Source organism: Musca vetustissima, unplaced genomic scaffold (assembly GCF_032173495.1).
Source record: "Musca vetustissima isolate MV318-11 ecotype Yass unplaced genomic scaffold, APGP_CSIRO_Mvet_v1 utg358, whole genome shotgun sequence".
Classification (NCBI taxonomy): Eukaryota; Metazoa; Arthropoda; class Insecta; order Diptera; family Muscidae; genus Musca; species Musca vetustissima.
Genome location: NW_026880436.1, coordinates 159,532 through 231,620, shown reverse-complemented (window position 1 = coordinate 231,620; position 72,089 = coordinate 159,532). Strand labels below are relative to the sequence as shown.

The following is a 72,089-nucleotide window of genomic DNA, read 5'->3' as shown; positions in this document are numbered from 1 at the left end:
AATCTGAAATCTATCAGTACAGCCATCTGCCGAAAAAGTAATGGATTTCTTTTTCCCCAACCTAACACTAATACCCACAAGAAGACCCTAAAGCTACTTATTTTTAACATTTCAAAAGGACCTGCGAGCGGGCATTAAGCTAAATTTCACTTTATAGGGACTTTCTTGCATTAGTATAGGTTCGAATGAAATAAAAAAATTATGTTGAAACCGAGAATGGGGTCCCCTCCTTAAGCCAAAATCTGTCTCAAAATACAATTTTTGTACATTTTCTACTGTCATGCTTTTGTGTATCATCCGAATTCCATAAATCATTCTGTACTATTATTGAAAAGTAATAAATTTTACTAGAAGAATCTTCCAACTCACCTTTGTTTATCGGCTTCGGCAGCCTTAAGATATTCACTCTTTATATCACTTGACAATTGTTGCCATTCCTCGGCAATGACTTTCGTTACCTCATTCGAGTTTTTATTGGGATTATCTTTGCGAACAGCTTCGCGACGATCGTTCATGTAACGAACATATCCTAGAAAAAAAACAAATCATGAAAACTATCCTCCCTATAAAACATAAATATTGCATCATACCTGTAAGTGGCATTTTCGGAGCACCCTCAGCATTTATTTTGCGACGCTTTAGGCGAAAATGTTCACGTTCCTCAGTGGTATTTGCGGTCGTGGCTGTGGCTCCCACACTTTTACGTTTTTGTACTTTACCCGGTTTCGAGTTACCCTCAGGGACATTGGGTACCTCTTCAGTATCCGATAAGGTGACAGCTTCATCTTCCCGCGGAGCAGATGGGGGTTTTGGAATTTCAGTGTCTGCACTTACAACCTTTTCTTCAGACTTTTGTTCAACTGGTTTTTCTTCGGGTTTCTCATTTTTATTCTCTGCTCCTTCTTCTTCTACGGGTGCATCCTTTTCCAGTTCCTCAGCTTCATCTTCTTCCTCCTCCTCCTCTTCTTCTTCCTCCAAATCCATTACCAATTTTTGTGAATTATCCTTTTCTTCGTCCTCATCGAAATCATCATCGTCCTCGTCATCATCTTCTTCCTCGACTTCGATGTGTTTTGGCGGTGTTGCAGCTGGTATTGTTGTCGTTGATTGTCCTTGTTCCTGCTGAACGGTGGTGGCAGCTGCAACGGCTGTTTCGGTCGATTCTTGTTGTTGTTCTTCAGCTGCTGCTACTGGTGGCGATGTAGGTTGTTGAACTTCAGTTTTTTCAGCAGCCTCCTCCTCTTTTGATTCTTTTTGCATAGCCTCCACTTCAGCCTGAATTTGTTCAATTGTCTCTTGGCCACTATCCATGCTGATTGGCTTTTGCGGAAATCGTTGGGGATCAGGAAAAAATAGTTTTGGAATGCCCGAGATTTTGTAAACGCCTAGACGAATCACGTTGCTTTTCAAAACAATATTTTAAAAATAATGAAAAACGTTCCACCTTTTAACGAATCGGAGGGGAAGACAAAATGAGCGATGAAAATGAATTCAAAGTGGTATATCCGAAAATTTACGAATGAGGTGGGATGGAGACTAAATGAGAGCCGGCATTGTTTACGAATGAGGTCTCGCAAAACAATGCTCGTTACTGATTACCCGACTGAGTCAATAACATTAACCGGGTTTTGGTTTCGGTTATTCGTTTGATAATTGGTGGTAGAGTTGCCAAGTGTTGTAAAGAAAAGTAACGACAGTATATTTTCAAAAATAACCTGGCGTATCGTGCGAGTCACCGCCATATCTCTATTCAAAACTAAAAAAAATATTTTTAAGAAATATTTGGTCTGTTCTAGTATTAAAAAAATGGCAAATATGTTTCAATTTACAAATGGGAAAATCGGTAATAATTACGATTTATAGATTTTTTGCAGGTTATGGAACAGGGTCATTGTTATTAGCTAGTAGATTTAAAGGAAGGTTGTAACACTTATATGATCTGTTATCTTATTGCAAGAATCTTAAGTGGAGTGTATATTAAATGTTCATTCCGTTTGCAACACCTAGAAATATTCACCGCAGACCCCATATAGTATAGATCACAGGTCTACTCCTAGGATATTTGGAATTGAAAATGGGATAGATCGGTCTACGTTTTGGTATAGCCCCATGTAACGTTAATCCCCATTATTCGCCATTTTCAGGTGGTAGAGTTGCCAAAGTGTATTATTAGCGGGTCGATTTAAGGGACATAATAACATGTATTAATTATTGGTTTGTTCCCGTACCGCAAGAATCTACTACTTTTTATTACGATAACGAAATTTCCCTTATTAATCGAAGAAAATAATAAGTCCCAATTTAGATTAGGCGAGTTTACTTGCGGCAAGTTATTGTAGGAGAGAGGGGCAAGGGGAATAGAAATGAAAAAAATTGCTCGTACCGACAATTTTCTGGCAATTCGTTTTGTGTATTTCGTATTTGTTGACATTTTATATATATTTAAATGTGAAAAAACAACAAATAAAAAATATTTTGGAAACCGAATTGCCTTGTATAGACGCATGAAGCAAGTTCAAAAGAGAACGATAAAAATTGCCGCAAGTAAACTCGTTTAATATAAATCAGGACTAAAATCTAGTAGTTTCTTGCAGTACGGGAACAGACCCTATGTTTCCGTACTGCAAACATCTACTAAGGTGGAGTGTATATTATTCACCAGAGACACCATAAGGTACAGATCATTGATCTTTCTTTCCTCCTATTAAGATCACGATAGAGCTCGTAATATTTAATATAGTGTTTTGAAATTTGAGGTTCCCAAATATTCTGTATAATAAATGTGATATGGTATGATGCCATATACACTTTGAAAATGAGTATATGGTCCGAACGAAATATCCTTCATTTCCAAGGTCGTTAAGATTTTCGATAACTTGAATGTCTGGCAGTGGTATAAAATAGGATTATTAACATCGCACTAAAACTAACAAAATTGCGAACATATAGAATTTAATTTTGGAAAACTCCCAATTTTTGACCACAAACCGAGTTAGAAAATAAGGAAGATCCTGATCGATTTCACTATTCTAACTATATACGTACAGAATAACATGTTAAAATCCATTCGTAAAAATCCTGTTTCGAGAAAAAATGCGATTACACTTTGCTACAATCATACTTCCTACTGATTCCACTACAAAATATTCCCTTTCTATTGAGGACGAATGAGCAGGACATATATGCTCAAATTAAATATAAAAATATATATTTTGAGGTCCTTGTTCCCTTAGAACAGAACCATGTTCAAAAAATCGAAAATAACCTTTCCAGACCAAATCAGTAAAATTTCAGATTAATACTAATGTCCAAGTTCAGACTAAAGTAATTTTATGGAACAAGTGGTGTCGAGGCTGTCTTACAATACTCTTGGAATATTACGAAGTTGACTTTAATAGCTTGAGTATGATCAAATAATAAAGATAAAAAATTAGTAGGACCCATGGTAGAATTATACAAAATAGCGTATATTTTGTCAACAAAGACAAAATACACCTCTACGGCCAGAATAAATACAAATGCAACAAATCGTTCTGCTCATTAGACATAGACCATTAGACCAAAAAATGCGAAAAATGAACGAAAAGTAAATTTTTTTCAAATTGGATTTGGGAATATGTTTTAGATCTTGATTCATTCGCAAATCATAAATTTCTTCTTACCAATCATGTAAAATTCATATTGTTACGTTCTTGGATTTTACTTAATCCCGTGTAGACGTTGTTTTATTTCCCAATACAGTTCGTACTAAATAAAACGCGGGTTCTTTCTGATTACGATTATTACAACGATTTTATTGACACCACTTTACTTTGCACGTTACTTTACAGCTTTACGTTACTTGACTGTTTCAATTCGCGATCTGATTCACAACTAACTAACTGCCTTGCCATTTCCTCTATTTATATGGGCCTTGCCTGTCGTTACAGAAGTTTCTAGACGATCTGGTAACATCTGGATTAAGTGGCCCACACACGTCAAACATGTGCGTTCGATCTGTGTGAATCGAAGCAATGTTTGACGTGTGTGGTACGGTGTTCACACCGATTTGCCGGTGCGCATACCGATCGAAAGAAATTAAAAATTTTTAATTTTTCGTTGTGCGACGCGCACATGTTTGACGTTTGTGGCCTGGTGTGTGGATATTTTCTCATTTGTTGCGAAATTTCGTGGAGTGCGGATCAGCGGACAATGTCAAACATATGCAAAAAAAGCGTTTTGGAAGATTTTTTATGTTTTTTACACATATTCTACATTGTGGCAATAAAAATGTTTTTTCTCGGAATAAAAGAAAAGTATTTAATAAATTTATATTAAATAAAAATATTAGGTCTTTTTTCCGACATCACAATCACTGTCCATCTTAACGCTTCAAAAATAAATAAGAAATGAAGTTTTGTGGATCCGTTTGACGTGTGTGGGCTAGGAGCTTCACACCGATCGAATACACATGTTTGACGTGTGTGGCCCACTTCACGAACAATCTACCAATGCAACACACACATACAAACTTACATTGAGTGAACAATAACAACAACACATATACAGGCGAGGGAGTAAAGTGGGCCACACACCTCAAACATGTGCTTTCGATCGGTGTGAAGCTCCTAGCCCACACACGACAAACTGATCCATTAGACTTCAATTCATATTTATTTTTGAAGCGTGAAGATGGACCGCGATAGTGATGACGGAAAAAAGACGAAATATTTTTATTTAATATAAATGTATTAAATACTTTTATTTTATTCCGGGAAAAAACATTTTTATTTGCCACACAGTAGAATATGTGTAAAAACATCAAAAATCTTCCAAATACATATGTATTCCATTTGTCCGCTGATCCGCACTCCACGAAATTTCTCAACAAATGAGAAAATATCCACACACCAGGCCATAGACGTCAAACATGTGCGCGTCGCACAACGAAAAATTAAAAATTTTTAATTTCTTTCGATCGGTGTGCGCACCGGCAAATCGGTGTGAACACCGTACCACACACGTCAAACATTGCTTCGATTCACACCGATCGAACGCACATGTTTGACGTGTGTGGGCCACTTAACAAAGAAAGAGGAATTAACCGATCATCAATGATGACGTTTAACAAGAATTGTACGTCAATAACAAAATAGAAAATGAAAGAGGAAATGGAAGGATGTAGAAAAATCTATACAGTAGTTGTAGTTGTGAAGTTATTCGAATAAACTGCGTAGTAGAAATTTACGTTACAATTCAAATTCTTAAATTAACGGAATTCATCTAAATTAACTTAAATCTAAAGTTATATTCGTAACAATATTTAAACAAATGGATTTTAGAATATATTTTTTATATTTTTCAAAACATCACATATACAGATACATGTTTTGTATACAACTTTGGCATAACAAGTCTCAATATGAAAAAATGGAATCGGACATGGTAAAGGCAATTTTTATTTATTTTAATTTTTTATACAATTTTCAACGACTATTTTTACAGTCGCAAAATTTTGGGAAGGGAACTTATCAAGACTCTTATTTTAATACTTTGGTTCAAAAAGCCAATTTTTAATGGAAAAAAGCAAATTAATTTTTTAATGATTGAATTGAATTACAAATAATTTTCACTTTCATTATAATCAACAGTTCATCTGATTAATTGGCCGCCATTTCATGTTAAAATTTTAACCTCATGCTATTTGTAAACCATGATCCACAGTGATATAAATTTTTAGTCCTGATTTAGATTAGGCAAGTTTACTTGCTGATATTTACCGTTAGAACATACTTTTTAAAAAATAATTCGACATAGCTACGTTTTTACTGTTTAAAGGCGGCTTGCCGGATGCAGAGTAAATTAATTTTAATCATTTTAATGGATTTTTCTTTATTTATAAGCTTGTAAAAATTACACTAGGATCCAAAATCTGCTACGCAACAGAATCTCCGTTTTGTTGTTATTTTCTTTAAATTCATCAAAATCTCTGTTATTTAACTCACTGTGTCATTTTCCACAGCGTTTCATTGTGTTTCAACGTTGATATACCCCCCAAACAACGCCGTCAACCATACAATAACGAACGCCGTCATGCAAACTCTCACATATGGCTTCCGCTACTTGCCGTTAGTAAGCCGCCTAGGAGACAATTAACTTTTAGTTGCAAGTAGAACGCGTAGAGATAAACGAACGGCAACGGTTAACGAACGGCTGATAAGTTCTTAAAGAATTAAAGCGCGGCGACCGAAACTTATTAGTATGAAAGAAAAGAAATCTCTGGGAAAAGAAAATTAACAAAAGAGAAATGAAATAAAAATAAATTAATAAAAAAGAGAAAAAGATAATAGTGAAGAGGAAAAATATAAATAAATTAATTTAAAGAATACGTTCTTAAGTGCTGTAATAATAATAAAAGTTCTGTTTTATACATTTAGTTGTATGTGTGTGCGTGTTCGTGCTTTTTGAAATAACAAAAGGTATCTATACAAAAACAAAAAAGAATATCATTAACTGCTAAATATTTCAATATTTGTGGTGTTGTTATTTCATTTTAATAAAAATAAATAAAAAATAAGTGTGTCTGTGGTTTTGAGTTTGTGATTTATTGATAGGCCATCATGTTAATAGAAAACCCCCTACTCCCCCCCTCTCCTTTCTTCTTTGTGTTGCTGTTTGTGCTAGCTAAACTAATGAAGTGTGTGATTTTTTAATTTATTTTCAAATTATTATTAACCACAACAGATTGCACAATTCTAAAGAACAGCGAAAATAAATCTATTTTAAAATTTGTTATTCCACACAACAAAAGCAACAACAACAACATCAATCAATTAGAAAACAACAACATAAACTTGTTTATTTAGTGTGGAAAGCAAAAAATATTATGTTTAAGCATGAAAACTAAAATATTTAGTTTCAAGAATAAAAGTGAGTTTGTTGTTTCTTGTGGGAGCAATGAAGGGAAAAAAAGAAACTGGATTGTGTTGTGATGTTTCTTTGTTTGTGTGATTATGTGTGCATGTAACTGCTTTAGGGGAATATTGGGGATACACTCCTATATTTATGTTGCGCGCGCGAGAAAGAGAGAGAAAATACACATAAGAACAACATAACACAACAATGATCCAACAAAGCAAAGCACGACTCCTTAAAATTCGTACAACAACAACTACAAATTACAAATGCAACGGCTCTCTATTGCCTGCAAGTGCTCACGTACTTTGCACTCTCTCTCACGCCTTGTATCTCCCATTGGATTTGTTTGTTATTAAATAGGTAGGGAGAACTTCAACAATGCAAACAGTGAGACAGCCAGCCAGCCAGCAGGCGTGCATGCATGCACAAACATTATCACAACATTTACAAGAAACCAGAAACCAATTCGAAAAATAAAATCAGTTGGGGGAGAATGTAAAGAAAAGAGGGAAGATTTGTTAAATAAAGAAAAAAAAATAGAATAGCAGACATTGTTGTTGTTGGGACTCCACAAACAGAATAAGGAAAATTCACATTTAATATGGAAATAAAATACAAAATACGTAATAATAAAAGAAAAAGTGAAATGTCAACAAAGGTAGGTAGATAGCCAACCAACTATCTATGGACGTATGTACACCACTCAAACCCCCTCACCAAAGTGCTGATATGTTACATTACCAGTCAACCTCTATTGCGTGTGTGCCCATTGCCGTATAAACGTTGTAGTTGGTAACACATTAAAAAGCGAAATTGTTGCTGTTCTTAACAAAAAGAAGTGAATGTGTCCCCCCACCCCTAAACCAACAACAATTTTAAGATAACAAACACAGAAAATGGGGTCAATATTTGGTTTTCAGTTAGATAAATGTTGGGCCTTTTTTCGGGAGGCATAGAAGATTAATTAGTTTAGAGATTAAACAAAAACAAATCAAGCCCCTCGTTGTAGTTTGTTCTATAGTTGTCATTGACTTTTCAACTGAAGTTCATTGACTCTTCTTTTTTTCGTTCTAAGACCTTTGCAACAATTTTGTTGAGAATTTGTGCAAAAGAGCCTTGAACTATTTAAAACAAAAAAAAAAAAAAAAAAATATTTCGCTAACATTTTTCTCGTGTGCGCTGAATGTTCGTGAAAAGGGCGAATCGTAAGGATGCAGTGAGCAGCAAAAGTCATGATATCCCATACAAATCAAAAAAATATTCAGTAATTCCTCAAAAAGTAATTCACAAAATTTCAAATATATATTTTTATTTCATGTATTCAATCCTAAAGGTCGTTTACATTTAACCGGATTTGGTTAACCCAGTGGGTTTAAATTTTCAATTCCTTTGAATATATGCCAAATAAATCCTCATAAAGTAGGTTAACCCGGTAAAAAGTTCTAATGTAAATGCCGTACTATACTACAACAAATTATTTTTTTATTAAAACAAAATCGACATAGTGCCAAGTCCATAAGTCTTGGTACCCCTGGAGAAAAATAATGAATTATTTAATATTACTTAATTTTTACAATTAAATTGATTTACCTAATATTTGGGTGGATATCCCTTGAGTTTTAAAACTTCATTCAATCGTTCGGGAATTGAGTATACCATGGCCTATAAATAAGGTCACCCAAGGAGACCAGCTGATAATCGATATCTCTCAAGTTTGCTGTCAAAATGCATTATTGTGAATTGACTTCCATTATGAAAACGTAAACAAAGTCGAAATTTTTGACATTAGACTTGAGAAAAAAACAGCTGTTTTCCGATTTCGATTGTTGGTGACCTTATTAATAGATCTTGGAGTATACTTTTTAGTGTAATCTGACGATATTTTACCCCATTCTTTCAGAAGTATTTCTTTGAGTTGGGCCTTACTGGAAATTGTAAGATTTCGGATTCCTTTATCTAGATGATCGCAAAGGTGCTCAATTGGATTTAAATAGGGGCTTTGTGGAGGTGTTATCAGCATGTATGGTGTATTGTATACGATCCAATTCTTAAAGTCAATAGCATTGTGTTTTGGATCATTGTCCTGTTGGAAGTAATAATTATCACGAATGTTGAGTTTTTCAGCACTTTGATACAAATTTTATTTCAAAATATTCATGTAAACTGTTTTATTCATTCTTTCCTTAATGAATACCAAATTGCCAACACTAGTTGCTGACATGCATCCCCATACCATTACTCTATCCCCTCCGTGTTTTACTGTTTTTCGAGTATTCTTTGGATTGAGCTCTTCGCCTTTATTCCGCCACACCAAAGAGCGTCCAACCGACCCAAATATGTTAAATTTCGATTCGTCCGAGAAAATAACTTTTTCCCAGAATTCATTTGTTTTGTTTTATAATCATTTGCAAAATCGACACGCTTCTTTCTGTTTGTTTCGTTAACAAGTGTTTTTTGCGGGCAGTGCGAGCATTGAATCCACATTTCTTGATGCACCTACGTACCGTGTCTGCTGAAACTGCTTTCCCAAATAATTCGTTTAAGTCTGCAGCGATTTTAAGAGCGAGCTTCCTGGATGTTGAGCTTCCTGGGACGGCCTGATCGAGGTTTATAACCACTTTTTGGACTGCTGATTTGGTTCCGTTTATCATTTTACCTATTTCGGAATAGGATTTTCCAATTTCATGGTTATTAATTATTATTTTTCCCTCTTCAATAGTTAGTTCTTTTCTTGTTGCACTAAGCAAATGCTTTTGGAAATGTGGAAAGTACCGTTATTGTTTTAAAAGAGAATTTGACAAAACTCTAAATAGTTGCCACCTATTTTAGTAAATGATTTTATCTCATAAATGATGTGTAATATCAGCTCTAACCAGGGGTACCATGACTTATGTTGAGCCAAAATTTGAAGTTGACACGATCTCGATTTTTTTATGGTTTGTTGGAACAAATAAATGAAATATTATTTTCAATTGTTGTAGTATAGGAGTGAATACATGAAATAAAAAATAATTGAATATTTTTTTATTTGTATGGGGTACCATGACTTATGCTGCTCACTTTATGTGGATGAAAATCGTGTTAAAAATTTTGTATTGGCAATGAAAACTGATAAATTTGCTGGAGATGACAATATTCCGACTTTATTTGTTTCTCAAGATTCCATTTTTTTCGATCGTTTCCAACGCCACTCTTACCTCCCCATAACATAGGGAGAGCGTACACCCCATATTCCGGATTATGGAGGGTTAGTAATGTAGGGAAACACCGGCTACAGTAAAACATCAGCCGGTTAATAAATTAAATTACTTATACTAACTACAGGAAGGACTGAGACAAACTAATTACACGAAGTAAAAAAACATCAGGCAACTACTTGTCATCCATAGCTCTATATGTAGAATTACATTTTTAATAATATGTATAGGATCAGACATGGAAATACGATTGTACAGGTTACTATATATATCACATATTGATCTAAGCGGATTACTTTGCTCAAAATTAGATCTCACTAAAGGAAGATTAAGCGGTATATATTTACGAGTAAACCGTGAAGGCACATTAAATTTTATTTAACCAATTAGAAATTTTGAGTCAATTTGGCCAGTCTTATTAAAAATACAGCTCTAAGCATTAAACGTTTTCGTTGTAATGTTGGAAGATCAATAAGTTTTAAGGGATTTTCATAGGGGGGAAGTACTTCAACTGTACTCCAAGGCAAACCTCTAAGAGCAAATAATAGAAATTGAATTTGGACAGATTCAAGTTTTTTTGGAATAACAGTTGTAAAATGGGATCCATAAAATACATCCATATTCTAATGTAGGTCGAACCAGGCTAGGGCAAACTCCTTAGACAACCGTTTTATGAATCCTAGTAAAGACTTCGATTTATTAACACAAGATTCAATATGTAAGTTAAATCGCAATTTCGCATCTAAGATGACACCAAGAATCAAGCACTTAGTTTTGCTATACCCCTATAATTTTCAAGGACATTTCTGCTGCCAGATTTATGTAAGGGAGTAATAAAACTAGATCTCCAGGACATGGGAAAGTATCCTGAAGACAGCAAAAGATTATATAGTTCATAAGCACAGGTTCTCAGTATGTTCGCCGGTACTCGATCAGGTCCTGGGGAGCAACAATATTTAATCGAGCATAGACCCTTTAAAACGTCATCCTCTGTTAGAAGAAAGTTTGGAAAATTGTTTGTCAATATTAAAAACATAACTTGAGTTAAAAGTCAATGCGGAGTAAGTGCTTTGAAAAAAATCTACAAACATGTCTGCTATTTTAAATGTATCACTGGAGTCTTTACTACCATACCTCATGCAACTAGAAAATTCACGAACTTTTCTTTTAGAATTAACAAAATTATAAAAGCTTTTAGGCTTTTATTTTGTCACCCCATTTATATAGTATATTCATGTACGATGAATATACTATATAATACTATATATGCAGACGATTCTTTGCTATATGCGCACGATGAATCGCCAAGTACTGCATTATGTAAAGTAAAAAACATTTGGAGAAAGTAGCACTGTACTATACAAAATGGTTTATCAAAATTAATGCATCTAAAACCGAAGCAATTTGTATTAGAAATGCTTTAGGGAAATGCAAAAAATGGGTAGTTCCTGAAAGTAAATATTTAAAGTTAACATTCAATGGCACTGACATTTCTATAGACAACTCATTTAAATATTTAGGTATCACATTCAATAACCTTTTGAAATTTAATAAAAACTCCAGACAGGTTTTAGGAAAAGCATATCACCTTCTTGGGTCCTGCCACAAAGCACTAAATTAATCTTATATAAAACTTCTACAAGACCCGTATTTCTTTACGTGTTCTCCATACCATATCTAACAAAAATGTTTTCAAAATCGCTCTTTTGAGATACTGCCGAAACATTCAAAAATCTTGTAGACTCCATGCAATTTTTTGGGCACTTAGTAGACACAATAAAAGTCAAAGTCAACAGAAGAAAGTTTAGCTAAAAAAAATTTACGGGAAATAATTGCTTCGTGACTGCTACTGGAACATACGAGACTGCGGGTTGACGGCTGCTTTCGTCAACAAGGGCTTCTTTGCGGTTGGTTTTTGTTCCTCCGTCAATCGCATATCCTTCATTGCTATAGAAATTTAGGAGGATAGGATTTCAGTTGGAACTGCTTCCACCATAGTCAGCGATGCTGCCGCTGACACATCTCCCGTCATTGGTCTCATGTTTGTCCCATTCTTTGATCCTATACAGTGGGTTTCCTTTGTCGCACCCTTGGTTGAGGTCCCGCACTGGTAGCCACCGCAAGCGATATATGAATTCCGTTCCCTAGATGTCTTGGGCGATTGTTCTTTTCATATTCACGACCTTTAGCAGCTGAATTCCACCTCGCAGATCATGTTGGGGTCCTTATCTATGAATAGTGATATGAGTAACAAACGGGTTCAAGCACCCAAAGACTTGATAGAATTGATAATGAAGCATTATAAATGGGTTATCTGTGCGAAATATAGGTGCTGCTGTTCAAAGAAACCATTCTACGGTCCATGACATCGAACGCTTTAAAGATAGCATTTCTGTGGAGAATAAACCCAAACCTGAACAACCAATAAAGTTTCCTCCTTCTGATAAGCAATGGATAATACATTAAATAAAAAATCCGAAAAAAACGTAAAGATAGACGTTAGCCCCGAAAATATTAGAACTGTGCATCGTAAAAACAATTTTCACGGCAGAGATGCTCGCAAAAAAAAAAACATTAGTGAACAACATAAATCGTACAAAGACATCAAATTCAACCGAATGGGATTTGAACCTTGGTTCCTATGGCTTCTCAAATGAGTCCGGATAGGTCTGTAGTTCCTTTTGGAAGTGTAAGAATTTATTGCTGTAATTTGAGGTTAACATGACTTCTCTTCGCAGAAGCGGAATTAAACGCAATTTTCGTTATTGATTTCAAATATTTTACTTCATGAAGTTCGAACATAGTATTCTGAATTTAACTATCTATGCTTTATGAGATTTATTTATTTTTTATATCAAATTATGCACTGGGGGAAACCCAACTCAAGCGAAAGAATCAAAACAAAAAAAATGCAAACAATACCCACATAAGCATCACACTTTGTAAGGTCTCTTCTGGGTCTCTGTTTTCAAAAGATTTGATTTCATTTCACAAAAAAAAGATGGAAGGAAGAAAGCAAAATAAAAACAAAGCCGGACTTTTGTTTTTTTCGTTGTTGTTCAACAGTTCAAAGTCTTTGTGGTTTTTTGTTACGAGACTGTCTGTCATGTTGTGCCTCTTGTCGTAAAACCTGCGTCAAAGTTCTGCGTAAACATTTGTTGGGATTTAGAGGGTTTTGCTATTACTTCTGTGAAAGATGTGGACGATGGTAGTGATGATGATGAAACGACATGCATTCCGTTTTGAGGTCATAACAGCAATTGACTTTATTTCGAATTAACAAACAAAAAAATAAGAATTAATGATAGCATACAGAAGTGGTAGCTTTTGAAGAGAGAGAGGGACGGGCACTGAATGAATGTAGGCCTCAATCATGTCTTTATCACTTTAATAATACAATGCCAGAGGAATTAAAGCAAAACAAAAAACGAAAGTTTATAGCATATGACTGACGAATTGTCTGTCATGGAGAGAATTGAATGCCTGTGTGTAGAGATGGTGCAAGTTGCATCAAACAATGATGCAGCATCTTGCACCAACATCTTTTTGAAGTTTAAAGTACAGTAGAAGTTCGGTTCGTTTTTTAGTTACATATTCAAATAATGGTGCACTCGTTGTAGTGTAGAAAGAAGCTAAACCCTCGCATGACCCTCCATGAAAATATAAAGAATTTCTTTGTTTCTCTTTTTTGGATAATTGTTTCTTATCTCGAAACATTTCCTGTGCTAGCAAATGTTCAAAAAGCTTCTGTATCAAATTTGTTTAAACAATTAAATTTTTGTTCTCAATAAAATAATTTTTTGGATCTGAAACATAGCTGTGAACATTCTATAGAAGAATAAAAATAATAAATTAGAAATTAGGGGATCTGGATAATGGACCACGTTTTCATTTACCTATTGATGGCTGTGCGAATAAGGCTAAGCCATCATTGCTAAGTTTTAGAAAATGCTGGTCCAAAGAATTTAATGGCCCTTATGTGACCAAAGGATTTTTTGTCACTCTAGTTAGATCTATGTTGGAATATGGAGCCCTTTCTCTAAATGCTATTCTGATAAATTAGAATCTGTTCAATTTCAATTTCTTCTATTTGCTCTTATGGGCTTGCCATGGAATATAGAAGTAGTCCTTCCACCCTTTGGAAGTAGATTAGATTAGTAGTCTCCTTCGAAAGCGCAGCTATCCAGGTCAATGGAATCCCCTCCTTGTCGTAGGTACTCCATGATCTTGCTGTTGACAGCAGTTAACACCTCCTTATGGGTCTCTTTATTTAGCTTACCGGACGCGCTATTTCCGTCGATCACTCCATAGCAGAGCTCGTCTCGATAGCGTTTCCTGGTAACCTTGGCAAAAGACGGCGGCTCCTTACCATCTGTTGGTCCTTCGGTGATTCCCGATCTTTGCGGGAGATCCCGACTCAGCACTCGGCTTCCTGATATGAGATCCAGCTTCGTCTCCTTTGACGTTAGTTTGACTCAGCTTTCTTTTGTTATCGGTTGACGGGAAGCTCTTTTTCTTTTTGGCAGATTTGACAGTCGCCTGCTCACCCGGAGACCTTTCTCTTCGCCGCTTCCGCAGAAGTGGAGGAAGGTCAGTCTTATCCATTAAGACTTTGTCTGCATATCGCACTTTTTGTTCACCCAGTTCATTCTGGCCAACTTCCGCCTTTGTGCCCCAGACAACTGTTTCTTCCTGGTTGTGAGTTTGGCGATATCCTTACTCACCTCATCTATCATCTTGTCAACCTCTTCTCTCTTCCGTCTCTCCAACGCGGCTATATTAGTCTGATTATCATTTTCAGACTCAGAATTCGAAGATGAGTCCCCTGCAGTCTCTGCTCTTTCCATGTGGTTCCTCAACTCCGAATTGGTGTTGCCCGAAGGCTGAGATGCCAAGACACCCACATCTGTAGGAGATTGTTGCTGACGATCGCGATTGACTCGTGGGCAGATCAACGACACCGCCGGTACTGAGTTATTTAAGCTCTGCGCCGTAACTTTATTTCCTTTTTCTACTTTTTCCATCCTTTGTTTTTGGTGAACATCCCCATAGTCAGTTTTGGTCCGCGGGGACAGAAGCACTGAATGTGGGTGATCAAACTATTCCTAGGGAAGTAGATTACAATTTATAGATCTTTTAAATCTCTAGAGAAGACTTTTAATGTTTAGAGCTTCTTTCGTTGGATTTACTAGTATCCGTAGTTCCATGGTAGGCATGGTATTTTTTCAAGCACCCATTTCTTAAAGCAATTACTTTTTGATCTCAATAAAAGTGGTAGAGGAAATGGAGTAAATAATATATTAGAAATGTCCCAGAAGATTTGTCTACACTTCGAATACCCCAAGTAATCGTTTGCTGTTTTATTTCGATCTCATATGTTTAGATCCATATTTCGTTGCCTATGACGATCTTACAACGTGTTTTGAAGCACTGCGATCAAAAGAGAGGAGTGCGAACGCTCCTAAAAAAAATAGAGACCAATTTCATATCAACTAATAAGTTTATTTATCGAACCTCCATTTTCGGGGAAATAAACCTCTGTTACTATCAAAAAGTGCTAAAATCTCCAAAAAAAAAGACTTATTGTCGTGTGAAAGGGTAGACCCAAAATCTGAAACTATGGGATACATAGTCGTTACAAATGGCAAATCCTATCACCCTATTTCTCTTCTTTCACCACGCATTCCTCCGTAGATTTTGCCCCTGTATTTCGTTCTTCCTATGTTTTCAGGGATGCATGATGTAGGGTTGCACAAAAACTATAAGTTATACATATATATTAATTACCGAAGTCGAATCCAAGAATTCCCCATTGATTCTGTGACTGCATTTCATTTTTCCTACTTACTAACATGGTTTCAGTAATGCCTGTAGCCAGATAACAACCCATTGTACGCATTCTAAGTACTTAAAAACAGAGGTCAGAAGAAATAAGATGTGAATTTAGGTGTTATATCTAATACAGGAGAGATTTTCGGCAAATCTATGAATTTTGATGCGATCTATACCGGAAAAAAGACCTATTCTGAAAACCTTCCTAAAGTAAAGACCTTCCTGAAATAAAAACTTCGAATTCAACACATATACTCCAATAAATTGGGTTTTATTTCATTTTTGGAACTTATTCTTTATTCCATATTTGGAGAAATACAAAAGAAAGACAGCTTGAACGTCAGCAGTGTTCAAATTCTTCTCCATATCGATTGATTTCAAATAAGCAAGTCATACAGAAAGGAATATCAAAATTTTTGTGAACATATTTTCAAGTCTTTCGAAGAAAATTCTTGAGAAAGAAAACATGCTTTCGCAAAAACCCTGAATAATTGGGGAGATTCGAAACAAAGAAACTATAAGGAAGCAGAACAAAAATAATCATCTGGTCCGTACCTAGTACATAAAGTTCGGTTTGTGGATAAGCTCAGCAGAAACCAATATTCTTCCAAAACAATTCCAAAACTAACTGTGTAAAATTCGGAAGTTTGATCAAAGATAGATTAGGGAATCATGACAGCCTAAACACTGATGACATAGGGAGGAATATCTACAATTTAACAGACACAATTGTAAAGTCTTTCGAAGAAAGTTGTCGACTTCAAGAAAGGAAATCCGTCTCCAAAATACCTGGATGACTGGGAGATTCGGAAGAAAGGAACTAGGCGAGCCATAGCAAAAAATAATCGAATGGTTCGTACATAGTACAGACCGTTTCCTTAGTAGATTAGCTCTGTTGAAAGAAATATTCTTCCGAAACAAGTCCATGACTAACTGAGTAAACTGAGATTGATTAAAATAGTTTAGGGCAGCCCAACTATGACAGACTATACACTGACGGCAAAGACAGGAATGTCCACAATTCAACGGACATAATTGTAATGTCTTTCAAAGATAGTTCTCCACTTTGGGAAAGGAAATCGGCTTTCGAAGACCCGGATGACTGGGGAGATTCGAATCCAAGGGACTAGGTAAACCCGAGCAAACATAATTGACCTAGTAAATATCGCTCCCTTTGTGGATTAACTCCTTTGGAATAAGTCTTTCCAGAGCAACCCAAATTTTGAAACTATTCTCCGAGAAAGTATTTATTTCGGTTAATGAACGGGAATACATCTACATGGAACAACTGGAGCAAAATGAAGTAGATGAACGAATGAACCGGACCTAGTTCCGTTCGTCCCTTTTGTGGAATAGTTCCTTACAACTCATAGTTCATTCGACGGCGATAATCACCTTCGACGCAGATCGGCCATAGATTTCAAACACTTCATCTACTTGCGCAAGTACCCATACGACAGCACAGGTAGTATCTGTGTCTGGCGAAAGGTGGCCTTTTTCTAAACTTCTTACTGTTGGCCAAGACTATTCTTCTCTGAATTTCAAAACTGATGTCATTAGTTTTACTTATGGCAGCACTAAGGTATACCATCGAGAGGTCCTTTCAAACCTTAACTGCTGAGCTTGTGTCAGTTAAAGTTACCCTGCGTAGCCGTAATAATGTTTGCAGTAATGGCGAACGCAGGCATGGCTTTATACTCCTTTGAGCGGATTGGACTGTCGAATGGTCCAATGTTCAGTCGTTCACACAGCACGCTGGATACCACTTTATATGCGATGTGAAGGATTTGCATTTTTAATGCTCCTCGAAATTTGTTTCTCTATGATCCCTTCAATAGTAGTATCTCCCAGCCACCTCGCTATCACTCAAGCCAATGAACCGCAAAGCACACAAAGAATTTACATTTCTCCTTAGAAAAATGTTATAAAACGTCTAATATAAATACCACGTCACCCACCCATTACACATTCTTAGGTAATATTATCTTAATTTCATTATGTGCACAATTAAACCACAAGAATAGCGGGACAGAAAAGTAAAAGTTAACACGGAAATGTATCTATACAACACCCCAGTACATACAATAGACACTTGGTGGTATGCTGCAGGTTTTCTTTTTCTTCTTATTCGATTGCAAAAAAAAAACCAAGAGCACTTAGTGAGTGTTTGGTGAGTGGAAAAAAAGAGGCCAAACTAGGCTAGCTATAGCTATTTTTTCTTATTTCAGAATTTTCATTTGTCTTGCTTTGGCATCAGCAGTCTTCTGGCTAACATGTACGTAGAATACATGCTTATAAATTGCTGCTTGGATGTAATGTTTGGCGGAATGAACAGTTCATAGTTCTTTGCAAAAGAATTTTTGTGAAGTGCCAGTCAATCGGAAAGTTTGCCAGCCAGTCAGCCAACAGGCCTATTTGTGGTTATATTTATAGGCGTGTTGAAATTTTATTAGCTGAGCAATCATAAATTTTTGTGGGGGAAAAGAGAAAATGGAAAAGCGAATGATATAATGAAAAATTATATAATTAGAACGAAGGACCAATAATTGTATAAAGAGAAAAGTTTTTCCAAATTTAATCAGATCGAAGGACCAAATTTAAGCAAATCGAAGGACCAATAATTATGGCTATAAATAGGTACGAAAAGTTTGGCTTCTTCGGCCTTTATACCCATATGGACGACAATAATCAGAAATATGAAGCAACATTTTAGAAAGGGGAACAATAGAAGCTTGTATAAAATAAAATAATTTTTTCACGAGCCATGACATAAATATAAATGAAATCTTCAAAAAAAAGTGGATGGCTGGGGACATTCGAAACAAAGAGACTAGATGAACCAGAAAGATAAAATGGAAAAGCGAATGATATGATGAAAATATATATAATTAGATCGAGGGACCAATAATGGTACAAAGAGAAAATTTCCCCAAATTGAAACAGATCGAAGGACCAAATTTAAGCAGATCGAAGGACCAATAGTTTTATTTTGTAACAGTTTTCGCCCATAATGTTATTAAAATTTATTGAAAAATCCACTTTAAAGCCTTTATTTCTTAAAGAAATAAAATGTATTCTTCCCACTAAAAAATTCAAATTTTCAGAGGAAGAAACAATCTGAACTAGGTACTTTATTTGATCTCGTTCCTCTATTCTTCGTTCTTTCTCGTTCATTTTTCAGATGTATTACCCTTACCCCCACTCAAAAAATAGTTCAATTGAACGAGTCAGTCCACTGAACGAGTGAACGACATAGTTCAGTTTTTATTATTGTCGTTCAACGGACGATACCAAACTCATTCGGTCTCTGAACGACGTTGCTCACTGAACGACATTGCTCAAGAAATGCCGTCGGTCACTGAACGACATAGTATTTTCTTCTACACCTTCAGTGTTGTTCACAGGTGTATTGACTGACTAAAATAAAAAATTGGAACAATTTCATATAAAATCTGTTATTTTGAATGAGATTCGTGTAATATGCGGTGCTTAAAATATCAAATGATTCAGAAGTGTTTTAAGTACAGCTGGAGCTGGAAACTACGGAAAATAGGCAAAGGGGGACCAGAGCAAAAACTGCAGCGCAAACAAGAGTGCTGCCGAATATTTAAGGAGTTATGCCATTGACCACCACCCCTTAACAAAGTGGAGAAAATATATAGGAAAGTCCTTCGAATGATTGTGAAAGGTAATCATTCCTTACGGTTGGCTGAACTGCCAGAACTTTATTGGAATACGCTGCCATGCCAATTGAACTGAGTATCCAATTGAACGATATAAGCAACTGAACGAGGTGAACGACCTAGTTCACTTTAAAAAAAATGATCTAGTTCCTTCGATCTCTGAACTGAACGAGATGGCCCAAGACTAATGAAGAATATAAATTTTATCAGGTCGAAGGGCTAATTATTGTATAAAAAGAAATATATTCAAAATGTAATCGAAGGACCAATATGTTTATATGAAAATAAGTGTTCGCCCAAAATTATTTCAAATCCAACATTGCGGTATTTTTTGATGTTGTAGAACTTCTTAAATAAAATGTATTCCTCCCACAAAAAATATGTCATTCGATTTGGGGTTTTCCGGAACGAATTAGTTTATTGAATTTGTTCTGATTAAGGAACAATCAGAACTAGTTCCATTAATTTAAGGCAGTTCCCTTTTCTGATCTCCTTCCTTTTTTTCCAACGTTCTTCACTCTTTCTTGTTCATTTTTCAGATGCATTACCTCTACCTGGAGTCAAATAATATCGAAAAAAGAAGAAAAAAATACAATATTCAGATGGAAGGACCAATTATTGTATGAAAAGTTTTCAAAATTTTATCACATCGAAGGAACCATAGTTTTTATTTGGAAATGTGCGGAATTTTTTTGTTTGTGAAACCTCAAAAATCGTGGATCTACCTTATTTCTTAAATAATATGTATTCCTCCCATTAAAAAAATAAATAATTTGGGTCTTCCCTGAACGAAGTACAGTCGAAGTCCCGAGAAAAGTTCTGCCTTTTATTTGATATCGTTTATAAAGACATATCGCTTATTGCGACCAATTTTGCCTGTTAATCTTGAGTCGGATTCGGTTTTCTTTTCTGGAAATATATATTCATTATTTTTCCAGATTCATTACCTTTATCACTAAACGAGCGATGGAACAAGTTTCTTTCTAAAGATGGAACGAGCAATATCTATAATTCATTGCAACTGTTCAGAGAAAGGAAAGATCGGAACTATGTCCTACATTTTACTTCATTTGATCCCTTAGTTACTTCATTTATTTCATATCTTTTTCTGATCTAGTTTCCAGCGGAGCTGTCAGAAATGTTAAACGAATAATGAAAAAAGTACAAAATGGGATCCAAAGAATTATCTAGTAGTCGGAAATATATGGAGCGATGGAACTAGTTCCTTTCTAAAGATGGAACGAGAAAGATCGATAGTTCATTGCAACTGTTCCAAGAAAGGAAAGGTCGGAATTAGGTCCTATATTTTACTTCATTTAGTTCCTTAGACCCTTAGCTACTTCATTTTTTTCTGATCTATTTCCGTGATCCCATATTTACAATTTGTTTACCCTTTTCATCCATCACGGAATTATGTGAACGAAAAAAAGAAAGTGACTAAAAAAGACTGATTCTAATTAGAGTTGGGTCGTTTCGGAACAAATTAGTTCAAAGGAAATGCTATTCCTCAAAAGGAAAATCAGTACTAGGTTCAATTCTATCGTTCATCTTCAGTTTCCTATGGTCGTCCATTTGTCTAGTTCCTTTGGACACAATCGTTCATGTAGATCTTCCCGTTCATTGAACGAATTAACTGACATGTTTACTAATTAAAAATTTAACTAAAAAGAACTTTACGGAACGAACTGAAAGTTGGATTAGGATTGAACTCTAGTTTATATAAACAGGTTAGGTGCCGGACAATCTAAAACTAGAAGTTCATTAAAAATTGAACTGAAAGGAATTGCATAGCGAACTGTAATGAACAGGTTAGGTTTCGGAACTATATGGAGCTAGGGAACCATATAAAGGAATGATTGAACTAAAACCCATGGGACTAACTGAATGACCTAGTTCGTTTTGTGAAGCAAACTGAAGATGATCGAAACCCTTTAGCAACGAGACTGGTCATCTATATTTCAAATGAACTATCTAGGAGTAGGAACATAATGGAGATAAGGAACTAGTTCCATTTTAAAAATCGAATGAGAAATGAGAAAGATTCGCCTGCTTCATAAACTAAATTGTCCAACTATAAAAATATTTGGTCTGTACCAGAATTCAAAAAGTGGTACAACTTTTCAAAAATGAGACGGGGAAAACCCGAAAACAATTTCGATTAATAAAAAATCCCGCAGGTTCTGGAAAAGTCATAACATTATCAGTAGATTAAACACTGTGGAGTTTAATAAATTTTATTTCCAATTAATAAAAAAAATCCTAACAAAGAAGCAAAAAATATTAGTCAGTTTCCTCAGGCATGTTTGATAGCCCCAACATTAATTTGTACGCTGCAGCTCTCTCAGCTGGCTGTGGAATTTCTTGGTCGCTGTGCATAGTGATGCCGATGATTATTATGACAAGAGGTCGTTGTTTTGAACAACAAACCAACTGCATTACCTTTAAGAAATTAACAAAGAACCGAAACTGAAAAAGGCAGAATTGGCAGACAAAAAAAAACTGGGGAATTTGTTGTTTTTGAAATAAAACAGACTTTTCGTCGAGACAGGCAGACCAACAAACAAGTGCAGCATCTCCATCATCACCACTGCCACACAGGCCACACAATCATCAGCATCCATCACTTTCCTCCATGACAAAAGGTATGAACTCCAAAGCAAATATCTTCTTTGCAATAAACAATAACAAATAAAATAATGGATATTGACTTGAAGAGAGATTCTTTGTTTGGGCGCCATTTTTTTGTTATTATTTCTGTTCTGCAACAAAGAATAACCGTCGTTTGGCGGTTAGGTGTTGAAATTTGAAGTCAAACGTGACAATGTATAAAATGTACGTTTTGAGTGGACAAATTTGGCAACAATGTGAAAAAATATAATAGGATTGTGGGGAATTCAAACCTATTTATCCAACACGTGAATAGTCAACAACAAAACAGTCATTTGTTTTGTATTTGAAGTCTACTCCAAAGTTTTCTCACATGTCAAAACTCTTTGTCTCATCAGAAGAAGAAGTAGAGGAAACTCTACTAAATATGATATGGGGAAGGATCTATAGGGACTTTTGTTTGGGCGCCAGCTTCTTTGTTCTGCCACAAAGAAGAGCCTTATTTTGGCGTTTACGTATTAAAATTTGAACTCAAACGTGCTCATAAAGTCTTTGCGTCTACTAAAGATGATATGCAGAAGTTCTATAGGGATTCTTTGTTTGGGAGCCATTTTTCTTCTTTGTTCTGCAAGAAAGAAGAGACTTAGTTTGGCAGTTAGGATTAAATATTTTGAACTCAACATTGACGAAAGCGTGAGAATTATGAAGGAGTATAATAGGATTAGTGGGTGTCGTAGTCCATTGGATAGTCTGGCAGACTAAAAAACTAAGGGTCCCGGGTTCGGATCCCAACGGAGGAGAAATAGTTCTTTCAATGTGGCCTTCGAATAATTTAAAAAAGAAACTATGACGGGAAGGACAATGGCAGACTAACAACAAATAAGCAAAGAACCCAACCACAGTGCAAAATAAAAGGAGACGGTGGTTCTAGGCAACGATAGATGGGAACTCCATTATCTAGGACGAGCTACTGCAGATTATAATTTACTAAGCTGGGGAAACATGATAACACTAACTAAGCCAAGACTTCAACCACTACACAAACTTCAAGGAGGCATTATTTCTAGGCAACGATAGATGACAGACCGCACCACCACCTAAGACTAGGCTACAGCAGACTAATTATCGACTTAGCTGGAATAAAAATGACAATGACATTATTACCGAAACTAACACAAGGACTAATCAAGAAAGATTGTGCCGGTTTTGGCTTTTGACATTTTTTCAATTGGATGAACCATTTCTAACCAGTAACAATCTGTGTTACGGGAAAGATTGTTTTTCTATTTGATTCAGTCAGCTTCTGTCTCCAAGTTAAGAAATGCAACTACTTCCACTGGCTGCAACCACAGATTTTCAGGAGTAAGTTGGGTAGATTTGGCGGTGTCGTATGAGAACCCGTAACAAATGTTGGACACCTGGTCATCAATCCGTGCCCAATATGAATTGAGATGACTACACCATCCTGAACGTAATTGGGCAAAAGCTACTCTGGTTTGTCTGGGAAGCTGACGTTCTTCAATTGCGATGGGTGGCGGGTGAGCTCCGACGACGGCATTCACTCTGTATTCGTTCAGAGCTACGGCAACTGCATTAGTATGAATGCTTTTTAGACCTGCTCGATACGAAACTTGATCTAGAGGCTCCTTTTAATAACGTTAGACCTCTCCAGATCATGCAGAACCTTCCTGAGTGGGGGAGTCTTATCTACCATATGCAGTTCCTGCAACGAAAGCATGTTGCAATGCTGACTTCGTCTCCTCATGAAGATGATCCACTAGTGCCATGAGGAGGCGGCAACCTGTTGCAATTCTCAGGGCGGCGTTCTGACAGATCTGAACACTTCTCTATTGCATAACACTAGTATTCGCAGAGCTAGAGCACCGACCGTCCTATCGCTTTGTAAGAGGTCAACAGGGTTTCCTTATCTGCGCCCAAGTGCAGCCGGCAAGCGACTTGAGGACATTGTTCCTACTTTTCAACTTACGGAAGATAGCTGTGATTTGCCCGGACGATTTGAACATGTTGTCGAATGAGACCCGAGTATTTTGTGTGCACCTCGAACTGCACATTCAATGGGATTGTCTTCGTCTTCGGCTTATATGTGTGTGGTTGTGCTGTGATGCTTACGGACCCCATGTTGATGATTAGCAACTGGATACCTTTCCCAAGGTGTAATGCCTCAAGAGCCTTCGCTACTGGTGACAGAAGTGGCATCCGTTCAGTAGCGGGACCACCCTGCCCATTGTCCAGACTTCTGGAACGTCGTGGGTGGCTATCGGCAAGTTGAGGACCTTTGTCAGTTACTTAACTCCTGACTCGTCCAGCTGTTTCAGCATATACATAGTTATTCCGTCAGGGCCCGACGCTTTAGATAAATGAGCGTTACGGATGACATATGCAACATCACCCAATGTAAACTGTGATGGTACCTCCTCGGCGGGAAGAGATCTTATACGACATAGACTCTTCGCTTCACCCTGTCGCTCTCTGGATGCTCGACGAACTGTCGGTTAAAATAACTTACGCATCTTTTTGGATCAGTCACAGTTCCGTCGTTAAAAGTGACTGTGATCCTATCATCTTTCTTACCAGGGTTCGAGAGCGACTAATCTCCTGCTGGGAAATTAGGTCTCATCTCGGGTATGCGATCAGCAGATATAAATCTAGCGGCTGCAGCTGTAACGATGTCTCGGACTTTTCTTTCCTTCATGCTACCCTTACATCAGAAGGAATGGAAAGTTCTCTAAAGCGCTGGTTGTTGAACTCTCTGAATCCATGCCAGTTGGCTTTCCTATGGTTAAGGAAAGTGCGGCGTTCAGAGATGATGAAATTTGCTTATGGAGACGATTATTGGGAGGTGGTCTGAGCCAAGAGAAATTACGGGCTGCCAGTTGACGTCATTTATCCGACCTGGTGACACAATGGTTATGTCTGGCGAACTGTGACATCTCCCCTTGGTTGGGGTATCCGTGCAGAACGTGGAGCTATCAATTTGCTCTGCCAGCACTGTCCCCCTTTGGTCATTATCTAGGACCACAACTCATGGTGATCATTGAAATCCCCTAGTACCAGATGGTTATTGCCCTCCAATAGAAAACTAATGTTAGGCAAATAACGCGGTTCACAGCTATTTATCCGCGGTATGTATACGTTAAGCAGCTCCACATCGACAGTACCACAGTATGTTCCATGTATTGGTCATTAGATTCAAGTCCAAGCGAAATAGGTCTGTATTGAACAGAGTGGTGCATGAGGTATGCTAGGCACCCACCTACACTTCTGGTGCGATCCTTCCTCGGAACGTTGTGACCATCACAACTCTGTAGGCTACAATTTTCATTGAGCTTGGTTTCCTGCACCGCCGCCACCAAGATATTCTTCCGATTCATGAAGTCCACTATCTCTTCTATTGTTCCTCGCTGTAGTCTCGCAACCTGGCCAAGCCGGAACAATACCTGAAGTGGTGTACATCTGAGTCTGGCGTATGTTACTGAAGACATTAACGGGGAAACGAACGTACTTCTCAGTCGTCGAACATTATTTGCACACGTCGGGGTAGTAATCATCAGGAAAGGACTGATTAATACTGGGAATCTCAGTATTGATCAGCCCCTTCCTGAGTATTTATTTTTAGATTCTTTTAGATTTTCCAGGGGAATTTTTTAAAATTTGTAGACCACCAAAGATATCTAGTTTTTTTGCGGTTCCTATTTCAAAGTTTTATAAACAAAATACGCAAGACTCATTGGCTTTATTAATTTGCACTACTCTCACATTTCCAAAAAGTATCAGACAAAGCAAAAAATCTGAGTGTAAACAAAAAAGAATTGTTGAATAATCGAGCGAATACGACGGATGACAAACGTACTTTTTCAAAGTAAACAAATTTCTGCCTTTATTGTGTACTCAAAAAAAAAAAAAAGAAAAAAATAAATAAACCAAAATGAAATCTGTGGAACGATTGCCATATTTCAGAGCAGCTACATTCCATATTTGTTAAGCAAAAAAATTTACTACTCCCTGCAAAAAAATTGTTTGCTTGGTGGTTGTCGAAACTTATCATAATGCCTAATATTTTTAAATCATTTTTTTATTTAAATTTTTAATTTTTTTCTTCTCTGTTTTTGTTTTTTATAGCCTCAGCTTGAAAACAGCAACAAATAAAATCCAAACACTGGCCATCGCAACGGAAATATAGGTGAAAGTCACTGATAATTGAATTGTGTGTCGTCGGGTGTGTTGGCGTGTGTATTTTGTATATTATTATTGCTATTTTTCCCCTCCACCCATCTGCTGCTGCTCGGCAACGTAGCACCCATCCTCCATCAAGCTGGCTACCAAAACAGACGCTTTATTCGTATTCAGCAAAGATATGAATAAAGCGGGCAAACACATACAATCGGGCGCCAGTAATGGACCCTTAATAGCACCCCAATCACCGCTGCTGCAAACATCCACAACAGTTGGGGGAGGTGGTGGTGGCGGCGGAGTCACCGGCTCAACACAAGCTTCCAAGAATGTGATCACATCGATAATGAATTTTTTGCCCGACAATCGACCAATCACATCGCTGCACATTGTTGAAGACTATGAAAAGTGAGTATTTGAATTTTATTGAAATTATTTTTTATATATATTTTTTTTTTAATTTTGATTGATGATCACGACTAAAAAAAAATTAATTAGAAAATAATAATTTGTCAGCTCCGTGATAATACTTTTCAAATTTTTAAGGGGAAAATAGCAAAGCAATTTCGATTAATAGAAGATTCATGTAGTTTCGGGAACACAGTTATTATTATTGATAACTATTGGTCTGTTCCCGGACTCAACAAATGGTAAAACTTTTCAAATTTATAAAGAGAAAATCGTAAAACAATTTCGATTAAAAAAAGATATTTTGCAGAAGCTTCGGAAACAGGGCTCGAATCTTCTATTAATCGAAGTGGTTCTCGATTTTTCCTTTACATTTTTTTTTGAATCAGGCCGAATATAGTGATAACAGTTCGTTTATTCCCGTACTTAAAAACTGGTAAAACTTTTAATATTATTAAAGTAAAATCGTAAAACAACTTCGATTAATACGTAATTCATGCTGGTTCTGGGTCAGATCATTTTGCAGAATATCATGTGTTTAGAGAAATTATTGATGATTACATGGTTTTCTTTGTCAATTATTATCGATAAGAATATTTAATATAATTATTCAAATCGATAACAACTTGTTTTATTAACATTTTAATCGATTAAAACATGTCCCGCATAAAATGAAAGCGACAAGATTTCCTATAAAAAATATGATCGAGGTTCTATAGAAAATAAATTATATAGCATTTTTTTCTATAGATATCACTATCGATAACAACATTTTCTGTAGGCATTATTATCGATAACAAGAGTTTCATTGGCAAATCTTTCCGAAATCAAGTTTTTCTTTAGAAACTAGTGTCGATAACACGATTTTGATGTCGATAACAGGATTTTCTATAGAAATTATTATCGATAAAAATATTTGCATTAAAAATTATTATCGATAACACTTATTTAGGATTACGATTTTTATTAAATATTATTATCGAAACAAATTTTATGTATATAAATTATTATCGATAACATGCTAATTCATTGTTATTGATAAAACTATTTTCTATAGAAATTATCGATAACAAGATTTTCTGTTGAAATTTTAATCGATAACCAGATATCAGGATTTTAATTGGAATTTATAACGGATATCAAGATATTAAGTCCAATTTATTATCGATATCAACATATTAAGTGGAAATTATTATCGATTTTCTATGGGTATTATTATCTATAATAAGATTTTCTACGAAAATTATTATCGATAACAAGATTCTCATTGGAAATTTTTATCGATATTAAAATATTAAGTGGAAATTATTATCGATAACAAGATTTTCAATGAAAATTATTTTCGATTACAACATTTTCTGTGGAAATTTTTATAGATATTAGGTTTTTTTTGGAAATTTTTATCGATATCAAGATATAAGTGTAAATTATTATCGATAACAACATTTTCTATGAAAATTATTAATATGTTATATCGATAACAATATTTTCTATTTCTATCTTTGAAAATTATTATCGATGACAAGAATACTTATGAACATTTTCATCGATAACAACAATTTCTGTGAACATTTTTAACGATAACAAGATTTTCTATGAAAATTATTATCGATAACAACATTTTCTATTGAAATTATTATCAATAACAAGATTTTCTTTAAAAATAATGATCAATAACAAGATTTTCTATAAAAATTTTTATCGATAACAAGATTTTAATTAGAAATTTTTATCGATAACAAGATTTTCTTTGGAAATTTCAAAAGTAAGATTTTAATTGAAAAATGTTATCGATGACAACATTTTCATTGGAAATTTTTATCGATAACAAGATTTTCATTAGGAATTATTATTAATTTCAGCATTTGCTATGAAAATTATTAGTGATAACCAGATTTTGTATGGATTTATTATCGATAACAAAAATTTGATTAGAAATTATTATTGAATTCAATTCGATTTTTAATGAAAATTCTTATCGATAACAAGATTTTCATTAGGAATTCTTATAGTTTTCATGATATTCTATAAATATTGTTATCGATAACAATATTTTCATTATAAATTCTTATAGGCAACAAATTAGTCTATAGGAATTATTATTATTTACAAGATTTTCTATAGAAATTGTTATCGATAACAATTTTTTCTTTAAATGTTATAGATTACAAGATTTTGTATAGAAATGACTATCGATAACACAATTTTCCACAATAAATGTAGTCTATAGCAAGGTTTTCCATTGAATGTTGTATTTTCGGTGATATCGGTTATCAATAAAATGTTTATATATCGATAACAAGATTTTCTGTAGAAAAATTGTATCGATAATATTATAGATTTTAGAGAAATTCTTAATGAACAATGCCTCTGAAGAAACCCGTTTCGATAATTGAATATTAGATCGATAATATAATTTTGTATTGAACTTTTTTCGATAACAGTATGTGATTTGTTTACTAAGATAAACAATTTTCCTTCATGATATCGAACAAATTAGTAGAGTAGTACGGGAATAAAGCAATTGTTAACAGATTTCTATATGGACATTCCTGTCGATAAAAATGAATATCTTTTAATCACAAGATTTGCTCTGTTCCAGAACGTGGACGTATCTTTTAATAATCAAAATTCTTTTCCTTTTATAATTTAATTTTCTAAAATTCAACAACAAAATGTGTATAGAATTTTTAAAACGATAACATTATTTATTACATTCTATTCGATAACGTTATAATTCTCATTTCCTCTGTTTCCTTTCCATTTGCAGATGCCCAAAGAATTTCACACCCATCAGTCGTACTTATGATCAAGATGCCGATGCCGATTTGTGGCGGGAAAGTAATTATCTATTTGGACGTCAGACCACACGCTACCTATGTTTATCGAAAACCGAGGGCTTGCCAGAATATGTTGTGGAAACGCTAAAGTATGTAAAAAAATGGGAGGAGGGACGAATATCTTCTTCTTCTTTTTTTGTTTTCTTTCCTTGTGGTTTTCCATAATTGCTATTATTATTAAAGTGTTTGTTGTAGTAGTTGTAGGTTGTGCTGATGTTACCATAGCTTAGCTTAGTCCGATACCTTGCATTGTTCATCTGTGGTGTGTGTGACTTTTTTCTTTTTTTCCTGGCCAAGATACGTAACAAACAATGTTTCATTTTTTTGTATTTTTCACTTCTTTGTTTAGCTCTGAACTTAATTAAGGTCAATCAACTTTTAGTTTGCCGGCTTTTGGGTTTAAACAGCGGCGGTATGGTGGCTGAGTTGGTGGTTTTTATTTGACTTTATTTTTTATCGGTTTATTGTTTTTTTTTTTAGAATTTTGTCCGTTTTGGTTAGGGGAATTAAATTGAGGGGGTTTTCCCTCCCTAGAAAGGGAAGGCTTTTACTTAAGCGATTATCTTGTCACCACGATAATTTAATAGCTTTCTTCATTTATTGCACTTCCAACCTAGCCCAACTATTTCAGGAAGTTCGTGATCTATTTCAGGAAATGTTTATTCTCCAACCATTTTTGTGTTATAAATTTTAACAACATTTTCAGCACTTGATGTGCTATTTTGTAGTCAACACATTGACCTCATAAGCTTTAATTGAATTGAATATTATTTTGTTAAACTATTTTTAGGCTATCTTATCTTTGTTGTGTTTTTTGTTCTCTGTTTTTTTTTCTCATTATATCTCTTGTTATTTATAAACATTTGAGTAAACAACAAACTAATGAGTGTATTATGAATGAATGAATTCATTTGTGCGAACTACTTAGTTGACATTGTTCTATTTGATAATAGGATTTGCTGTAGAAAAGTTCGTCAATAACACAATTTTTGTAATGAATTTCGCAATGTTGACAAAATTTCCTGAAGAACTTTTCGTCGATAATAAAATTTCTATTGAAAAAAGTTTCGACAACAAAAATTTCTATAGAAATTCTAGCCGATAACAAGTCTTTATATGAAAATTATTATCGATAGCCATATTTTATGGAAATTATTATCGATTTATCTTCGATAATTTTTTTTGTAGAAATTCTAATCGATAACAATATTTTCTATAGAAAATATTATCGATAACAAAATATTCTAGAGAAATTATTATCGATAACAAAATTTTTATAGAGATTATCTTCGATAACAAGTTTTTTTAGAAATTCTAATGGACAACAATATTTTCTATAGAAATTATTATCGATAAATCGATCGATTTTCTATAGAATTTATGTTCGATAACAAGTTTTTCAGTAGATATTTTTATCGATAACAACATAATTTTTGGAAAATCTTACCGATAACAAGATTTTCTGTTCGATAAAAGACTTTCTATAGAAATTAATTTCTTGAAATTATCGTCGATAACAAGATTTTGTGTAGAAATTATTATCGATAAGATGTTTTTCTGTAAAAATGCTTATCGATAATAAGATTTTCTATAGAAATCATTATCGTTAACAATATTTTCTATAACATTTTTATCGATAACAAGACTTTCTATAGAAATTTATTCCTTTAACGATTTTATTCTGTACAAATTCTTATCGGAAAACAAGATTTTTGTCGATAAACATATTTTCAATCGAAACTATTATCGGTAAGAAGATTTTCTATAGAATTTATTTTCGATAACAAGTTTAAAAGTATATAATTTTATTGATAACAATATAATTTATTAAAATTATCGACGATAACAAGATTTTCTATTGAATTTATTGACGATAATAAGATTTGATCTAGAATTTATTGTCGATATCAAGTATTTCAGTAGATAATTTTATCGATAACAATATTATTTATTTAATTATCTTCGATAACAAAATATTATACTGAAATTATTGTCGATAACATTATATTCTTTAAAAATCCCATCGGCGACAAAAATTTCTTTAGAAATTATAATCGATAACAAGATGTTCTAAAAAAATATTAGTGATAACAAAATTTTCTATAGAAATTATTATCGATAAAAATTTTTTCTAAACTATATATTGACGCTAAACAAATTTTCAATACAAAATATTTTCGATACAAAGAAATTTCTGCAGAAAATATTACAGAAAATATTATAACAAGATTTTCGGTAAATAAATTTATCGATAAAAATTGTTTATTAACGATAAAAAAAATTTTTCGATAACAAAAATGTTTAATATAAATTACTACCGATAACAACATTTTCTACAACAAGATTTTCTGTAGATAAACTTATCGATAACGAAAATCTCTATAGAAAATATTACCGATAACAAAATGTTCTATAGAAAATATTTTTGATAACAAAGCTTTCTGTAGAAATTATTGCCGATAACAAAATTTTCTATAAAAATTATTGTCGTTAACAAAATTTTCTATAACAAATATTTTTCTATAGAAAACACAAGAATTTCTGCAGAAACTATTATCGATAACAATATGTTCTATAGAAATTATTATCGATAACAAAATTTTCTGTAAAGTTATTACTGACAGCACTATTTTCCTTAAGAATTTTTATCGATGGCAATATATATTAAATAAATTACCATCGATAACAACATGATCGGTATAAAATATTTTCGATAAAAAATTATATTTTATTATAATGACCATCGATAACAAGATATTCTATAGAACTAATTTTCGATAACATGGGTTTTTTGTAGATAATCTAATGACAACATACACAACATTTACTACAGAAATTATATTTTCTAAAGAAATTATTATCGATAGCAATTTGTTTAGATATTATCGATAAAATAATTTTCTGTTGAAATTCTTATAAAAAAAATACATTTTATTGAAATTATCGTCGATAACAATGGCTTCTATAACAAATGTTATCGATAACAAGATTTTGTATATTCTATTGTCAATATGGTAGATATTTTTTATTTTGAAATATTTATGGATATGATGAAGATTTCGTTACAAATTTATATCGATATTACAATTTTCATACGAAATTTTCGGCAATAAAAAGATTTTCTCTCGATATTTTAGGCGATAACACAATTTTCTTTGAAAGCTTTTACCGATAACATGATTTTTATATAAATGTTTTTATCGACAATTAAATTTTCTATAAAAATGCTAAACGGTTGAAATTCTAAACGCTAACAAGATCTTGTATAGAAATCTGGATCGATAAATAGATTATCTATTTAAAATACTTGTCGATAACAAGTTTTGTTATATTAAATGCGAGTACACACTACCAATTTGGACTCTCATCTTTTTTATCGATTATGCTGCCTCTTCAACAACCACGAATGTTCGTGAATGCCTGATGTATAAAACTGATAGTGTATACACCGCTTAAATTTTGTTTTTATTTATTTTTATAATTTTTAATTTTTTATTTATTTTTATAATTATTTTTAATTTTTCTTGTAATATACTGAAATTTTTTCCAAAAAATATTCGAATGAATAATTTCGTTTATTTTCCTGTCATATGAAGCTGTCAGGTTATCTCAATTGTCATTATCTTAACTGCAATATAAAGACGTCATTATTAATCGGAGGCCAAAGTAAATACTCAAAGATAACAGACAATTGCTAATTTGATATCAAAAAAAGAAAAAGAAGAAAAAATAGTAGGCAACAAATGTCACTCAAATGAAAATGAGTCATCTGTCCATATTACGATTCTAAAAGCTATTCAATAAAGCCTGTAAATATTCAGATACAAATTAATTCCCCACTAATCGGTATTCAAATTCGAAAGCATATAATAGAGAGGCGCGCACACACATAAGGTGATCGATGTCAAACCACAGACCGACAAAAAATAAATAAAAAAATCCCAATATCTTTGACGACAGTTGTTTGCAAAAGCCCCATTGATAAATCAGTAACAAAAAAATTTAGACAAAAAATGCTACTGTGGAATTAGTCATAATGATCGCTGGATTGGATATCAGCTGTTTGGTAAATTTATACGGGTATTTCCTAATAGAGGCAGCAACAACGACAAGATCTCCGCCACTAGAAATGTTGTGACCTCATAACGACGACGCACCACGCAATTTTGTGGCCGCCTTCCGTGGTAGCAGCAGCAGCATCAATTGTCAATTATATCATAAAACATAACAACAACAAATTACTTAATTAGAAAAAGACATTGTCAATTATGTTGTGTGCTATGAACGAGTACTTGTTCTTGTTGCTCTTGTTCATCTTCTTGTTAATGGGGGTTTATTGACATTAATTGTTTTAATATCACAAAATGTCCATTGTAAACCTAATTTAAATACTTCAGACAAATTACTTTTTTTATTGTTGTTATTGAAAACTTAAAATTAAAACTATTTTAACAAATAGACACGATTGTTGAATTTGATATTGAAAATAATTTGTTAAGAACATAATAAACCTTATTATCGATAGGGATTAATAGAGATAATATTACTACTGATTGGGATGTCTGTAGATAATCCTGTTAACGACAACAATTTTTATAGAAAATTTTGCTAACGGCAAGGATTTCTAATAAGAATATTATTTTCAATAATAATTTTTATAAAAAAAAAACTTTGTTATCGATCTATATTTATATAGCAAATTTTGTTATCGATTCGAATTCGATAGGAAATCTTATTGTCGATGGGTATTTCAACAAAAAATCTTGTTATCGATCAATATTTCGACAGAAAATTTTATTTCAGTGTGGAAATTCCATTTAATACCTTAATACTGATAATTTATATTTTATTGCCGACAATGATCATTAAAAAACGTCATGTTATAGTCAACAATAAGCGCAAGTATTTCTAATAAGAATATTGATATCGAAAATAACTTTAATATAAAAATCTTTTTATCGATCATTATTTCTATAATAATTGTTGTTATCGGCAAGAATTTTAAATGAGAATACTATTATCGGCAATAACTGTAATAGAAAATCTCATTATCGATCATCATTTATATAATAAATATTGTTATCGATTCCAATTTCAGTAGAATATGCTTTTATCGATCTGTTTTTCTTCAGAAGGTCCTGTTTATCGATCAATATTTGTACAGAAAATCTTTTTCTAGGTAGGATTTCCATATAAATACTATTAATCGATAAGTAATTTAAATATTCGAATATGAGAATAATATGAATTACTATAGAGACTTCATGTTATTTCAATAGAAAACACTTTGACAGATTTTTTTGTTATCGACTAGAATTTCTAATAAGAATATTGTTATCGACAATAGTTTCTATAACAAATATTATTATCGATCAGTGTTATTACAAAAAAATCTTATTATCGATCGGTATTTCGATAAAAAAAAATCTTATTATCGATTGGGATTTCAATATTACCCATAATCAATTTTATAAAAAATTGTATTATCGACATGAAAATAATATCGGAACTTAATATTATCGACAATAATTTCAATTGAAAACACTTTTATCGACATGTTTAGTTTACGATCAGTATTGCTGTAGAAAATTTTTGTTATCGATTCGAATATCTCCAGAAAATATTATTATCGATTTGTATTTCTATAGAAAAACTTGTTATCGCTCATTATTTCGATACCGATAATTTTACCGATAATTAATTCTATATAAAATTTTGTTATCGATAAGTATTGCAATATATAGAATAGAAAACACTTCTTTCGACAAGAATTTCTACTGTAAAACTTGTTGGCGACAGGGATTTCTAATAAAAAATATTTTTATCGGCAATAATTTCCCCATAAAATCTTGTTAAAATATTGTTATCGATATTTTTTATAAAAATTAAAATTTTTATTGAAATTTTGCTATCGATTATTTTTCTATATCGATTTGATATTTAATAGAAATGTATTTTCATAGAAATTTATGTTATCGGTTAAAATTTCTATGTCGATAAAAATGTTATAGGAGCAAATGTCAACTAATCGATATTAAAATTTTCTAGAAAAATTTATCTCGATAAAAATATTGAATTTTTATCGGTAGTATATAATCGGTTAGAATATTTTTTTAGAAAAAAAAAATCTGTTATAATTCTTACTATAGAAATATTATTATCGATAAATATTATTATCGATATATCGAATTATTTTTTTTACAGGAAATTTCTTATTGATTGGAATTCTACATTAAAATTTGTATCAATATACTTGTTATCGATAAATTAGTATACAAATTTCTGTTATTGATACAAGTTGTTATAGAAAAGCCAATAAGGTTATAAGGGATAATTTTTTTAAACAATACTTAGCTATCGATAATCATACATTTTACAGAACTTTTATGAATATCATGTTAGTCCTGACTTATATTAGGCGAGTTTACTTGCGGCAATTTTTATCGCTCTCTTTTGAACTTGCTTTATGCGTCTACACAAGGCAATTCGGTTTCAAAAATATATATTTTTTTACATTTTGTGACAATGTTCTGATTGGTATTTCAAATTTGGTCTGTTCCCGTACTGCAAGAATCTACTCGATTTTACTATTTTCTTCGATATCATAAAGGAAAAAAGTGTTATCGGTGTAAAAAATAGTAGATTCTTGCAGTACGGGAACAGACCAATTATAAATTGGGAATTACTGACACTACAAACAAAATACACAAAACGAATTGCCAGAAAATTGTCGGTACGGGCAATTTTTTTTCAATTTCTATTCCCCTTGCCCCTCTCTCCTGCAAACAAATACTTGCCGCAAGTAAACTCGCGCAATCTAAATTGAGACTTTTGGGTTAAAATTTGTTTTATTTATTTTTTTTTTTTTGTAAAAAAGGCAATCATCGACAGAAATTACCATTGAGCATATTTTTATCGATCTGATTATTTAATACAAAATTATCGAAAATATTAAAATAAGATTTTGCATACAACGGAAAGTTATCGGAAAAAAATCGAAAATATTTGGTATAGAAAATATTGTTGTTGAAACATGTTATCCATTATAAATGTTGCAGTTATTGACAAAAAATTGCTATAGAGAATATTTTTATCGAAGGGGTTTTTATAAATATTTATCGATACTAATAACGTTTATAGAACTTGTATGGAAAACATGTTATCGGTATTTTTTTAAGAAAAGTGATTATATCAAAAGTATTTATATCGACAGAATATTTTAATAAAAAAATTAGTTTTCGATAATTTTTTATATAATGTTATCGATAACAATTTTTATAAGAAGTCGATAACAATTTCTTACTATAAAATATTTATCAATAATAATAAGTTTTTTAGTACTTTTATAGGAAACGTGTTATCGATTAGAATTTTTTGTAAAGAAAAATTCAGTTATCGACTGAAATTCCGAACAAACATTTTGTTACGATAAAAATTGGTTAGAAAAATTTTGTGTCGATTGCTTTCTTTTATGATAAATATCGATTATGTTTTTTTTTTTTTTTTGAAAATTTAATGAAAAGATATTTGTTCTGTTCCCGTTACCATAAAGGAAAATTTGTTATCGTATTTATCAAAAAAAAAAAAAAAAATCGAAAAGAATTGCTATAGTAAATTTTATCGATTAAAATGTGTTTAAAGCGGTGTACACACTATCACTGTCAACTTTTTTATCGATTACTGAATGTCCAACAACCATAAATATTTTTGTGGTAGCCTGATGAATGACAAACATGTGAGGCCACACTATCAAACAAGCAAAATTTGGGCAAGAGTGCCATTCAAAAATGCTAGTGTGTACACCGCAAGAACAATTCGATATCATAAAGGAAAATTTGTTATCGTAGTAAAAAAAATTACATTTACATTCTTACGTTGTATTACAATTGTTTTATCGTCCGGATTCTTTTATTAGTAATTTATCGATAAAAATTTCCTTTTAAAATTTTATAAAAAAAATATCAAAATTTAAAGAATTCTATAACTAGAATTGTTTCTAGTTTTTTTTTGTGGAAATTTATGTTATCGATTAAAATTTGATCGATTTTTTTTGTAGATTATTTTTTTTAATTCTCAACTTTTTGTATTAATTTCCTTTATTTTTATTTTATATCTTTCCAGAGTAATTGCCGAAAAAATTGCCCCACCCAAAGAATTCTCACTGTTATCACGTACAGCCGATTCCGATCAGAAGGCCTGGCGTAAACGACAAATTGCCTATAAATTGTCTAAACGAGGTACCGTAACACATGCCGTTACCGATATTATTCTGTGTTCGAAATTGAAAATTGCACCAGATGGGTTTAAGCTGGCGGGGTAAGTCAGTGGATGTTTGAAAAGTTTAACTGAAATAACGTTTTTTTTATTTTTGTTGTTTTCAGTGATATAAATGGTATTTTAATTTGTTATAAAACTGGTGCAATACCTGTACGCTTGCCACCTCCCGTACCCGGTTTGGCGCCAGCACAAACTAATGGTGGTGGCAATGGCAGCTCGGAAGTGGAAAAGGCTTTAAATCGTTTAAATCTCAATAATGGCTCGAGAAATCCTAAACAACCACTGCCGCCAGTGCCCAGCAATGCCGAGGACCATGACTATGAAGAAATTCAACAGTCGTATCAAATCAATTCACCACTGAGACCTGCCCCCAGACCACCAACGTCAGCTAATAATAGTACATGTTCGGGTCATAGTATTGGTACATTGGGTACCTACACCGATGTTGAAGGTGTGCCATTTGTGATTAATCCTTTATTGAAATCAAATAAACAAAATGAGGTATGAAAAAAATTGGAGTAGAAAAAAATTTAAAACATTTTCTAATTTTGTTTTTTTTCTATTTAGCTCTCGACACTGCCACAACTCAGCGATTTTGTATTGAAAAAAGAACTTGACTATGATTTCCAATTGGAAAGACAAACCCTGTGTGCCATGAAATCATCGGCTTCCAAAAATCCATTTTTTAAATAAGAAAAAAATACAAAAAATCCTTTATAAAAGAATTTCAAAAATTAGCAAGAACCCCAACAACAAAAAAGTAGTAACTCCATTTAAAGAGTTTAAAAAGAAAATTTTGTCTAGAATATCATATATTTTGAACAACATATTATACTTATATATTATATACATACATGCTGCGTATGTCTCCAAAATTTTATATATATTTGTTTTTTTTTCTTCTTCTATAATTGTAATCATTGTAAATTCCTTAATTTTTAAGTAATTTAGTTTCAATTTTATTTTCCTCTATTTCCTTTAGTTAAGAAATATAAAAATTTATTTAAAAAATATATATTTGCAAGCCTATTCTGTTTATATTTATAGAAGTGCTTTACACTACTACTTTGTGATATCCATAAATGAAACATTTTGATAATGAAAAAAATTCAAACAAAAATAAAAAATAATTGTGAACAAAATACGATAATATATTTTTAATTATATATAAAAAAATATATAGATACTATGATAAAATTTTGTAACAAAAATAATAGCTATTGGTTGGAATTTTATCAGAGAGATTTACAATTGTAAAAATAAATTGAATATAAATTATTGGTTTGTTCGATAAGATTTGTTCCTTTATAGTATCGAAAAATATAGTAAAAATTACTATATTACTGCAGTAAGAGAACAGATCAGTTTTTGATTGAAATATGGAGGTTTCAAAATTGTAACCTTTAAAATTGGTCTGTATATTAAATCTCGACTCCTTACTTATTAATTTTTTAAAATTTAATTCATACATTTGAAATCCCTTTTTAAAATTATTTAAATCATATGTTATTCTTACATCTTTCTGATGAAATCCAACGCAATACTTCTTTATAATAACTAGGCTTAATTTCCCTTTAATTTGTATTTAAACCATCATTTTTTTACAAACTTTGAATTATATTTTAAATCATTAGAGATATATATCAATTCTTTCCTTATATCATATGAAATATCTCTATATATATACTTAAAAGTGTTCATATTTCACAAAAATGTCATTATTTTCCATGTGGCATTATTTTTGTTAAAACAAAAATGAAAATTAAAATTAGTTAAGTTAGCCTTTACCAACTTAAAAAGTAGAAAAATATAAAAACTTAAAAAAAATTAAACCGCAGAATTTTTAAATTTGTCCAATGAAAATATGAGGCATATTCAGACTCAATTTATGTAACAATAAGAAATGGGAAGCAAAGCCCTGTCATCATATTACCTTGGATGTAAAATACTGCAAGGACCTTAAAAATTGACTATATCGACCACTTCGATTGGAAAATACGTCCAGGACTTATAAAATACCACAAAGGGTGCTGCCCCTATATATGAAAGTTCTATAAAAACATGTACCTATAGAGAAAATGTCCTGACACTTTGTATTTTACCCTCCGTGAAATATAAACATTCAATTAGATCGTAAAAACCGAAATTATGAAATGGGGCTATGTCACACCATTGGTCAGGAAAACCATCTGCAATCCATTATAGCTAAAATGAAATGGTCCTGTATATATAGGAATATATCAATACAGTTGGGAAATTATCTAAGTCCTTTGAAATGTCAAATATTTAGCGAGTCCTGCTTAGGGGGGTACGTTAACACATGAACCCGTATTGAAAATATTCTGTGTGAGCCCGAAATTACAAATATCGGTTTTTGTAGTCCTTTAAAATTTGCTGAGTTCGGTTGATGGGTTATATTACTTCTAGGATGTTTGATATTGAAAATGCAATATATCGGCCAATTTTTTACAGTAGGCTCCATATAGCGGTATCCCAAAAGTCGGTACTCTAAGGCTTTTCTTCATTTTTTGAAACTAATCAGCTATAATTAGGTATTTTTGTTTCTCACTAAGTGGAAAAATACCCTGTGCAATGTTCTATCGCTATTGGTCTTTAGTGCAACATATACATAAAATCGGTCGAAACTGTATATGAGAGCTATATCGAAATCTGAACCGATTTTCACATCACATCACTCTAGAAATTTCTTAACAAACATCACCATTTACAACATCGACTATATGTGTCAAACTTTTCAAACTGAACAGATTTCAACAAAACAAAATCAGACGAAAAATAACACACGTTTCACAAAACTCACACGTCACTCCGGACTCAGGCTATCTACGTGAACGCAATTTACATTCCTAGAACACGAAATTGAAAATCACTAAGGTTGAAAATGCCTCTAGCACTTTAACCCTCTAGCCGGAAAGCTCGCCTTTAGATGGCCTACAAGTAAATACCTTGCTATGCCGAAATATTTATTTAAAAGTATGTTCTAATGGTAAATATCAGTTGAGAGATTGTTTATACCCTAGAAAAAGGCAATGCGAATTTGCCACTTAATCAAAAATTGTCCCAAAATCATTTTTTATAGGAAGTTTGTTAAAAATTGTTCACTATAGAGTTTTAACAATGGATCAGTAAGCTTATATGGGACCTATTGTCAATGTGAATATGTTTTTAATAACATACATCCTAGGAATATTAGCTATCTTAAATATCGTATTATTAGGTTTTCGATGAATATTTGTGGCAAAAAACTTAAAGTATCGGGTATAAAAAACACTAGAAACGGAGCACTTGGGCTGGATGTTTACGCTTTTACATATGGATGGAGGGTGACAACTTTACTTTAAAGTCCAAAACCAATCTACCGGGCCTTCAGACAACGAATAGCAAATTCATTGGCTATTTAGCACAAATATTGATCGAATTTCGATTCCCCTATATAAATTTGATTGGCTACAATTTGAAGTTTCCGGCCTATAAAATAAAATTATTTCGAAATTGACTTCGATGCTCTCTCTCAGGAATGCGTGGTGATAATTCTCAGCATTTCAATATTTATAAGCACAATCGTTCTCAGGTATGCTCTTCATTCTGTTTCGACAATACGCATGAGGTTTAATAAAATTTATATTATATAAAATCGAGCTGCACTCTTTCGATTCGACGTATATACAGATTTACTAGGACATGAGTTGATATTCATATCATTTCACAAACAGAAAAAAAGTAGATCAATAGGTATTATTTCTTGGTAATTTCTGGTTTCTGTAGGAAAATTGTGACTACAGTGTCTATTACACATGTTGTTATACATGAGAGCAGATCATGTGGAGGAAGTGACTATTCAAGTGTCATCCGTAATTATAAAAATATGTAAAACAAATACAATCAAATGATAGTGGTTTAAATTCATTTTAATTACGTATCGACATTAATCACGCCAGGTAAAAAAATTCCAGTTGGACTCAAATACAATTATGGACTGCCAATTGGGTCAACAGGCGAGATAATATACAAAAAAGTGTAAAAATAAAAAATCGAAATTGAAAACTATATTTAATTGTAAAAAGCCTACAGCCAAAAAACATGGCAAACGGAACGAATTCATTTAGCATTTTAAAAACTTAGTTTCAGAAAATTATTTCTAGGGAATTTTTTACCAAAACCCATGTTTTCTGCATATTAACTTCATATTTTTCACTCGCACATTTAAATGAATTTAGCCAATATATTAAAATTGACCTTGCTGAGGGAAGATAGGGGGGATATCGTTTGACTGGAGAGAGTTGGCTTTTGGAGTTTTAAATCCGATGCAGTGTGATACCTGGTCCATTATCGATGTAAGTTTGTTTTACAGGCTGCAGTCTTATGAAGTTGGACCTCTTGGATGTTGAAAAATTGAGAAGAAAAAATAAGCTGTTTTCAAATACTTTAAACATTGCAAAAAGGAGGGGGGGGGGGTTAATTACATTTATGGGGAACCTATTTACATTATTACATGAATAATGTCCGAGATAGTGAAATCGGTACCGATTTAATGGCTGCTTGTGATAATCACTAATTGAAGGATGCCACAAGAAGGTCAGTTTACACATCTCTCAGTATTCATTTTTTTATTGAATTGTATGTCACATTATAACATTGTCCTTTATAAATTTTAAAAATATGTATATATATCTACATATATAGGTCTTCCTTAAGTGTAGTGTAAAGCAATTACTTATTTATCTATAATTGTAAATTGTTCTCAATTAATTTTTAATCTGTAATTTTAATTTCTATTAATTGATTTCTCTTAAAATGTATATCATTTTTTTTTTTGATTATGATTGATTTCTATATAACAAAACCAATTTTTAGTATCCCGTGCCTTTTTCCAATACCTTTTCTTCTTTCCAAGAAACAAAAATCAAATATTCTTCTTCATTGAATTGAAATAAAATAAAAAATCTGTTTATTTTCGTTACTGCAAATAAAAATATGTTTATATGAAATCATTAAGCAATTTTTAATTATAAAATAAAAAAATATCCATATATAATAAAAACAAAGAAAGTAAGATGATTTTATTGTGATCGATCCATTCAAATAATAAATATGTATATCATTAAAAATATAATTTCAAAAGTATATGTATACATATAATTTTATAAATGATTATAAAGAACAGTAATTATATTTACTAGTTTTTAATTTGACAATTGAAAACAAGAAAACAAAAACATAACTATGTTTAAAATTACATATATATTCATATACATACACAACAAATAATAATAATTGTATTTGAGAAAATAAAAGTAAAAAATAATAATAAATGAAACAACAAATAAATTACAATTTAAAAATGTTTATTTGGAGGCATTTTTAATACACAACATCAAAAACTAAAAAAATATTTTAAATTTATAAAGGAAAAAATAGAAAAATATGTCGATTATTAGTATATTCTAGATTCTAGATCAGTTTAGTTTTTATATTTCTTCATAAGTTTTAATTTAATCTAATATCACAGGGTTTTATCGCAGATTGGAAAATTTTTGGGATGGAGATCACTGGTTGGATTTCGCTTCCTTGATGAAGACAAGTAACTCTTCCTGGATGGGATATTTTTGGCAAATAAAAATGTTTTTTTTTTCGAACGTTCCAATGCCTCACTCACATACTATAACATCATAATTAAAACCAAGGCTATCAGAGAATAATCGAGTTAATTTTGTGTTTAACCCACTTAGATTCTGATAGCAATCATTGAGGAAAATATTCAGTTTTGGCAATATTTCAGCCCTCTGAGGCAAATGAGCTAAATTTTCAGATCTTTCCAGAAATTCTTTAACAAATGCATTAGCAGGCCAAAATTCTCTCGAAGCTTATAACAACGTAAAAAGAAATTTCCACCAATTTTTGATTTTATGTAATAATTTATATCCTTAGCCGAGGTATCTGGTGCAAATCCAGATACAAACGCCACCACATTGTGGTACAGGGTATTATGTCTTTGTGCATATGTTTGCAACAGGCAAAAGGAATCGGATAGACCCATGAATCCTTTTGAGAATATTCACAGAATCACTTTCTGAGTCGATTTATGCATGTCCGTCTGTCCGTCCGCCTGTCCATGTATTTTTGTGAACAAAGTCAGGTCGCATTTATGATCCGATTTGGACGAAATTAGGCAGAGTTCACTTATTTGGTCCAAGGACGAACCCGTCCGCTTTTATGTAAATGATGCACCAAACTCCCAATATTTGTCCGATTGGGACAAAATTTTGCACAGCGCACTGAATCAGGTCCCTACTTATGTATGTGAAGTTTTGTTGGAATCGGTTCAGATTTAGATATAGCTCCCATACAGTACAAACTCGCTAATCCGGATAATTGATTGCAGACCCCAATCCGGATTACCGAGATTTCCGGATTATCGAGTTTTATTAATTGGTTTAAATTTATATTAATTTGGTAATAATTTAATTATTTTTATGTTTTTATTAAAAATGAAAATTATTCATTTCAAAAATATGAACTTTGAATATAATAGGTACCATTTTCAATTAAATTTGCAACGATTTTTTATTAAAATAAAAAGTAACGTGTCTTTACAATCCGGATTTTTGAGTCAAATAGGTCAATCAATCCGGATTATAGGATACGCAATGGGTTGTGAAATGCAGTCCGGATTACCGAATAATCCGGATTGTCAAGGTCCGGATTATCAAGTTTATACTGTATATAGTTTCGTCCGATTTTTTGTGATTGATGCAACAAACTCCCAATATTTGTCAAAATTTTGCATAGAGTACTGAATTAGGTCCAGATTGATGTCTGCGAAATTTTGTAAAATCGGTTCAGATTATGATATAGCTCCCATATATAGTTTTGTCGGATTTTTTGTGAATAATGCACCAAACACTCAATATTTGTCCGATTTAGACAAAATTTTGCAGAGTACTGAATTATGTCCAGATAGATGACTGAGAAGTTTTGTTAAAATCGGTTCAGATTTAGATATAGCTCCCATATATAATGCAAACAATATATACAATTTTAGACGGCGCTTTGTGCTGCAGCATACCAAATATGCCACCGTTGCTCAATTAGGTCCCGATTCACATACATACAAAATTTTGCCCAGTTTTATAGAAATGGTACAGCAAAGAATCCAAGTCTCATCGATTATATCTATGGGGTTTTGTAATAGGTTCAAATATGTATGTAATTCACACATTTAATTTCGCCTGATTCCATTTCCAAGGTTCTCTAAAGATGATATTTCTGTTCTCTCTACAGGATATCGAATATATTAGCGCCTCTTGTATGTACCCATAGTGCTGAAGGGTATCATAGGGTCGGGCCGTCCACCTTTAGAACTTTACTTACTGGTTTTAATCTCTATTAGGGATGTAAGTGATTTAAAAATTGTTGTGTTAAAAAATTTATTAGACTTTAAAAAATTAAATTCCTGTTGGAGGTGTGATTTTATTTTTGTAAATTTTTTGAAGAATATTTTTAGGAATTTTTTGCATCTGGATTTGCACCTTCATGGTGGGAGCCATAGATAATGGTCTTTAATCAGGTTGGAGAGAATTGCTAGTGTCAGCTACGGAATACGCATTAGATATGTGAATTGATGATTCCCGATTTCCGTCAGTAGGAAGTCTTTTCCAGACCAGCAATACTAATACTCACAGATTTTGGATTGATCACTTCATTTACATCCGTAGCGATTTCCGAGGCCGAATGTGACGCAACACTAGCATAAATCTGGACACAATCAGTTTCTGTTGTATCTGTGATATTGACGGATGGTGATTGCGGCACTGTATTCCCAACATAAACTATGGTTTGTAGGCACGACTTTATTGGGAGCCTTTTTCGCAGAACTTTTGCGTTTCTGCCCTGACACAAACGGTGACGATACTAATTCATCAAACTTTTTTCAAACCAATTGGACAAATTCTCTAAACGTTTTGATAACGATGTAAATTCCTTTTTCATCGAACTAAGCTCCGACTGCAAGTCTTTTACAAGGTTAGTGAACATTCACGACATGGTTGCCAAGACCAACATTTCCGCGAATTCCGTAGACTTCAAATTTTGCACTGGCAGCTCCCATTGCCTTCCATTCTATGTATATCCACTATGCAATGAGTGTGTCTATTATTATTGTTTTTTATTTATTTTTTTGACTCAATTTGATTCTTTGATGTCATAGTTTCTAACAATAATCACCAAAGAATTGGAAGAATAACCTGAGTTTTGCTATTCATAATAATCTGACAATTCGAAACCTTAATAAATAGTTGTCAGTATTTAATAAGGTTTCGAATTGCGAGATTCTGTTACTAACGTGACAATTTCAAGAAATCAACAATATCCACTTAAATAAAACTAAACTTCTAGAAAAATTCGGTTTATCCATGTGTAGCCGCACTTCTTTTTAAACTACAACAACAAAAATCCATGTCAAATGTCATGTGTTGAAACAAGTATGACACTTTAAATAACCCCAATAAAATTGTTTTGTAATTAACTTTGGTCACCATTTTTTAAATTAAAACCCCCAAAATTATTATCTATTATTAGTGTCTGGTAAACTGCTTGGGAATTTTATAATAGAATGCCAGCTGACTGCTTCGGAAATTAAAACAAAATAATTTGAAGCAGGCAATAATTGTCTTGTTTTACAATCGACAATTTTATTTTCATTTCTCATATAACAAGATTCCCTATTCCATTTGGTAGTTATTTTAAAACTTGCGGATTTTGCCAAAGAAGTAGTTAAGCAGAGGCCTAGCAGTGTCATCAATTGCCATCAAATTGCGATCCACACCGAACAAGTTAATCAGCTACTTTATTTCCGTTTATGTCACTATGACCTGGAACCCAACAATGTCTAACAAAATGCTGAATATCCTGCAGAGCAGATTTGCAATCATGAATTACCCTAGAGTTTATAGTTCAGGATCTAATTGCTTTAAATGGTGCTTGACTATTGGCTAATATAGCCACCGATAACGCGTCACTAATACACAGTTCCTTGACTAACTCCGCTGCTTTCGGTATTGCTAAAATCTCTGCTTGAAAAACCTTAAAATTATTATTTCGTTTTTATGAGTTCTTAATTGAAAATTCGTCACAGAAAACTCCCCCACCAGTGTTTTCTTTCATATTTAAACCGCCTGTATATATTAACAGACCGCCAAGAAGAGGGAGCTCACCCGCCCAGGACATTCTGCTTGGTATTGCAATTTTAAATTCCTCAAAATAAGGAAAACATGCCCAATTAGTGGTCCAAGACTGTTCTTTCTAACGAAAGGTTTTCTTCAACTTTTACCTTAAAGCTTCTGTCAGCTAGAAAACTCGACACAACCCTAAATATATAAAAATCGAAGCCTAGTCTTCCTATTTTTTATATCATTGCGCTTTGCCAAACATTATCAAATGCCTCGGTAAAATCCAAACTGTTATTTAGAGCACGAGTCACATATTCCCCTAAGACCATCAGGGCATATGATGTCGAATGACCCTTCCTGAAGCCGAATTGGCCATCAGTTTGAATTTCTTCCTCTCTTCCAGTACATATCTAATTTCAGAGAGTACAAAATATTCAAAAAGCTTACCGAACGCTGAAAGTAAGCTAATTGCCCTGTAACTATTGCATTTTGTAGGGTTCTTACCAGGTTTCAGCATGGGTATGGTTATTGCCCGTAGCCCAAATTTATGCAATGATTGAGGATAATTGCAATGTGTTTCTATGCAGCACTTGTGTTCCTCCTTAACACAAATTCAGGGATTCCGTCAGGTCCTGTGGATTTGCGTTTTGATCTTCTCTTTAACCCTGCCCTAATATTGGTAGCTTGCAGGATATTATGCAGTCGCCATATATTATATATACATGAGTATACATGAGTTCCATCAGCAGTTAGGTTAGCTGCAAATGTCGGATAAGGTCTAATATATCGGGGAAAGTCTATGGGTTCCTCTTGGTCCCGAATTAATTCTGGGAACAGCAGACTATGGCGTTTCGGAATACCTCACTCGTGCCTCGATGCATTCATAAATTTCTGAGATAGTGGCATTCCGATCAATAGGAAGTCGAAAGTTGGGAAGCTCTTCTGCCAACTTCCTATTATATAATCTTCTGTCCATACGTCTATAATCATAAAACGTACTTCTCTCTTTCCTGTCAAGTACGTCACCAAAATCCGTAATTTTAAAGTTGTAAGTCCTCGAGCCATTGTCATCCACATGATACCAAAAAAGTGTCAATATAAGATTGTGACCCTCTATTGACCCTGGTTGGATCATCTATGGGCAAGATATTTATATCAGGACAGCAGATTAAAAAATCCAAAACTATCCTCCCCTTTGAACATGTTTGGTCATCTCCCCAGTTAGTATGTCTACCATTGAGGTCCGCCACAATAATTACCTCTCCTAATCTAGCTAAATTCCCTAAAGGATCTAAATTAGGCATTTCAAATCAGTACCTAGCCAGGTGCCTTTGATTGCTCCTAAATCGAGATGTACCCTATCCCTTTAAATCATGACTTCCAGTTTATGTTCGTTAAGGAATATTTGGAGGTAGTGCCTCTTATATTTCGAAAATATTTCCTAAATCGAGATGTACACTATCACTTTAAATATAGTCCTTAACCAATATACAAGTTCCTCCACCTGGTCTGTATTTTAAAAAAGTGCTATACCCTGCTATCTCAAAACGGTGCTTTTGAGATAGTGTATGTTCCACCAACATCATGACCTTCGGTTTATGTTCGTTGAGGAATATTTGGAGGTAGTGCCTCCTATATTTCGAAACCACGCAGTTGATATTGACGAAAATAAAAGTAGCTGGCCTTCCCATTGATACCCTACCCGCCTGGCTCGCCTTGTCCATACTTTTTAGCTAATCTAAGAATTGACGAACTTGAATCACTGCGCTCAGGAAATCTTTCCCAAAGATATCCTTCCAGAGTACATCAGAAAGAGGAAGCTATACACATTCTGCTCCAAAGATTGTTGGCCCAAAGTCAAGTTAGCTTTGGTGCAATCTTTGTTTGTTGGTCCTAAGTCATGTTAGCTTTGGTGCAATCTTTGTTTGTTGGCTCAAAGTTATGTTATGTGCTTTGGGTGTCACCTTTGTCGTCGTAGCAGCATGTGAAATACCGTTTTGTATCTTGACGTTGTTTCCTTTGGGAAAGATTCCAGTTTCGCCTTGGGTTCAGCTCGTTGCGCTATGAGCTCTAGGCGGATTGGGCAGTCGGCAGTTCACACAGCCAAATGTGACCTCAGGTTTCATTCCAACTTTACCGGTAGTTGGATTTGTCACGGCTACCATTTTTGACTTGAGTACCCCTGATGGGGTTTTGCGTTGACCTAGTTTCACGACGTGTTTAACGTCGAGATCGATAGTCAATTCTGCAAGTGCGGCCCTAACGTCTTCCACTTCATAATTTCCCGATAGTCTTTCAAGGACTACCGAGTAAGCGAGGTTTTCCCCTTAGCAGTGTATGTATAGAATTTATACCTTCCTTGGCAAATAGTTCACGGACAGCGTTATGCTCTTCTGAGCTGATTGAGCTGTCGAATGCGGTTTTATAGTCAAGTTTAGAATCTCTTATTTAACCAGTGTTCCTTGCTTATTTTTAAGTATTCTTGTATCTTCAGGAGCTTCGTATTTTCTTATATTTTTCTGCACTAGATTTGAGCCAGTTGGAAGATTTTTGAATGAAGTCTTTTGAATGACTTGTGTTAAAAGCTTTTTAGTGATGGTAAGTATAGTCCAATTTTTGTTTCCTGGTCACCTTTCAATATTTACAATTACTCTCTTTACCACCAAACTCTCTCTGTTTAGCTCAAATACAATTGAATTGTGTACTAGAGAGATAGAGAGAGAATGGGAGCACAAAATTCAATGGAAATAATCTCAACACCAATAACAACAAAAAAATTAGCAAAACAAACCTCCTCGTAAAGTGGCCAATATATAAATGAACAATCGAATGATAAACGAAGCCAGTCACACAGTAAACCTGAACGTGAGAACAACAGCAGGGTAGCCAAGCAAAACGAAGAAGAAGAGCTCTATTGCGGGACAAAGTTTTAACGCGTAACGAAGGAAACGGAAAGAAAAATTTAAGTGTTTTTTTGTGTCTGTGTGTGAATGCGAATGCTTTCTCAAGTGGAAGGTTGACAATTAACAACAAAAGCAAACCCCTTTTAAAAAGAGTGAGAGGGAGTGAAGAGAACAGAATAATAAAAACATTCAAAAAAATAACGGTCAAATTAAAATTTGTGAACAAAATAAATCATAACAAATCATGGCTGGTCCAATGAGAATTGCATTAATTTTCCTGGTCATTTGCATACAAACAATTTGGACAATTCGTGTCAGTGTTCCAGAATATACCAGCAATCGCAATGAATTCATGGATACCCTAGAAATAAGCCAAAAACAACAACAGTCATTTCACAAATCCCAAATGGAAGCCCAAAATCCCTTATTAAGGCAACAAAGTAGTGTTAAATATCACACAAACTATGATGGAACTGTAACCACCACCACCTTCGACGCCACCAACGATGAAAACACTGCCGGTGCCAATAGTCATAGCCAAATAAATGCAATGCATGCACAAACCAGTCAACAGAAACAGCAACAACACCACCAACGACGACATCATACATCATACGATAAAAATGATGACGTCGTAACCACCAGTGGCGGTGTCAGTAGCACTAGCCCCAGCACCAGCAGCATGCATAACCATGAAGCAAATGAAAATTCAATTGAGAACATAGAGCATAACTCTCGCCACATTGCCGGAGAGCACACCACACACCAACACTCACGCCCGAAACGTGAACTATCCGATTGGCTAATTGCACCCAACACCCGTTGGTGCGGTCGCGGAAATTTAGCTAATGGCACCTACAATACCCTTGGCGGTGCCTCGATGGCTGATAAATGCTGCCGTAAACATGATCATTGCAAAATTTTCATTGCCGCCATGAGCCAACGATATGGTCTCTTCAATTATCGCCCCTACACTCTGTCCCATTGTAGCTGTGATCGTCGTTTTCGCACCTGCCTGAAAATGGCCAACGATGAGGATGCCAAAACAATTGGCCAGCTATTCTTTAATATGGTACAGACACAATGTTTTGTGCTGGCCAAGGAACGAGTTTGTCTAGAACGGGCTGCCAATGGTACCTGTGTACAGGAACAGATAAAACAGAAGGCCCATTTAAGGAATAATAAGAAATTTTAAGAGAGCTCAATATTGCGGTGCCTGGCTGCTGTGAACTTGACACAAGTGTGCCGCTGCCACTGTTCAGATAAGCGAATAATGTGGAGTAGGAGGTGCAGGAGGAGAAGGAAGAAAAATACAAGTGACGAGTGTGTGGCATGCTCGTGTGTGCTTAATCACATAAGACCACCATTAATGACCATGGCGATAATGATGACGATGCTCTAGAATGTTTCATTTTGCAAGCATTTTTTTTTATTTCTCGGAACACACAAATTATACCCTTAGAACAATACTTAACCTGATAATATCACGTTGATAACTAGAATATAGAATTATTTTATGATATGTTTCATATTTGAACATTGAAGACTGCTGCATGCCTGTTATGAAGGCTATACATAAAATAATTAGTTTATTTTTAAGGTAAGTTTAAATAATAAAAGAAAAATATTTATTTTATAACAAAAACTGATTTTATTTTTGCAAACGAAGTTATACACTTGCCAGAAAAAGTATTCGTACACATTCAACTTAAAATTTCAAACTCAAAATCTGGCTAAAACCAAATATTGGTGATGCAGAAGTTTTGTCTGATTAATATCAAACCTATAGAACTGATAGGTTAAATAAATCTGGTGGGGAAGTTCGTATTGATGTAAACAACTTCATTGCCTCAGAGCGTATTGTTATAGACAATTGCAACATAGAATTTGTTTGTGTTAAATTAAATTACTTAAGAAATACCCTAATTTTAACATGTTCATATATTGCTCCAAATTCTGCTCCATTCTGAATTAATTGTCGTATTTCAGAATTAGAAACATCAATATTTTATTTGCCTTGGAGACTTTAATTTGTCTTATATACATTGGATTTTGGTCGAAAATACCACCGATTTTGTATCTGTTTCGTCAATAAATTCAGAACCTGTTATGGATGCTTTTTAGGGCACTATATTTGATCGATGTTTACTACTAATAAATAACATAAGAAATGACAATAGATGTTCTTCATTTGCAGAACCTGAAGATACACATCATCCTACTTTATATTTAAAGTTAGAACTGCATGATAATTATTTAAATAACACTCTGAAGAGAAAAGCAACTCGTAAATTAAAATTTCCGAAGACTACCTTCAATCTATTGCGTATCATGTTATCTAATACTAAGTGAGAATTTGGAAATAACTTAGACTCATGTGTTTCATATTTTTATACCATGTTCACAATGATTTCCAATTGTCAGTCCTAGTTATTAAAGTTAGTAAAATGTTTTCGCCAAACCTAAAAGATTTTATAATTTTGTTAATTCTAAAAGAAAATTTCGTGAATTTCCTAGTCGTTTGAGGTATGGTAAAAAAGACTACAGTGATACATCAAAAATAGCAGACATATTTGCAGATTTCTTTCAAAGCACTTACTCCACATTGACTTTTACCTCAAATTATGTCTTTAATATTGACAAAATTAACAATTTCCCTAATTTCCTAATCTTCTAACAGAGGATGAATTAGGGATACGTAAAAAAGTCGATTTTTATACTTTTCGATTTTTGCCTTTTACTAAAAAGACGACTTTTCGATCTTAAATTTTGTCAAACATTTTCAAAATCGATTTTCGACTAAAAATTTAATTTTTTATAAGATTTGTTCCCAACAGATGAAAAAAGTTCTGGAATGTGTAATTTTAGGACAATTTCGGCTTTGATAATAAAACAGGAATTTATGAAGAAAATCGAAAGTCGACTTTGCGATTTTCTCAAAGGTCAAAAGTCGACTTCGACTTTTAGACTTTTCAATACAAAAAGTCGATTAATCGATTAGTCGAAAGTTGATTTATATATCCCTAGGATGCATTTTTAAATGGTCTATTCATGGCCTATAAATAAGGTCACCAAGATAGCAATCGAAATCGGAAAACAGCTGTTTTTTCTCAAGTCTAATGTCAAAAATTTCGACTTTGTTTACGTTTTCATAATGGAAGTCAATTCACAATAATGCATTTTGACAGCAAACTTGAGAGGTATCGATAATCAGCTGGTCTCCCTTGGTGACCTTATTTATAGGCCATGGGTCTATTGTTGTTCCCCAGAACCTGATGGAGTACCAGTGAACATTCTGAGAACCTGTGCTTATGTACTATGTAAACCCTTTACTGCTATCTTTCGCTGTCTTAAGGTTACTTCCAATGTCCTGGACATCGAGTTTTATTACTCTCTTACATAAATCCAACAGCAGAACTTTTAGTAAAACGTATGATTATTAATTTGTTTCAACAATAATTTCAACTTATCAACATGGTTTCATCAAAGGCAGATCTACTTTGACTAATCTAATGGAATTAACATGTCATGCACACCATGGGTTTTCCAGAAAGCAACAAACAGATGTAATTTACATTGATTTTAGTAATAGTAAAGCATTTGACAATGTGGTACCCAAACTTTGATTATTTAAATTGAATACTATGGGATTTCCAATATTACATTTGTCTTGCATTTTATTCTACTTGAAAAATTGCACTCAAAGTGTGATTTTCAATGATATTATCTTTAGAAACATTAATGTTCATTTTGGTAGACATTTTGGTCCATTACTCTTTGTTTTATACTTAAATGATGTTCCTTCACTGATACAATTTTCTAATGTGTTAAAGTTTTCTGATGATGTGAACCGTTTCAGTAATTTAGACACACAAAAACTAGTATTTAACCCTCAAAATGATCAGCACTCTCTCGAGAATTGATGCAACATTAACGGAATTTGACTTAATAACATAATTATGCCTATTTGAATTTCGATCAATTTCTGCCGATTATTTTATAGGTTTTTACAAATTAGTTAATGCTGATTCCTTTGTTGATGATCTTGGTGTCATCTCAGATGCTAAATTGTAATTTAAATTGCGTATTGAGTCTTGTATCAATAAAGCTAAATCTTGAGCTAGGATTCATAAAACGATACCCTAAGGATTTTGACGATCCTTATATGACAAAACGTTCATTTGTTTGTCTGATTCGTCCTACATTAGGATACGAATCTATTTCATGGAGCCCATTTTAGTTTAATAAAAAAAAACTTGAATCTGTCCCAAACCAATTCCTGTTATTTGCTCTTAGAGGTTTGCCTTTTAGTACAGTTGAAGAACTCCCCCAAATGAAAATCGCTTAAAACTTGATCTTTCAAAATTAGAACGAAAACGTTTAATGCTTAGAGCTGTAATTTTGAATAAAATTTTAAATTTCTGGTTCGCCTTTCGGATGTTAAAAACATACGAGTTTTTGACCCAATTTGCAATTTTTTGTCCTTTGAGAAATTATTGAAACGCCGAGAAATCTGGCAATTACGTTCACCTAAATCAACAGTTAGAAATGATCAGAGATGGTCCGTCAGAAACAGTGACGTAAATGACATACATTTTCGACGTATATTACATACGTCAGAAACGTCGGAAACCCACCCAAAACCATTAGGTTTTTGACAAAATACCTATTTCCATTAATGAATTTGGAAATTACGTATGCTTTACTGAAATCCATATAAAATTTCAAAAAATGTTTCTCCAAAAAAGTTTAGAATTTTGTATTAGTTCTAGTAAGGAATAGTCAGATATATGTAAAAATAATATGTATTTTTGAAAATAACGGTATATGGTAATAATATTCAAATAAATGACGTTTTCTACATTTACTACATTTTATACAGGTATATGACGTTTTCGACGTTTACACCTTTTTGACAGTCGAAAACCTAAAAATTCGTCATACGGACCATCCCTGGAAATGATAAAAAAAATAACACTTATCTATTAATTTGCTATCAAAATGTGCAGCAATTGCATATTTAACAATCACAATTATTTTTTTGAAAGCTTTGTTATTGAATATCAAAATATTAATTCCTTAAGAATTGAGTTGTTGTTATCTGAGACTGAATTGTTTTCGATAACTTAAAAATTCCAATTAATGAGTAGGTGGTACGGTAGATGAATCAGCAATCGACTGCAACAACAAAAACGATTGTAAATATTTCATATCTCAAATTCCTTTTAATTTGATATTTATTTAATTTTTTTTTGTTTCATATTACATATTTATTCTGTTTTGCGACATCAGCTGTTTTAATAAATCAGCTGTTCATCGTAAAAAATTACTGTCAAATTTAGCTACCGAACACATCTATTGTTAATGTATCAGCTGATTTTAAGACATCGCCTTATTTAATGTTTAGGGTCAGCTGATTTTTTAACAATGTTTACTAAATCCTGTTCGATAAATTTTGAAAATAGGTTCGTTCGTTTACTCAATAATTTGTACGAATTTGTACAAATTATTACAAAATGTTGTTCGTTTACCCAAAAGTCCAGTAAAAGAGAGTGAATTGAGAGAGCAGATTTGACAGTTGTGTTACTGAGTATTTGCAAATTCTTACAAGGAAAATTTACTCAGTAAGAATTTTCTTGTACCATCAGCTGATATTTAATCAGCTGTTTTGTTATGTTTTGTAAACAAACAAAAAATTGTTCTCAAGAAAATTGATTGTTTTGTGAATAAATAGTCACAACCCTTTTAAATGTTTGTGGGGAACAAACGATTTCAATTTTCCGCTTGTTATCCATTTTTCTAATAAAAATGCTGTTTTTTAGTTTGCGCCAATTTGTTTGTTGTTTTAATCAGCTGTGTCGAAACAATCTTTTTACTGGATGTTGTTCGTTTACTTTTTGCAGTTTTCTCTCTTGAGAAGGAAAAAATCGTATTTACTCTCTGCAAATTCTTACTGAGTAAATATTACTGGGAAAGTAAACGAACGAACCTAATATTTTCATATGAGAGTACACTTTTATTTTGGGGAGTCTGTTTTAAAACAGCTGATTGTTTAATCGGTAATTTTTTTTCATGTTCACAACATAGAAGTGCCTAAATTATTTCTATCGCCATCTTATAATGGGCTTTGGAGTTAAAAACAAGAATTGAGATTCCAATAAGAAATATTAGTCTTCATTTAATAATGTTATTGATTCAATTATTTTATTATTACTATTAATTTTTAAATAAATAATATATTAATTAATTTTTATTTGTTTCTATTTCAGTTAACCTAAGGACCTTATATACTGGAAAAATACATAGGCTACACAAGATGAAACAAATTCTCAAAGAAATTGGTTCCAAAATGCTGCCCACAACATATCTACTTATTTAAAAATAAATATATTTATATTCTTAAGTTATATTGTACTCAAATATTGATAAAAAATATTTATAAAAACTAAAATCATTACACATGTTCTACTAATGCTGCTTAATTTATTTAGTGATAAGAATAATTCTTATATAAAATAAATTTAGTTTATTTATTGGTCCATAGAATAGAAGGAACTAAAGTTGAACATTGATAATGAAATGAAAGTAAACCAAAAAGAAAATAAAACATATAACAACGAATTTAATTCTAACAATAACAAAAAACAATAATCAAAAAATAAAATCTTTCACATTAGTGTTCCCAATATATAAATTTCAAACAAAAATATATAGCTCATCCCGAAAGAGAAATAAATAACAAATAGTGTTTATTTAACATATAACATTTTCAACAAATAAATTTTGATATTATTAATGTGTGTATTAAAACAGTGTAGTTCAAAGTTTATATAAATTAAGATTAAATAAAAAAAATGTTAAGAGATTTGAATGATTCAACATTTTCTAGTTATTAGACTATTATTAGAATTATTAATTAGAAATTACATTTTATTATGTATTAAATGAAGAAGAATTAGATTACAAGAATAATAAAATTCAAAACAACAAAAATATTTATTTAAAAAAAAAACATCTAAAAATAGATTTGAGTTGTTTTTATTTAAAAATGTGGGAGATATGAAAAAAATTCCAGATTTTTATTATTTTTTTATGAAGAAAATTATTTTTAATCCACGCCTTGATGGCCTTTGGAAAAATATTCTTTAATAAATCCACGCCTTGATGGCCTTTGGAAAAATATTCTTTAATAAATCCACGCCTTGATGGCCTTTGGAAAAATATTCTTTAATAAATCCACGCCTCAGTTGGAGGTTGAAAAATATTCTTTAATAAATCCACGCCTCATTTGGCCCTTGAAAAATATTCTTTAATAAATCCAAAAATATTCTTTAATAAATCCACGCCTCAGTTGGCCCTGGAAAAATATTCTTTAATAAATCCACGCCTCAGTTGGCCCTTGGAGAAATATTTCTTTAATAAATCCACGCCTGAGAAGGTCTTTGGAAAAACATTCTTTAATAAATTCACGCCTTGATTGGTCTTATTCTTTAATAAATCCACGCCTTGATTGTCTTTGGAAAAATATTCTTTAATAAATCCACGCCTTGATGGTCTTTGGAAAAATATTCTTTAATAAATCCACGCCTTGATGGTCTTTGGAAAAATATTCTTTAATAAATCCACGCCTTGATGGTCTTTGGAAAAATATTCTTTAATAAATCCACGCCTTGATGGTCTTTGGAAAAATATTCTTTAATAAATCCACGCCTTGATGGTCTTTGGAAAAATATTCTTTAATAAATCCACGCCTTGATGGTCTTTGGAAAAATATTCTTTAATAAATCCACGCCTTGATGGTCTTTGGAAAAATATTCTTTAATAAATCCACGCCTCAGTTGGCCCTTGAAAAATATTCTTTAATAAATCCACGCCTCAGTTGGCTCTTGGAAAAATATTCTTTAATAAATCCACGCCTCAGTTGGCCCTTGGAAAAATATTCTTTAATAAATCCACGCCTTGATGGTCTTTGGAAAAATATTCTTTAATAAATCCACGCCTTGATGGTCTTTGGAAAAATATTCTTTAATAAATCCACGCCTTGATGGTCTTTGGAAAAATATTCTTTAATAAATCCACGCCTTGATGGTCTTTGGAAAAATATTCTTTAATAAATCCACGCCTTGATGGTCTTTGGAAAAATATTCTTTAATAAATCCACGCCTCAGTTGGCCCTTGAAAAATATTCTTTAATAAATCCACGCCTCAGTTGGCCCTTGAAAAATATTCTTTAATAAATCCACGCCTCAGTTGGCCCTGGAAAAATATTCTTTAATAACTCCTCGCCTCAGTTGGCCCTGGGGTCCTGGAAAAATATTCTTTAATAAATCCACGCCTTGTTGGCCCTTTGAAAAATATTCTTTAATAAATCCACGCCTCAGTTGGCCCTTGAAAAACATTCTTTAATAAATCCACGCCTCAGATGGCCCTTGAAAAATATTCTTTAATAAATCCACGCCTCAGTTGGCCCTGGAAAAATATTCTTTAATAAATCCACGCCTTGATGGTCTTTGGAAAAATATTCTTTAATAAATCCACGCCTTGATGGTCTTTGGAAAAATATTCTTTAATAAATCCACGCCTTGATGGTCTTTGGAAAAATATTCTTTAATAAATCCACGCCTTGATGGTCTTTGGAAAAATATTCTTTAATAAATCCACGCCTTGATGGTCTTTGGAAAAATATTCTTTAATAAATCCACGCCTTGATGGTCTTTGGAAAAATATTCTTTAATAAATCCACGCCTTGATGGTCTTTGGAAAAATATTCTTTAATAAATCCACGCCTTGATGGTCTTTGGAAAAATATTCTTTAATAAATCCACGCCTTGATGGTCTTTGGAAAAATATTCTTTAATAAATCCACGCCTTGATGGTCTTTGGAAAAATATTCTTTAATAAATCCACGCCTTGATGGTCTTTGGAAAAATATTCTTTAATAAATCCACGCCTTGATGGTCTTTGGAAAAATATTCTTTAATAAATCCACGCCTTGATGGTCTTTGGAAAAATATTCTTTAATAAATCCACGCCTTGATGGTCTTTGGAAAAATATTCTTTAATAAATCCACGCCTTGATGGTCTTTGGAAAAATATTCTTTAATAAATCCACGCCTTGATGGTCTTTGGAAAAATATTCTTTAATAAATCCACGCCTTGATGGTCTTTGGAAAAATATTCTTTAATAAATCCACGCCTTGATGGTCTTTGGAAAAATATTCTTTAATAAATCCACGCCTTGATGGTCTTTGGAAAAATATTCTTTAATAAATCCACGCCTTGATGGTCTTTGGAAAAATATTCTTTAATAAATCCACGCCTTGATGGTCTATAGGAAAATATTTTTTAATAAATTTTCGACCTGAGGGTATTTAATTAATTTTTGACTTGATGGTCTTTAAAGAAAATTATTTTTAATAAATCCACACCTTGATGGTCTTCTAAAAATTCGTCCAATTACTCTTTGACATATAATTTTTTCTATATGTACATATGTATAAATATTTTTATTATTTGCCGGTCTATATGTATGTAAATCAATAATTCCACATAGCAAAATAAATATTGAAATTCGAATGAATTGATGACCCTGGGACAATGCCATTTCTATTGCATCAGCAAAAGTTCAGTGCATTTGGGCTTCACCCAAAGCCAAGGTTGTCAACAAGAAATTTGAAAGTACCAGAATGAAAATTCCAACGAAAAAAATAATAAATAAATTTGATAACGAACAAAAACCCCGAATTTAAATTTCACCGCAAAAAATAATACGAAAAAGAAAACACTTTCATTGAAATTGATAAGCACAAATTTTTATTATATACAAACATGTACATACATATATTTATATACACATTTAATATTCTGAAAATTAAACAAACGCCAATAACAATTTAATATACAAACATACTTATGTATTTAATTAATATTGTCTAGAAAGGGATCTGCTATTGAAATTCTCTCGTATTATCAAATCGTTGCGTTTGTATGTAAAGTGCGACGAATTCGTCGCATTTGACTGTCCAGGTTCTGTTGACCGCACAAGTAGAATCTTCCATTTAAACGTACGACAAAAAAGTCCAAAGATCGTGAAAAATTACGACGTCAACGAAAGTCATAATGATGTACTTAATCAGTCTTCGTTATTTCATTATTTTTTTTTCTCAAAAATAAATATGTTTGTATTCAAATGTGACATACATGATCTTGCATATATTGTTGTCAAGTCGTGCAAAAATTTTATTATTTTGTTTTAAATTTTATTTGAAACCTATATACAAAATCAATATCAACACTCTGCAAAAATATTGGGATTTTCTGAGCAAAGTTTCGAGTAAAAGGTGAAAAGGACGATGAAAATATATGAATATCGATTCCTTTTCTATGAAGATCCTATCGTAAATATATGGACCACATTTTTGTAGACTATTTGCAGGACAAAAAATCTCGTATTGTGGTATTTAGTTTACGCTTCAAGAATAGTAGAAAGAAAAAGGACTAGAGATCGAAGAAGGATATGTTTTACAAAAATATTCTTCATTCAATGTGGAGACATAAAGCTCTTTCTTCTAGATCTTTAGAGTTACCAAAAATAGAAAACCAGATGGTTTTTAATTTAATGTATTTTCATATCAATCCAGAAGGATTTTATTTTTATGGAAAACCCGGTAGTGTATTCTCATAGCGGTGCAGAAGATACCCTTTTAATAAAAGACCTATAAATCCTTTTTGTAGTAGACAAAATGATCTTATTAGAGCTGCCCATAATGCAGAAGTTTTTTATAGAAGACATAAAAGACAAATATAAAGAAGGCCAGAAGAGTAATTTCTTCTTATAGTAGCACAGAAGAATTTCTTGTAGACGGCCAGTAAGGCTTTCTAATAGAAAGTCTGTAAGGCTCCCTCCCAAAAGGCTATTTTTATAAAAATATAAACATCCCATTCTCACTCTCCGTTCAAAATGAATAAATAATTTTAATGCATTTAGATTTTATGATCTCGATCGATATTATGACATCATGAAGGCACCTGTGATCTGTTATCGGATTGCATTTTTTAAAGTTCTTTACTGAATGGAGCTTTGAAAAGATGTTCATACTGTAGAAGCATTTTTAAGGACTGAAGATCGATGACCATGTTTTTAGCCTTGGGAGAAGGTTTCCTTATCTTTATGCCGAAAGTTGCCTGCCAGAGTTTTTAAGGCTACGATTTATTTTGGAATTATCGACATAGGAATTATTAGGATCTAAGATGACGTCTCGAGTTCAGGGTATGAAAATTAAAACTATTGACCTTGCAGACTAAATTAATAGCATCCTGATATTCACCTAGAGGTCCCAATTGTATTTTTTCCTATTGTTTTATATACTCATGGTGCTATGAAAGGATTTCATACTAGAGAAGTATTTCATATAACTTCTCATGAATTTGGTGAGTATTCTCCATTTGTTCAATTGAAACCCGTCGTTCTGTTTTTTAATCAACCTCAAAGTTTTCTCCAGTCCCTTAAGTGGTGGTGGGATTCACACTGATGTCACCATCCAGCTCAGAATCTCGTGGAACCGCAATGGCTGCCAGCTCGCTAACATCCCAAAGGGGATCAATGTTGTTAATTGTGCTCTTAAAGAAGTGCGAGGACACCTTATGTCGATAATTCACAACCCTGAACCCTTTATGCAAGGTGATCTGGCCGAACCGAAGATTCCGACGATCAAATTCATCCTTCAGGAAGAGGTCCTTCTTTTATCTGTCGACTTGCAAGAAGTGATCTTCGCTGATACACCCGTCAGGCCATGATCGCCATTCGCAAATCTTCATGAACCCGTGATTGAGCTTTCTGCTTCGAGGCGACGTATTTGGCTTTCACCTCACCCTTACCGCTCTTGTCAGGATTCTCCTGGATTTGAGTTTTGGCAATTCAGCAGCAGGCGAGTTAGTAGAATTGTTTATTTACTCAGAGGAGGGTTGTTTTTAGCTGTATGGACTCTCTTTTGGGTCAACTTCAGGACTACCTTATCCTCATTCCCAGTGAAGCATGGTGTACAGGACATCTCAAGATCTCAGAGATCCCTTAGAGATTGCTGAGTGGTCAGAAGTCACCGCCAAACTTGTCCCGGTTGTGCTCAGACTACACGAAGTCTTCTCCTCCATTAGAAGAGGGACTTCATTCTATTAGTACCAGAATTGAATTGCGAGGAAGCCCCTCGCAATATCATTCGGATAGTTTCGAGAGAACTTCCGTAAGTAATAGGGATTATATTACCTACGGAAGTTCTCTCGAAACTATCTCTCGAAACTATCCCGTTCGATAAACCTGTTATAGAAGTTAACTGCTCTTCGTTAATCTCTTTGTCAGAGATTTATTTGGCACTGAGGTGTTTGGTTGTTGTTGTAGCAGCCCTATTGCTTTTACACAATGGGCTGAGGTGACAGACGTTGGCTGAGGGAGAATCGGGTCGTTTGGGCTCGTAGGCCCCTCTGTTTTGGAAACGAACGTGTTTGGTTGTTGTTGTAGCAGCCCTACTGCTTGTATACAATGGGCTGAGGTGACAGACGTTGGACGAGAAAGACTCGGGTATTGCCGCTCGTAGACCTCTCTGTCGTGGAAACGGTAGTTTATCGTGCTCATGATTCATCCATATTTCCGATGGAAGGGTCATCAGTAACAGTCTCTACTTCAACGGCCAGTTGCCTCAGAAGTCTCGAACACGACGTGAAGATAGATATGGGACCTTAATACTCGCCAGGTATTTTATCATTTTTTTGAGGAGTCCAAGCCTTATTTAGCCTTGATTTTTTTTAAATCCACCCCTTGAACAAATTATTTAAAAAATCCACGCCTTATTTAGGCCTTGAAAAAATTATTTAAAAAATCCACGTCATATTTAGGCCTTGAAAAAAATGATTTAAAAAATCCCCACTTTTTTTGTATTTAAAAATAGTTTCTAATAATTACACGCCTTATATAGGCCTAATTTATAAAATCCACGTCTTTTATGCTTAAAAATATCAGTTCTTTGATCGCCAGTGTTCATTTCCAAGAAGAATCTGATCTAAGACCTGAGAAGTGAATATTTAGGGGTGCCATTCCCGCCTCTTGGAATCATAGGCACTCGATCATTTCCTCCGACCAGAGAAATATCAGTCCTCTGTTTATTTGTTTGATTAACGAATTTAAATAAAACCAAAAAAAGTGAAATTCATAATCGAGATACATTAATAGTCAACAACTTTATTGAAATTTCACAGGATTTAATAATTAATAAAAATACAATTTTTACTACTAAGGACCTATAAACAATGCATAATAAATACTATGCAACATTCAAGAAGTTATATTTCGAATAATACCTCTTGAAAACCTATAACTAATTCCTTGAATTAGCAATTTGAATCATCCATTTTTTCCTTTCAATCGATTTCAAAATGTTACATAGTATTATTACAGTATATGAACATATGTAAATCTTAATTCATTGCAGCCACATTCTCTTGCAATTTTTCCTCAAAATACGATTTACGAATTGTCAATGGCAGTGATTCTTGACGCAATAAATAATTAACATTACCATTTGCCGTAAAGGTATCATCTTTCAGCAGATTTCTCAAGGCAATATTCTTCTTCAACTGTTTATCGTAATAGCTAATACCAGCCTGTACAAACTTTTCACCTTTCTCAGCCATTTCCTTGTCAATATCCGCATCCATTGTGACTTGATTGAAATCTTTCATGAAACACCATGTACCCAAACCAAATAAACCCAATATTGTATACATAACCAAGCGTAAACTGAATGGTCGGGCCAAAAGACCCAGACTTGAATTCAAATAACTACCCACGGTGTATACAGTTAAAAACGATAGCGATGGAAACAACGAATTCATTAGAACATAATGTGTCTTGGCCTGCAGCAGGGCTTTACAAAATGCAAAAATTTGCTCCTCTTCGCTTAGAATGAGTGCCTGCTCTAGGAATTTACCACTTTCCGATTTCCAATCAATGGCTTGATCACGAAAACGTATTTCACTGCGTTTGATATCGTTGACACTGTCATATTCGAAATTGGCCGGTATACCCACAATGGCACCAAAGCGTGTCTTCGTACATCCCACCAGCGATACTTCAAAACCAAATACCGAGAAAGGTTTGACCAAAGACATTTCATGGTTTTCCAAACCACATATTTCTTTGGCCTTCTCGAATCTTGCCAACAGCTTTGGTGAAATTTTTACAGGTTCTCCACTTTTATAGCATTGCAGAAAGTTCTTGTAGTATTCCAGACCGAAGGTGTTGGGTACATAGTTGAATAGGAATAAACCCAAGGTTGTGGCACCAGCAGCAACAAAGGCCTTTTTACTGCCACCAGCTCCAATGTATTTCGATTTCATTGTGTATGGTTTTTATTCAATATTTTACTTTATTTAAGTGTTAAAAAATAATAATAACAAAAAATAAATGCACGTAACACCGGTGCTAGTGATGACAACAAATCGATGGCCGATAAAAATTGTTGAGTTTATATAAATATCGATTAATGATAATAAATCTCGATAAAATTCGGTTGCTTCAGGAAGGCAGCAATACGGCCGAATATATATTTTTTTATGAGGGAGAGCAAAAGACCGAATAAACAAAATATTAGGAATATGCAAATAGTAACGGTGAATAAGATACCCCAGAACCAATAAGAGATGACGGTACAGATTGTTTGCCACCTAGCCAAGGTGAGGTCAGAATAGGAAATAATCGGTTGAAGAATAAAAAAAAGCAAGTGCCGATGGGTTACCAGCTGAACTATTCAAGGCCGGTGGTCAGATGCTGATTAGTACAATTTGGAAAGAGTAATTCATGGCCAATGATTGGAACCTCAGCATCCTGTGTCCCGTTCACAAAAAAACAGACATCGCATACAAAGTGCTATCCAGCGTGCTGTGTGAAGGACTAAAGCCAATGGTTAATGACATTATTGGACCATACTGAACCATACTTGGAAATGACCAACGAAAAATATATCGACACAATCCACCTATTCGCCGATGCGGCTTTGTGCATTCGACCGCTCAGAAGTTCCTAAAGCCATGGCTGCATTCGACATTCCTGCAAAATGAATGCGGGTATGCAAGATAACTTTAAGTGACACAAGGTCAGCAGTTTAAGTGGGAAAGGACCTATCGGATTCCTGCAAAACCGAACGAGGATTTAGACAAGGTGACAGTTTGTCGTGAGACCTTTTTTGAACATCTTGCTGGAAAAGGTCATACGAGATGCAAATGTGAACAGAAGGTTGCGAGCGGTAACAGGCACCTTTGTACAAATTGAGAAGGAGTCTGCCAAAGTGGAAATGACAATGAATGATAAATGGCCAAAATGATGGTATCAACGCACAAGACGTCCAGTAGACTCGGGCCAACTGTGAAACTTGAAATCTACAACTTCGAGTTAGTCAATGAGTTTATATACCTCGGTACCGCCATAAATAAAAATAATGACATCAGTTTTGAACCTCGAAGAAGGATAGTGTTGGCCAAAAGATGCTACTATGGTCTATGTAAGCAGTTTAGAAACAAAGCCAGCTCCTGTCAGACCAAACTCACGCTCTACAAGACACTGATACTACCCATGCTGTTGTATAGATCTGAGGCATGGGTACTTGTGCAAGCAGATGAGTCAGTTCTTGGAGTATTTTAGAGAAAAATTATTCGAAAGATCTATGGGCCGATCTGCGTCGACGGTGAATATCGCCGTCAAATGAACCAGTTTTGTACCATTTATTCTCGGACATCGACATAGTCAGATGTAGCGATTTGCAGCGACTACGTTGGCTAGGGCATGTTGTGAGAATGGATGAGTATGCCCCAGCTCAAAAGACGTATAAAAGCCAGCCAACTAACGTTTCATGCAGAAGGGGAAGGCCACGGAATAATCGTTCTGCCACAAGACAACTAAGTAAGTAAGGTATCATAAGTTACTATAGGTGCTGATTGGTGTATATATAACATGTGATTTTTTTAATGGCGCATCTTCCTACAAAGAATTTTAAGTAGCCCCCATATTCGATATTTTGATACTTTGAATTCCAATAGGATAGCAAATCTTTCTACAAAAATTTATCAATATTGGTTTACCCTTTACGATAGCCACCATATATCCGCACTGGCTTTTATTCAATATTGACTATTTTCTTCGATTCCATAAAGGAAAATTAGTTATCGTAGTAAAAAGTAGTAGATTCTTGCAGTACGGGAACAGACAAAATATTGAAGATTATGGGCTCGTATGAGACGAGTATTAAACAGCATTTACATCAGAACTTTTTACCGGGTAAACCTACTTTATGGGGATTTATTGACATATATACATTGGAATTGACAATTTAAACCCACTGGATTAACGAAATCTGTTACAATGTAAACGTACTATTACGTTGAAATCAAAGATAGAATAACTTGAGGTGAATAACAGAAAAGCAACTCTGTAAGTAGTAGCTTCTTCTGTCAAATATAAAAAAATACACAAAGAGTGGTTGTGTTTATTTCATTTCAATTAAATTTGAATATTTTTCAATTTAATTTTAAATTTTAATTGGACAATATGCAAACATAAACAAAATAAGTATTTTGATTCGTAGAAAGTTTTTTTTATATTGTGTACTCTTTGGCAATTCCGGCTTTCTTTTTGCTCTTGTAAAAAAACGACCACATTATAAATACTATAAATTTATTTTTCCCACACTCTGAATGATAAGCAGAAGTACTTGTTCGAATTCTAAGAAATGGTTTATCTAATTACATATAAGAAAGAACTACAAAATTACTTCACCACACAACGCAATTCTAGGCCACAATATAAAGACCAAACGTACCATTATTTGTCTTATCATTTGTAAAAAAAATTGCAAGATGACTCAACAACGTAACGGACAATATTGGCGCTTGCCAATTGTAATTTTCATGGCATTGCAATTGATAAATATTGCCATGACCAACGGAATTGAGGCAAAGGATAATAATGGTGATAGTGACAATGTCTCATATACCTATACTCTGTGGATTGGTTCATCGGTATCGGAAGAATTTAACATTACCCTGACATCGCCGAAAAATTCCAATTTCTTTGATGCCATGAATCAGGCGGCTGAAAGAGATCCTGTGTGAGTTATTTTTATAAGGTTTTATGAACATTTTTAAAAATTTAAAAATAATTTATACATTTTTTAGATTTGATTTTAAATATAAGAATACATCATGGGGTCATTATATCACTGAAATTGCTGGAAAGTCGGAAAATGTTGAGGGGTAAGTAAATTTCATTGAGATCAAATAAGTGAAAGTAAATATAGCTTGAAGTTTAGTAACACGTTGTTTACACAAGTGTTGTTTTAGGGTAAACAATGGATTTGCTAATGTATCAAACCGTTATAGTTGCTGTCAAGATCTATTAATAGGGTCAATCAGCATCAATTTTTGTCTTGTCTTTTGTCTTAATGGAAATCAAATCACAATAATGGATTTTGATAGCAAACTTGAGAAACAGCTGATATCCAGCTGGCCTATCTTCGTGACCTTTTTAATAGACCTTGGTTGCTGTAATAATTGTACATGGCCATAATTTTGGAATTTATTTTTCATTTTATTTGAAATTGATATATGAATTCGATATTAAAAAGGGTTGCCATCATAAAATTGTCAAATGAGACTACCTTCTTTAATTATGCCATGGGAAAACCGAGAAATATATATTTTTTTAAATAATAATTAATATGATTTATTTTACATTTTTTTATAATTTTAGCAATGTATTTTGGTTAATATATATTCTACCCGAGGTTCCCAATAAAGACAATAAGCCATCTCAGAAATATATGTCGCCTGTCGGTAAGTTTGCCAATTGTTACATGAATTTAAATAAATTTTTATATAATTATTATTTATCTCATTTCATAATAGGTGTCGATGGATTGATTGTTGAAAGTGACAAACACTATTTGTTCTGGCTTCGCGATCTTTATTTGGCCAATTAAGAAAAATCAAATAAATATGTAAAATATTATTCTTTCCAACATTATATAAAAAGAATAAACTTTTTCTCGTGCATTTAATTCATGTTTATTTTAGTTATTTTATTATCCGGTAAAAAGCTGTGTTTGACGCTTTGTTGATTTCAAAGGCTTAAAAATATTTACTTGTTTTAGAAGGTACAGTCGAAAAGTCCCTATTGCCATTCAAATCGAATCTATAGAGCATTTTGAAAAGCTTCTGGTATCAAATAGTGTATACCACCTAGCCAAGATGAGGTCAGAGTAGCAATTAATCGGACTATTCAGATGCTCGTCAGGAGCATTCACCAGCTTATTAGTACAATTTGGCTAGAGGAATGCATGTCTAATGATTGGAACATCAGCATCCTGTGTCCCGTGCACAAAAAGGGGGCAAGACGATATGTGCCAACTATAGAGGAATAAGTCTCCTTACCATCGCATATAAAGTGCTATCCAGCGTATGGTATGTGAACGACTGAAGCCAATGGTATATGACATTATTAGACCATACCAATGCGGCTTCAGACCTGGCAAATCCCCCATTGACCACATTTTCACTCTGTGCCAGATCCTGGAAAAGATCCACGAAAAACACATAGACACATTCCACCTATTCGTCGACTATATAGCCACATTCGACAGCCATATCCTTTCAGAGGTGCTTAAAACCATGTCTGCGTTCGACGTTTCTGAAAAAAAATTAATACAGCTATGTAGGATAATTTTAACTGGCACCTTGTCTGAATCCTCGTTCGGATTCAGACTAGGTGACAGTTTGTCGTTTGAACTTTTTAACAGAAATGGCACTCTGTACACCAAAAAAACACAGGTTACTCGCCTACGACATAATGTGTCGAGCAAAGTGGGTCTGGCAGTAAATGGCGAGAAGACCAAGCTGATGGTATCAACGCGCAAGACGTCCAGTAGACTCGGACCAACTGTGGAATTTGAAAACTACTACCGCCATAAATAAAACTAATGACATCAGTTTTGAAATTCGGAGAAGGATAGTGTTGGCCAATTGATGCCACTCCTCCCGCCACATCAAACTCACTCAACAAGACGCTAAGTTAATCTCTCTAAGTTAATCTTGAACAGTATAAACACATTATTATCAATTAAAAACATAAAAGTCCAAACTAATAGTGTGTACTCACCTTTATTTCCCAATAGCGTAACACATCAGCTGTTATCTTGTCACTTTGCAAATTCTCTTTTCCTTCGTCGATTTCGATTACTCCTCTCATCGAAAGTTCACTTGTCATCCCTAATACCGATTATACAAGCGTCGAGTAATGTCAAAGTGAGTGTTCTCTGTCCTGTTCGCCTACAAATTAAAATTAAAGAAAAAAAAATTACAAATTTAGTTTTACAACCAAACGTTTTTACGTTTCATAAATCAAACACAAAAAGGAATAGAAAAAAGTTTAGCAAACGTGTGTTCACAGAATTTAGTAACAGTGTGAAAGCCGAAACAGCAAAAAAAGAGAGCAAAAAGTTTTTTTTCAGTTGATGAAAAATTGCATTCCAATTCTTCTCCAAGCCCATACAAAAGAGAATCGCTAACGCAGAGGAAAAAACGAATTGGATTTTTTCGGTACAAAAAACGCACACACACACTCATACAACTGAATGTGAATTGTGCTGTGTGAGATGGTGTGAGTGACATTGTGTATACCACTCGATTGTGTGTGAGAAAAGAGTAGAGTAGTGTGTAGTGAGTGAGACACTGTGTGCGGCGGTATAGAGGAGAAGAAGAATAATTGTGTGTGGTTGCAAAAAACAAAAGAAAAAAAGTAAAGCAAAAAGGCAAAATAAAACTTGAGTTTCTTTCTGGCAGTAGTGAAACAAAATAAAGAAAAGAAGAAAAATAAAGTTATTCGATTCCATTACTTTCTGCTGCTTAAGAAAATAAAACAGAAAGCAAGAAGAAGGAGAATAAGTGTCAAAAATAATTACTCTTTTTGCTGGATGGTTGGATAGACGGTGTGTTGTGTGTGTTTGCCAATGTTTTAAGCTTGAAATTTTGTTGTTTGAAGACTACGAAGACGACAAACGGACACAAGGAAAGTTCATCAGTCCATTATAAGAGCAACGAACTAGGCCGTAAAAAGCTGATGAAAGAAGAATTGAAGGATTGTACGAAGAAGAAGAAGGTAAGTAGTGTGTAGTTAGCCAGCCATTGACATGCGGATGATTTGTCATGTTTGTGCAAGACAATTTGACGGCAAAAGGCAGTGGAAATAAGACTGTTGGACATGTTTAATCATGAGCATCTCAAAAATCTAAAGTAACCATTATAAATTATGGTATTATACGTTTAAAAAAATTAAAATATTTAGTTGCCGGTGTTTTTTTGCAATTTGTTTTTGTGCACTTGCACAAGCGATGAGTTATGAACATTTGGGGTTGTGTAGTGTTGCCATATCCCCCCAAAAACATATCTATGAAAAAATGCTGAATAAGAATTCCTGTTAAAAGCGATTTCCATCCATTTTCCTATAATCCCTTTTCCTAAATTTTCTTATTGTCATATTTTTTCCTTTTTTTTCGGTCTCTCTCACCGACGTACACAAATTCTGCTTCACAGTGACAGACGATTTGGTATTGATGATTTTGTTGGTTAGTTAGTTCGCTCGTTCGTTGTATATATTTTGCCTTCTTGTTACTCCCCCTCGTTTTGTAATTTGTTTTGTTATTATGACATTTACTGTGTGCCAGAGCAAGACAACCCTATATAGGCATATTTGGCAAATGGTTGAAGGGAGAAACAGAAAAAAAAAAATAGTAACGAGTTGCTGACACTCGTTCACAACACACATGCATACACTACCACCCAGTGTAGTAAGAATTGGTACTTAACAGTGATGGTATTATGTGTTGCATTAAATTTGTATCAAAACAAAATGAAGGAAAATACCTAATGTCGTTTTAAATAATTGTTCTTATAAGATTTAATAAAATTAGAAAAACCGTAACTAAAAAATATAAAAAAATGTAAACAAAAATTATATGAAATTGTTTATATGGAAATTGAGCTATAACTATGTTTACATTGATCGTTGTACTATTATTGGTTTACACAAGCCATTTAGTAGTCTATATATATTGAGGAATTGTCCTTTAACGGTTTTGGATCTGTTGTTCATAGGTGGAAGTTTAAAACTATATTTCATGTTATAACTATGAAGAGTTGTTGTACAACAAACGAAAATAAAATTGAAAAGCATGAATGAAAATCTATGAAATTTATATTTTTATCACTTCCACACCTTTCCTCTAAGTGAGCCAATGGCACTTATATGTTTAACACATATAAAAATTGCTGGGATTGCCAGTTATTTCAAGATAGAAGAAAATCTTAACCAGGATAGATTTTTAGCAAACCTAGGATCTGTTATAATACGTTTACATTGTACCGGATTTCATTAAACCAGTGGGTTCAAATTGTCCATTCTATTGTATAAGGTAAGTGTACCAATAGTCGGCACTTGAAGGATTTTCGTATTTTAAATGTTTCACCATCTCGAGTATTTAGGTTCATCTGTTTCGAAATTTTGTTTACTCCCCGATGCAATAAAACAACACGGGTAGTATCAGCGTCTTGGTTTGGCCAGACGTGGCATTGCTTTTGCGTTGCTTACTCAGACCATAGTATCATCTTTTGGCCAACACTATTCTTCTCCGGTTTTCAAAGCTGATGTTATTAGTTTCGTGTTTATGGCCGTAAAATCGTTTACTACCTCAAAGCTTTAGTTTTTAAGTTCCACAGTTGGTCCGACTCTACTGGACGTCTTGCGCGTTGATACCATCAGTTTGGTCTTTTCGCCAATTACTGCCAGTCCAACTTTTGCAGAATCTTTCTCAATTCGTTCAAAGGTGACTGTTTCCGCTCGCAATGATCGACCATTATGTCGATGTTGTCGGTATAGGCGAGTAACATATGCTGTTTGGTGTACAGAGTGTCATTTCTTTTCTCGTTTGCATCTCATATGACCTTCCCCAACAGGATGTTAAACAAGTCACAC

General features: G+C 33.5%; 3 protein-coding genes and 1 long non-coding RNA gene across 4 annotated transcripts in view; 2 read left to right on the top strand and 2 right to left on the bottom strand.

Annotated features, from left to right (window-relative positions):
• Window positions 1–1,311, bottom strand: part of LOC133326035 (uncharacterized protein DDB_G0286299-like) — a 9,758-nt gene extending 8,447 nt beyond the window's left edge. The window contains exons 1-2 of the mRNA XM_061534709.1: window positions 591–1,311; window positions 370–529 (exon numbers count right to left, since the gene is read on the bottom strand). Coding sequence (XP_061390693.1) covers window positions 370–529; window positions 591–1,311 — 881 coding nt within the window. The remainder of the gene's footprint in view (window positions 1–369; window positions 530–590) is intronic.
• Window positions 1,312–26,591: 25,280 nt separating this feature from the next.
• LOC133326034 (multivesicular body subunit 12A) lies at window positions 26,592–38,625 on the top strand. Its single transcript, XM_061534708.1, has 5 exons — window positions 26,592–26,815; window positions 29,586–29,744; window positions 37,777–37,971; window positions 38,037–38,433; window positions 38,500–38,625. Exons 1-5 carry the CDS (start codon window positions 26,592–26,594, stop codon window positions 38,623–38,625), a joined length of 1,101 nt encoding a protein of 366 aa, XP_061390692.1.
• A 24,865-nt stretch (window positions 38,626–63,490) lies between these two features.
• On the bottom strand, window positions 63,491–64,426 carry LOC133326033 (transmembrane protein 177). Its single transcript, XM_061534707.1, has one exon. The coding sequence runs from the start codon at window positions 64,409–64,411 to the stop codon at window positions 63,491–63,493; it is 921 nt and encodes a 306-aa protein (XP_061390691.1). The 5' UTR covers window positions 64,412–64,426.
• Window positions 64,427–67,046: 2,620 nt separating this feature from the next.
• Window positions 67,047–67,313, top strand: LOC133326032 (uncharacterized). The gene is made up of 2 exons (XR_009754177.1): window positions 67,047–67,173; window positions 67,241–67,313. It is a non-coding gene; the product is annotated as an uncharacterized LOC133326032 (long non-coding RNA).
• Window positions 67,314–72,089: the final 4,776 nt, after the last annotated feature.

What these genes read in the sequence shown, in the direction of transcription:
- LOC133326033 (XM_061534707.1), bottom strand. Translation starts at nt 64,411, where the DNA reads ATGAAATCGAAATACATTGGAGCTGGTGGCAGTAAAAAGGCCTTTGTT.
- LOC133326034 (XM_061534708.1), top strand. Translation starts at nt 26,592, where the DNA reads ATGAATAAAGCGGGCAAACACATACAATCGGGCGCCAGTAATGGACCC. An exon ending in TATGTTGTGGAAACGCTAAA is followed by an intron (nt 29,745 to 37,776) that starts GTATGTAAAAAA and finishes ATATCTTTCCAG; the next exon opens with AGTAATTGCCGAAAAAATTG. An exon ending in AATCAAATAAACAAAATGAG is followed by an intron (nt 38,434 to 38,499) that starts GTATGAAAAAAA and finishes TTTTCTATTTAG; the next exon opens with CTCTCGACACTGCCACAACT.